A 58,431-nucleotide genomic window follows, 5' to 3' on the forward strand; every position below is an offset into this window, starting at 1 on the left:
CCAGCGCTGCAGGCCCTCAGCACTTCCCAGAACAGTGGCCTTAACAGTGTTCATTTCCATTTGCCACAAGCAGAGAGGCAGAAGAGCCTTCCCTGTGCTGCACATGTTTATGGACAAGTGTAAATCATTCTTACCACGCATCTGTGAGGGCTGAAACACCACCAAAAGTCCTCATTTACTGAAAATCCACATATGACTGCTGACAGAGGGGCCGCTATCCGTCCTGCACTATGTACCTTCTTCCAGATCCGTGCTAAATTCGTTTTGGACTGTAATGAAAAATGGCAACATTATTTTTAATTGAACCAGGATGGCGGTCACAGTATATTGTTGTTAATGTGGTGTGTAGACACTGAAATACAGGAATATCTGGGGGAAGTTCAAGACATTTACATGATTAATCACCCTTTTTAGGGTAGGTCTAGCACAGTTCAAGTATATTTGGGCTAGGAAAGGACTTCTGAGCTGTGTTTTAACCTCCACCTAAGATGCCACCCTTTCATAACGTGTTTTGCATAAGTAATTTTGCAAATTGCACATTGTCACTTAGACAGCAATCAAGCAAGCTAATTTACAGTGGGGCACACTAAAAAATCAGATTGGAAATCATTATGCCTCTTGAATGTGCTAATCTTCGCACCCTGTGGCTTTTTAATAGATGGTGAGATTTCACCCAACAACAGTGTGTCTAAACAGTAACAAATCTTCTAATAACAGAGCTAAACCTGCTCGATGCCACTCTGCCTTGGGTTCAACAGCCTCAAATGCTCAAGCAAATTCAGACCGACTACAAATAGAACAAACCCCAAGTAAAAGCAACAGCAGTAACTAAAATTAACCTGACATTTCACGACAGAAAAAGGGAACCAGTGTCAGGGCCTTTTCCACATCCTGGCTCTCAAATGCTAAGCAATGCGCCATGGTTTCAGTTTGTTCAAAGCATTGCCTCTCGCTGCTTTTAGAGAAAAGCTGTCATTTGTCACAGACCACCTACAATATGGCTAACCCTAAATTTTGAGAAGCACTAGAGGCATACATAAATTGCTATTAGTTATTACTTGGAAAAAGTCAAAATCAGGGAAATTGGCTTGAAAACTGCTTGATATTCATGAAAATGAACTGTATGGTTTACGGTATGCATCCTTGTGTTAGTACAGGCTGGGCCATCAGACCCAAAGAGCCTTCTGTCTGCTGGGGAAGAGGCAGATAGGAAATAGTTTTGACACCTGGGTAAAGTTTTAAGAACTGAAAAAAATTCTTCAGTCCAAATCAAGATGAGTAGTCTTCATGTTGGTTTTAAAAAAGATTAAATGACTTGGTTTTAAAAAGAGATTTTAATTCAGTTTTGATGATTTTGTTTTCTCACCGTACAGTTTAAGTAGAAAAGTCACTTTCAAATGAGAAAAAAAAAAAAAAAAAAAAAAAGGATTGTCTAGATATAAATCTTGAAATATCTTGTTTCAGATCTCCAAAATCGATGGTTGTTCAGATGACATGTGTCTGACTGTGGCACCCATCTATCTTCACCTGTTCTAAATTAGGAGGTATGAAGGGGACAGATCCTCTCTGCATTTTGTGTTTGTCAACACCTAAGAGGGCAAGTCCTTGATCTCACACTAATAAGCTTGTAGGCATAACATTAACACAAATAACAAATAATAATCAAATAATTGGAAGAAGCAGAAGAACTGTGTCTCAGGTTACATGTGAACTATGGTTATTAGTAGTATCATAACACTAATAAAATCAAGGAATAATCAAAGTGGTATGGATTACCACAAACACAAGCACTGTTTGCAGACACTCATGCATTCTCCCACACCCCTAATATCAGTTTGGTCATTTGCATTTTCTTTTTATTACCTTCGGCCTCAGACAGTTCTCTTCTCTTGAAGTTTGTTCCGTTTTTATCAAAAAAAAATGTTCTGAGTTTCTTACAGATTGACACATGAACAATTGGAAGATTCAGAAACAATTATCCCCCATAAGATGCATGATAGTAATAAGGATTTTTTTATGGAACTATTATAAAGCATTTAAGCAGTTTATAAAAATAGAACTGAAAAGAGTAATATTTCTGAACACTGAGCTACAATGGAGTACATTTTTAGATCCACTTGCTTTTTAGATATATGTAAAATTCCTCTCAATATTCCTCCCCCACCCATGAACTTGAAAATTTACTCCACCACATCAAGAATGAAGGCAATACCTTCTTAAACTAGCAGTCTAGTAAGCTTCTTAATAGCACTTTTGGTATCTTATTTTTGTGAGCATCTTTTTGAAGCATTGTGTATACTATCAAGAATCCACCAGCACACTTCTTCTGATGTGGTGTTTGCTAATTTGGATGCTCTCTATGCAGTCACTGTGGCTCCCTGACATCCAGTGCCAAGTTTTACAGCACACAGCAGTGTGGGGTGTGATGCAATTTTTTGCTCTGGTGGTGATATAATGGAAGAGGGCTTTTCCTCTGTTTAAGTTCCCCAGTCACTGTCCTAAAAGATAAGCTGGGGTTCCCACAGCATACATTTAATGCCATGTAGTCTCTCTTCCACCACATGCTTAGTTTCATGTTCCTTATTTTGAGAACTACACGAACCAAATGGAAGGAGCCCAAAGAGGAACAAAAAGGATGATTTAAGAACAAACAATGCTAAGGGAAACAGTGGGCTTGTTTTGTCAATAGAAGATGAGAGACGACATGACAAATATCAAATAAGGGTAAGGGTGTGACAAACAGGAAAAGAATAAACTGCTCATCACACATGTCCTGTAGAAGAGACAGAGAGAAAACAGCTCTGGATATTGGTTAGACTTCAGGGATGGTCTGTCCAGCTCAGCTCTAAACACCATACTGTAGACAACCGACTCAAGCTCCAGATCTCCACTTCCAGCAGAAACTTAGAAACCTACAATATTTGTAGATATATACCTGTAGACCCCTACACTTTAGAAAATTCATCCCATGCTGAGTATTTGAAAATCTCCCATGGAAATGGTTCTAGCAGTACAAAAAAGTACTGATGGAGCATTTTACCTATAGAGTGTGTGGCATCTCCATCACCAGGTGTTCTCCAGAAGAGCTAGGACAAACACATTTAGAACTAATTTAGGTGGAGATGATCTTGCTGTGGAGCATAAAGGGGGGCCAAATGATGTCTCTTCTCGTCCTATTTTCTGTGATTTCTATGATTCTGTACATAAGAATGTACAAAGGTGGCCAGGGATGCGGGTAATAGACCCCAAAAGGCTCAAAAACTGGAGCATTAAAAAGGTGAATGTATAAAGCTGTTATTGCCTCCTGAACACTGGAAACTGTTCCATTAGTTCAAAAATTGTTACAAAGAGAAATCAGAATGAACATAACCCAGCAGAGGGGCTGAGAACCTGGATGCTCAATTGCAACTGTCATATTGCATCTCAAATGCAAAGAATAAATACATAAATATATGGAGATGGTTCAGTGCTTGCCTGCTTTCAGAACTTTCTTCAAGAAAAGGGGCAGAATATATATTTAAGTGGAAGGAAGAAAGAAAGTAGAGATTCTTATCTCTCAGGAGATGATGTATAAAGAACAGCAACTATGAGGAGATATTACCGCTGTCTCATTAACAATAGGCAAAACCACTAAGAAAATGGTAACGTCATGTACTTAGCAACTTTTGGTCAAATTGCATAGTTCCTGAAAAAAATGAATTCTCACTGCAACCAAAAGCCATTTTGTTCGCCTGTGGAAGCTGTTCTGCTGTGCTCAGCCCTGAGCCATCATGAAGCAGAAATATACATGAAAAAAAAAAAAAATCAGGAAAGAAAATGCTAGCGTTGACTCTTCTTTTGCGTCAGTAAGATCAGAATTTAGCAAAACAAAGGAAACAAAATTGTATCACTTCAACTTGTAAAAACACCAACCAGCTACAGCACTGAGCTATAAAACTTATGATAAAAAATACTGTCAGGTGAAACCACAGAAGATGACTAAGAGGCTGAAAAAGGACAGAAAAGTTTGTTCCTCTGCAGCATTCTTCCAGTTTTTGCCATCTGCCAAATTTACCAATAGACAAATTTTACTTACAAATTCACTGGGACACTTTGATTTGATTTTTTTTTCAAAGGTACCAAGTTTCAAATTTGTTATACACTTTTCAGAAAACATTCCTACGCTTGTGACAGGTGAATCTCCTCTCTCCACCTCCCATAAGCAATGTTTGCCCCAGAGGAAAGCCACGGTTGCAGCACGCCCCTAAATATTAATGCCACAATTAAACACATCAAAGGAATTGCTGGAGCAAGACACAGCCCTCTTCTGGTCTGGGCACTTGAGTTTCCTGCATATAAGAACCAAAGTGTAGCATTATTTTCACACAATGTGGATGTTGGTGCACAAACCTCCTTGACATGAGAGCCCAGTCCTGGCCAGAATTTATAGGGACAAGCAGGTTTAGGTTCACTGGAAATTCCAGTTGATTTTGGACTATCTGAAAATAATCACTCAAGTACTTGTTCATTTTAATTCTGGGCATTTAAAATATTTTAAGATAAACTCAAGGAAATTTTGAAGTTGTGTTTGTTTGTTTGTTTGTTTGTTTTTCTCCTAACCATGAAATCTAAATAAATAAATAAATAAAGGTGGAAACTCAAATTATTATACATAATGAAAATTCTGTAAGACTTTTCCATCTAAAAGTGCTCCATGTTTTAAGGATTATGACTCTAAACTTGAAACACTATAGCAACTATTTTTGTTCAAATTTGCATTGCTCCGAAACACAGACATACGAAAGAAAATAAATGGGATGAAGGCATTTCACTCTCCCATCTTACTTCTTTGCCTTATCCATTAAAGAGCAACAGATGAATACATGGGGTAATAAAGACCTTCCTAAAGGAAGGACAAACCCCATACACTGGGTTTCTTCACCAACTTCTCCTAGCACTCTCCCCGGCCCAAAGGGGCCCTTTGGCATGAGGAACCCCCACCAGCACCGATGTTCCTCTGGCTGTGCCGTGCCTCACAGCTTTCCAACAAGCTTGAGGTGCCTCCCGTCCTTTCTGGGCTCCAGAAGCCAATGCGCACACATCCTGCTAAGCGAAAGTCCGTCAGCATTTTCTGAACGTCAGATTCCTGCTTTCCTGCTCTCTGCTAGGAAGAAGATTCCCCTCGGTTTTCAATCATGCCCCTGGATGTGCTGACAGTGAGTAATTCTCCTTCCTGCCGCTGCTGTGGAATTTTTGCAGCCCGCGCCTCTGACCTGCCCTGACCACCTCAGGGATCCCCCAAGCGCTGGCTCCCAGCTGCGGGAAGGAGCTGGCATTTGCTCCATTCGCTCTCCCACAGGCACAGCCAGGGAATTACTTCTCTGGCTCCCCCACCCCCACGTTACTGACGCATCTCCTGGCTTCAAGAAGCCTCAGGGTTTTGATTGTTTTGTTCACGATGAGGGGGAAGGTGATAATGCAGGCCACGCTTGCGTCCACAGATGGATGAGGCAGTCTTTTTTTTTTTGTCTTTTTTTCAACTAAAAAAAAAATAAATATGCTGACTCATCAAAGGCAGATTTCTGCCTCCTGCTTATCCTTTTGATCACCTCCCAGTCTCACTGTCTCCCACAGTGCTGTAAGGTTGCAGGAGCAGAGCCCTGGACAACTCAAAGTGTTTCAGAGCTTTCGCAGTAAACAGGCTAATAAACATTAAAGGACAAATGTTCACGCTGGGACACGGGTCTTAGCCCAGCCCCATATCTTTCTCTGGCAGCAGCCAGCTGAAGAAGTCCTCTGCCAAGCACAAGAACCAAACAAACATAAAAAGCTCCAGCAGGGAGCTTACAGCTCAGAGCTGTCTTAGGGACTCGCTGAAACAGAGATCTCTGCTCCTCGGTTTTCAATAGCTCTAGAGAGATTTTTATTCCATGAATGACTCTGCTTGTTTTTGGAAAAAACCTGGTAGTTTCAGGGAATTTCTCCTGTGCTTACTCTGAAACCTGACACCTGACAATTTCATCTGATGCTCCCTAATTCCCATATTAAGAGGGACAACAAATAGTTATGTGCTATTGATGTTTTTCATGCCATTCATGGTTCACAAGTCTCTCTCATACCCTCACCTGGCTGTGTGTCCTGTGCAGGCTGAAGAGTGTCTGTTCAGTCACACCTCACGGAGAAGCTGTTCCACATCCCTGACCATCCACATCCCTTTTCCCTGCTTCTCCTGTGTCTCTTTTGAGAGGCAAGAACTGCTTGGAGCATCCAAAACCCTGGAGCACCATACACGTGTACAGTGGCATAATGATGCTTTCTGTTTTTTCTGTTTTTTATTCTTTTTTAATACTGATTTCATTCAGCCACTGTTGAGGACTGACATGTTCATTATAACCCCAATGTCCTCTGCCTCACATGAGGTCAATAGTTCTCCATAACTGGATTTTAATTTTTATGACCCTGAAAAAATAATATCATGAATTTTTGCCCCTTTATTCACTGCTTCTTTTTCCACATTGCTGCAAATATGGCGATCAGCACACATGCAGGTACACAGGTGTGCATAGATAAAAGAAATGGGCAATACATATCCTGTGCAGAAAAGCACACTTTTAATCTTTAACAGGGAACAAGTACAGAAAGAAAAACTCCATTCTTTGAAAGGGTAAAATGGCCATCCAATTTTCCAAAGTTACCTATAATGGGGAAAAATGTAGGTTTAATCTCTTAATGGACATTGTCTTTAAAATCTCCACAAGTGATGTATTCAGCGTTGGCATTTACTGCAATAGCATTTTTATTCCAGGGTGCCCAAAACGTGCCTGGGTCTACACTCGCAGACATGCTGATTTAAGGCTGTAGCAGCAAAAGTTTGTAGAAGCAAGTAATATCTACTTAGACTAGATAGCCTGGCCAGAAAATAGAAAACCTATCATGCGTGCTGTCTGTTGATCAGATCTAACTAGAAAACAAATGGCCATTGTTCTTGGTATAAGCTATTTATGTTAAATTGAAATGCATAAGTGGGTATTAAGCTACATTTTTGAACTGTAATTCAGTTTTAATTTAAAATTTAAAAGAAAATGCTACCTAGAAAATAAATAACACATCACAGTTCCCATTAAAAACTCCTATGAGCTCCTGGCAGAGAAAATAGGGGAACTTAGGAGTGTGTGCATGAGCTAGGTCTGGAATACAAATAATATATTACAAATGGAGTGATTTTATCTAGCATATGTCCAAAGAACATCAGATTTATGTTAACATTATGTAGGGTTTATGTGGAACGTGTTTGAATAGACTGAAACAGTCATCTAAATAATTTTTATTGCATGTTTGACTCACATGAAATTATCAGTTACCTCGGCAGCTCACTGCAGTACAAGTCACCAACACGTGTCTCTTGCAGGCTGCCAAGAAAATGAGAAAAGCTTGGGTCTTCAACTATACTCGAGAGAAAAATGGGGCAAAACATTTTTTTGCCCTGCAATGGGCACAGGAATGACCGGGGATCCTACTTGAAAAGAAAACAGAATGTACAGTGGGACTGGATAAATGAATGGTGAATAATGAGGAGCCTGCGAGTACATGTAATCACAGAAAAATACCTCTGCGATGGACTTGGGTTAGTCACCTTATCCATCTTCCAATCCCAATGCCAGATCAATAGTACTTACTACTTGTCCAGCACATCCTTAAAGACATCCAGTAATGGAGACACTACTACACCCCCCGCAACATAAAGCTGTGCCTCACTAATGTTACCATTAAAAAAGCTTTTCCTCCGTGATGCAATTTAGATCCATTACATCTTACTCTACCTACCCAAGAATAGATTATTCCCTTCCTCTTTGCGATGGCCTTTTAAGTACATGACGACTCTTAGCATCTCTTTCCCCTGTCCTCTTTTCTTTAGTCCAACAGCTCCAGCTCCTTTCGACTTCCCAGCCCTTTTCTTGTTATTGTTGCCACCTGCACTGTCCCCTGTTGGCTCCCATCCTTCCCGGGCTATGGTGCACAAAACCAACCCTTCTGATGATATCCTGCCAATACTGCACACCGCATGGATCGTGTCCCACATGTACTTCTTCCTGGGATGTTTATAATTTTTTGCCACAAAAGCACGTTGCTGATTCATGTTAAGCTCATGGCTTACTGTAGACTCCAGATTCATTTCTGAACAGTTACTTTTTCACCAGTTGTTCTTCTTCCTGAGTTTGTGCAGTTTTTAATACCTGTCTAAATTAAGCAGCTTGCTTTTGTCCCCCCCACAAGTTATGCCTTGCTTTTTAGACCAGTTTTGTATTTGTCAAGACCCTAACCCCCTCCTCCAGCATGTCTGCAATTCCTCCCAGAACTGAACAGAACCAAATCTAGATTCCTAGAGGATCTTATGCAGTGCATCCATTTTGACACAAACCCTTGACACCTACTCTGTAGGTACGGTTATCTAACTATTTCAGCCCCAGTTCCACAGCAGCTCTGCACAGACCCCGTTTCCCTAGCTTTTTATGAGCATACCAAGGTACAGTATCAAACAACGTGACATTACATCTTTGCATGACTCAGTTGCTGTGGTAACATAAATTAACAAAATGTACATTGTCGTAGCAGCTTTGTCATAGCAAGTATGTAGGCTTTTCTACGCAAATCATGGCAGAAGCAGCACAAGGATCTGAGATGAAAAAGTAACTGGACAAAATGTGGTGGCTGAAAAGGGAAAATAATGACAGTGGGAGGCTAAAGCAAGAGCTGACGAATCATCTAGATGTTTTAAGGATGCCAGTTTGGAACCAGGGACCACAATTGTGTTTTAGTGAAGAAAGAAAAAAAAAAAAAAAAAAAAAAGGATGAGGCTCTACTTGCAAAAGGTACTCAAAATATTGAAGCAGGTGGCCAGCAGGAAATAGACTTACCATTTAGGATCTGAAAGTTAAGCAGGAGTTAGTTATAAAATAAAGGCAGCAAGCACTAACAATCGCTCTGTTGAAATCCATTATCTGCTCTGGCACAACTGATGAGAACAAGCCGGATCAAGAGAATTTTGAGCAGGGACTAAATCAAAGAAGTGGACTGGTGTGGAGGAAGGCACGTAACACAGGTTTCCCAGGTTAAGAGGGTGAGTAGGTTCACTTAGAGGGCAGCTTGTTGGACAACTGCAGGCATGAAAGAGGCATTTTCTACCCAACAGGCAGAAAATATTCAAGTCATGGAAAACAGCCGTAGCTAGTATGGGGAGAGCAGAAATGGCAGAATAAATGCACAGCACAATTGAAAAAGTAAACAAACATTGAAAATATTAATACGTATTTTTTTTTATTTGAAAAAAAAAAAAAAAAAGAAAAAAGGCAGCTGTGATGCAAAGTTGCTAAAGCCAACCTGACTTAACAGAGATTCATAAAGAAGACAAGGGAAATTAGAGTTAATATGCACAGGAAGACAGATGGTTTCACAGAAAACATACTGTTTATAAACTTATCTGATTCTGTATTGTTACATTATAGTGATGTAAGTACAGATTCTGGAAATGAAGGAGATTCTGGTTCCAGAACAGGGCAGCTGGTCCTGTTTTCCCTCTTCTTTTTTCAGCACTGATTATGCTCACGAGTGCATTGTCAGTTATTAATAACAACTTTTTCCTCCCTTTACGTACCAGGAAAGGGTTGTGCAACATGTGAAAGTCCCGGACGAGCTACTGAAGTCCTGAGTTTCAGCAAAACCTGAAAAACAGTGGTGTGGGAAGAACAGTGAGCATGTAATGGGGAAGCAAACTCAGAGGGAGAAGGGAGGCATCGGAAGTTCTGGAGGCGTATAAATTCCCAGCACCTGACTGTCCTACCAAGACGAAGACTTTTAACTCCTACAACGTTCCCTTCCAGGTACTGCTGCTATATTTGGGGGTTGCGATCATGGGACAGAAAAATCTTGGATTCTGACTCCCACACTTCTATTTTAATTTGGAAGCAACTTGCTACTTAAGTCAATAGGGAGGAAATGGGATTTTGCCAATAAGCAATCCAGTGACATCAAGCAGCTCATTTCATTTAAACTCACGTTTGAGCAAACTTAACTCATGCTTACAGTGAGCACATTTTCATCAGTTACAAAGGTACTGGAGGTTTACATAATCTGAAAGAGGAGACGAGGTCAAAAAGATCCTTTAGACAAACTCACTGGGAACTAGAGTTTACTAAGGAAAAAGTTAATGTGAAACTCTCTTGTGACTTTAAGTAGTTTCAAAATCAATTCAAGTCTCTCCCTCTTCTGATAATTACGAATCATTTTCTTCAGTGCCGCAGTGCTTTTAACTGACTCATACACTCCTCAATCACCAGCAAAGCCTTCCATAATAAGCAGCAAAGTGGAATTGCAAGTGTCTAATTCTTTAGTCTTGCTTTCACTAATTTCCTCTTCAAAATTAATATTGTTAGTTGCATTTGGACACCACTCTGACATTTCTGAAACAGCATCAGCATGTCTGGGACTAAGGGTACAAGCATTATCTTTTTTTTTTTTAGTAGAGGTCTCAGACTTTCTGCACAGCCAAGGAGTAAACCACAGCCAGCCCCTTGCACCAAGCTGAACCTTCCAAATTATGCTCAAGCAAACTGGGAATGCGATACACTGAGAAATTGAGCAGATCTTGTGCTGAACGGGTTGAATAGACAATGCCATCCTGCTTATAGACTCTGTCAGTTCTATGAGGGAAGCTTTATTGAAATATATACAGGAAAGTGACACGGATCTGTTTCTCTAGAATGTTCTGTCAAGTAAATTTATTACATTTTATTGCAAAAATGAAACCTGAAGAACGGCGTTTCAGGCTGATATTTCTTCATAGGGTTTATTACATGCAAAATTCAGAAATGCAGCCCATTTTCTGCTGGGTGCCTGAAGAATTCTTTACAAACTTCAGTAGTAGCATACGAGTAGGCATTGCAATGGGCTGCCCAGGGAACTGGTTGAGTCACCATCCCTGGAGGTCTCTAAAAGACGTTTAGATGTAGAGCTTAGGGATATGGTTTAGTGGAGGACTGGTTAGTGTTAGGTCAGAGGTTGGGGTCGGTGATCTTGGAGGTCTCTTCCAACCTGGCTGATTTTGTGCGTGACTAACGCTTACACACACGCTTTGCGCCTGTGAGTAGCGATGGCTTTGTGTCGTGCCGTGTGTACGCTCAGCCAGCTAGCAAGCCACAACCACAACATCGGCGCTTCATTCATCTCCTCTAACCACCTCCCTGGCGCGCAGCCACGTCTGCACGAACACAGAAGGCACCGTGGGATGGCGCGAGGTAGATGGATTACTTCATCTCCACAGCAGCAACAGCGGGGTGGGAGGAAACACCCCCCGTTTTAGAACATGGGACGGAAACTGAGCTTTCCACCAACTCCGCCACAGGCTCCCTTTGCCGTCCTTGCCAAAGAGCTCTCCCAGCCCTGCTCCTCTGCCTGGGAAGACCAGGACAGCGAGGTACGAGCAGGCTCCGCTCACAGAGCTCTGGCTTGGTGGCAGCCGGGTGGGCATGGAGGACCACAAGCCCAGGCCGTGCTGCTGCCATGGCCAGGGGTGTTCATCATCACGGGGGGTGTTCATCACAGGGGTGTTCATCACGGGGGGCTTCATCACGGGGGGTTTCATCACGGGGGGCTTCATCATGGAGGGGTTCATCACAGGGGGGTTAATCACGGAGGGCTTCAGCACGGGGGGCTTCATCACGGAGCCTCCCCTCCAGCACTGAGGGGACGTGTGTGGGTGCCTGGGGGGCGGCACCGCGGCACCCACCGGCAGGTGCCGCCCGGCAGGAGGAGGAGGAGAAAGAAGGAGGAGGAGGAGGAGGAGGAAGAGGAAGAGGCGGCGGCTGGGCTCGGGGGCCAGGCGGGCTGAGGCCATGAGGCGGGCGGTGGCGGTGGGCGAGGTGGCGGCGACCTTGGCGGGGCGAGCCGCCCTCCGCCCCGCATGGCGGCCAGGTGGGTGCCCGGGGGGGGACCGGGGAGAGGGGGGCGGTGGCAGCGGCCATGGCGGCGGCCCCGGGGCCGCCCATTGCCGGGGCTGGGCCGGCGTGCGGGTAAACACGGCCCTGCCCCCGGCGCCTCCCCGAGGTCGCCCGGCCGGCAGAGGAGGAGGAGGAGGAGGAGGAGGAGGTGGAGGTGGAGGTGGAGGTGGAGGTGGAGGTGGAGGGAGCAGCTCGGTGGAGGTAGGAGACGGCGCCGTCCCTCAGCCCCGGGGGTCCCGGGGTGCCCCCGCTCCTCTCGGAGCCCCGGAGGGAATTAGAAAGTTGGTTCGTGTCCTCTGCTCGCCCCGCCGTCACCCTTTTCTTTAAATTATTATTTTTAATAAGTCAGGGCGGCGGGGGGCTTCTCTCCGCGCTGGTGGCTGTGCGGGCAGAGGCGCGGCAGGCGGCCACCTCAGAGAGCACCGCCTGAGCCACGGCCAGGTCCAGCCCAGCCTTTCCAGGTGCAGCTTCTCTTCAGAAAAAGGAAAATATAATAATGATTTCCATTCACCTGTGTGTTTTGGACTTGATTCTGCAGACAGGTATGAGTAACGTCGGGCATGTACGGCTGCGTTTGTGGCACCCTGACGTTATTCTGTAATGCCCTCGGGCGAGGAAACTCGGCTGCTGCGTGAGTGCAGCACCCACAGACAGCAGCCGGGCCCGGCCGGCAGTCCTGTGCCTTTGGTAAGGCCAGGTAGCCCCTGTCGGATATTGTTGCTGAAAGTTGGCTTCAGCACGTCAAGCCATCCCGCTAAGCATCAGGTCTCGCTTCTCCACCTGGAGAAGCGTTAAAAGTGCTGCATCCTGCCCTCTTGGTCTGTGTTTGCACAGTGGAGCAGTGGTTCATAACTGGGGATCTTCGTGTTACACAACTAACAAGGTGCTTAAGAAAGTGCTGGGTGTACAGTCTTTTGATCTGGAAAAAAAAATAAACCATTCATGTCTGGGTTTGCAGAGTGCCGGGATGCTTCCTCCTCCACCGTCGCTTTGCCACCTGGCATGTGCCCATAGAGCAATCCTACGAGCTTACTGTCACCCTTCTTCTTGGACAGCATTAGAGAAAGCTTAACAAACTTCTTTTTTTTTCTTTTCTGTGTGAGGATGCTCTGAGATGAGATTCCACCTCGACAAAGTGTGAGGTAGTGAGCTGATCAGAATTCAAGTGTGCTGTCATTTTTAAGAGAATTTATCTTAGTCAAAACAAGTTCACTGCTATGTTAGCATGCTTACATTACTTCTACAGGTAAATGTGCTTCCTCTACCTTCTCCCTTCCCTTTCTTTTTCATTAATTAGAATTACTAGTGTTGAGAAATCAAAAACTTTCTTTTTTCTAGTGGAGGTAGTTGAACCAATCTCATCTCCCTACAAACCTTGCCATATTTATGGTTTCAGTCCAATGTGCCCATTTCACTGTTACTACTACACTAGACATCTATAGGACAGCAGTTACTCAGTGGTCATACAATAAACATTACCATTTTTGATCCTTCTAGAAAAGCAGCTATAATTTATGAGTTCCTGGTTGACAGAACTGCCCCCAAAATTTTTAGGCATCTCCAACTCGAAAAGCTTTAAAGAAATGTGGACTTATAAATGCAAAGAAAAGTGGAGTTTATTTAAGGTATGCAATTTAAAAACCAGCACTATTCAACTAGATAGAGCATGAAGGATTATCTAGACTTGACTCATCTGTATATATTGTGCATTTTAGGCTGAACAGTGAGCTGAGTAACAGTCCACTGGAGTGATTTCACTGCTTGCTTTTCTGGATTGTACCAACTGTTTAAAATGTTATTGGTATTCTAGTGCTGTTTATTTCTTTGAAGGAAACTAGACTAGCAGTTGATGAGACTTGAAAAGACTGGAGGCTCAGTTCAATATTTGATGAAACCATTTGCTCTTTAATTTTACATAGGTAAGTGGAAAACCTTACAAGATTTTCTTCACTGACATCTTACATATCCTACACGTAGATGAAAATACTCCTTAAGCAAGCTAAAACAGGACAATTAAAAGACAACTTGAAGTGAAATGAGGAACTTGCTTGGCTCAGGTCAGTTTTTGTTGTATTCAGAAATGGCTACAGATTTAAAAAAAAAAAAAAAAAAAGTACTCAGTGCTTGGTAGGAAGGACACATGTCATTTAGGTTGATTTCGTATGTTAATGAGGTCACAATCTTGTTCAGTATTTTCTGCATCAGATCTGTGACTTCTGGCTTGAACGAATACTTTGGAAAAAAAAATAATAGTAAAAAAAAAAAAAAAACACCCTACCCTAGAGTACTTCAAGTCTGTGTGGATTTTTCACTGCTTATGCTTTTCTTTTTTTAATTATAACAGATCCTAATCTGAATTGTCTAGCCTCCGCTACTAACCATGGATCTCAGCCTGTATTTTAATTAATTCTTAAAAGCTGAGCTACTTGAAAAAGAATGACAGTAGTAAAAGAGGTGGGGGTAGAGAGTTACAGTAATCAAAGGGAAGGCTGGAAATGGGATATGCCAGGTTATGGCGTAAAACTTACCTTTTTCCTGTTCTGTAAATATTATTCTGTTGCTTCTGCTGTTCGGTGAAGCAATGTCCCGCATGTAGCTAGGAAGTAGTGGATAGGGGTGGGTTTTTTGTTGTTGTTATTCAGGAGATATTTCCTCCTTCACTCATTTCCGTAGTGTTTGTTGCCATGGCAGCTGGCCAGTGGCCTTATTAGTGATGAAGGTGGTTGCACTTCTTTTTTCGTGTCTTGTGATACTGGAAACTATATCCGAGGTACCAGAAGAAACAGATGTTGTACATAGACTGTAGCAAACTGTTTCTGTGAAAAGACTGAAGTGTTTCAGTCCTTGGACTGAAGTTATCGTATAGTTATGTGTGATATTTCTTACTGTGTACTGCGCAGTTATGTTTAAAATGCCTCCCGTCTTCAAGCATGCTAAATATTTACAGTGAATGTACTACCACTGCCATATGTTTGAAGTGAGTAACCCATTAATTGAACAAGCCTCTTTTTTTTTTTTATGCTTGAAAGAATTGACACTTACTGCTTTTTAGTCACTAATTTGTATGTTTGAAGTAGTGTATAAGAACAGCAGAGGTAAGATGGTGTAACAAGAAGTGGAGTCATTTTTCTTACCCCCTGCTCATTTCCAGTTAGCACGCAGATAGAAAATCAATTGTAATCTGCTCATAATTGCCTTCCTGCTAGAGTTATGAGGCATCTCTCAAATTTTCCTTCTCTTCCCCCTCCTCCTTTTACTTTTTTCCCCTCTCTCCATGTTTTTCCTCTACGTATCTTGTGGAATAGGCAGCTCTGCAGGGTTAGAGGGGGAAAATACCATATGGATGGTTTCCCCCTTAAAGCTCTGCATCTTTAAATACTGTTATGTAGCATCTTGAGGCTGTGTCAAAAGGCATGTTCTGTGCCATGTTGTTTATTGATGAGCAGAAACTGACGAACGTTTTCATAACCCTGGGGCTTTCTGCTTAGATGAACTAGGCATTTCCCTTTTTTACCTGTTTTGGGATTGATTACTTAAGGCTGTATCACGTTTCTTGTGTGAAAAGGCTGGGCTTGCACTACCAAAAATTCAAACTGTATTTTGCTTAGCGTGAAGAGCTGGACTTGACGCTTTGTCACTCTGCAAGGATATTGTGCTCCCTGGTTAAGGAGTTGTTTTAGCTTTTTGGTAAACTCCAGCTCTACTCATTCTTGTATCACAGCTGCAGAAGGAGAATGTTTTAAGAGACTGCTTGAATCTGCAGACTTGTGCATCTGTAGTCCCAGCTGTAAAGGTCCAGACAAGAACCTTTCTGAAGTTTGCCACAGGGAGAAAAGCAGCTCGCCCTCTGCAACTGCAGGATTCCTTCTGCCAGGCTCACTGCACAGTCACGCTCCAGACTACCTCTCCTGAGTGCCTGGCTGTGTTGGGGTTGTTTTTGCTTGATTTATGATACCAGTGTAACACTTGAAGATTTCTCATTCGTCATCCTCCTCCCTGGGAGGGAAGATGTCTGTTTATGTATACATGTAGGTAGATACAGATGCAGAACAGAATGCTAGACCATCCCCAGGGTCCTTTGTCCTTTAAATGTAGAAACATCATATACCCTCTGAAAATATAGTTCCCAACACCTTTGTTTTTAATCCAAAGTGATTTGGGTCTGAGTTCTTTCAGGATAAATAGGCATAAAACTTCAGCAAGATTGTACAAACTAAGAATGCATTCTCATAAAATAGTTTTATTGAGTCTGGTTGGAGAGAAAAGTAAAGCTGTGTTCAGGAGGAGGGATTTTATTTATGTGGAAGTCGGTATTTTGAGAAAAGCAGGGAAAAGCGAGGAAGAGACAAAGCAAGACATGAAGTGGTCGGGAGTGAAAGAGAATTTAGTGGTCATTAGTAATCCTCCCAGAGGAAGAAATACAGCAATTTATTTTGGTATGAAAGGAATGTCTTAGGAGGTGGTTGAAAGTTGCAGAGCGGTGCCAAAGATTGGGGAAGTGAGTGAAGCTGGAGGTGTTCAGCAGCACATGTGACACAAGTTACTGCAGATACCTGAAAAGCAGTCTGCTTGCTGCAAGTAGCTCAAGCTCTGGGGCTGGCAAGAGGCTGAAATCCTTGAGTGCTTTGGTAATTGACTAAAACTGTCATGATAGTTCCTGAAAGACCATTTCTGTGAGCCATCCTCCCATATGAGCTATAAAAAGGGATGTGTTAAGTTGAGAAATCAATGGATCAGTTCTTGAAGGAAAATGCCGTGAAACTTTGAGATTTTGTGATGAGTTGAAAATTGCTGCTCTGCTGTCACTTGGTCCTTTTATCTTAGGACTAATTAAATCTGGTGGTTTTGGCTAAGAGAAGGGACAGATTGCAATTGCGCCAATAGAAATTACTTCCCTAGCTTCCTTTTGTTCTGCAAGTTTCTGTTTACACAAGTAGCTGGTCTCTTTAAACCCTTGTCTCTCCGCGTTCCTAGTTATAACTGGTGCCCTGTCTCTGATAGGGCTCTGAATCCTTCGTCATCTGTGAAGTTATTTGACCCATGGAGTTACCTACTCCTTCCTGCACAAAGCATCGAAGCAGAGCCTCATCCTCGGTGAGACATTTCCCTGATAAAGTGTCATCAGTGCTTTTGTGGAGTTCTCCATCAAAGTGGAGGGTCTGAGGGCCTCACAGACTGCAGCAACATCCCCTAAGGCCCTCCCCAGCTCAAAATGCTCAACCGAGTTATAAACCTGAGGTAATTTCTCCTTCAGCCATAATTCCAATACATACGGTTTGTCTTGCCAGACGCACCTCTGGAAATGGTTTCTCCTGGATGGGGAAGGGCTGTGATTTACAAACGCCCAGGGCAGTGCACCTGGGTTCACGAGTCTCTATAGCAGCTGCTCCGGGGTTGTTGCTGCTCCTCTCGCCGGGCCGCCAGCTGAGCTGTGAGTTGGGCTCGCTGCAGTTCCCGGCGCTGTCGCGGTCAGATTGCAGTCTGGGCTTCCTGAAGCTGTTGCTGAGCTACAGCCCGCGCTGGCTGCTGTCAGATTAAAGTCAGAGTTTTCTGCTTCAGCTGTTGTTTCCCCAGTCGCTTGATCAGTTGTCTGGTAATAGCTTCTTATGGTAGCCATCGCGTGGAAAATAACACCTGATATCGTGTGTGCATTGGCAGAGCTTTCATCTGGTTCCAGCAAGAGGCTGTGTGGCTCACGAGTTTGGTGCCCACTAGCTGCAGCTTGATCTTAATTCCAAAACTCATTCAAAGTTGGGCTGTTTCTTCTGAACTCTGCCTTCTTCTCCAGATGGGCCATCCCTTCTGTTAGGAGTGGAACTTGGTAAGCTTCCTTTGCCCTTATAACTTAGGAGAAATTAAACTGTATCTCTTCACAGAAATTGTGTGTGTTTGCATCGAGGAGCTGGGCAGCCAGCCTTTTTCCAAGACTCAGAGTAATTGCACTTTGGCTTTGTTAGTCCCGTGTGTGGCCTCCCCATAAGGTTCTGTTCAGCATTTGGTGACGGGCCTCTGTCTGATTTGCTTCACAAAGCTGGCAGCTCCAAAGTTTCGTGAGGCCGTGGTAGCAGCCTGTAGCTCACACAGAGCACGAAACACCAGGCTCTGGAGTTTTTAGTTCCATCATGGCAGTACAGATGCACAGAGGTGGCTCTGGCTTCATTTCTCTGCTGATGAGAACCCCTCGCTGGGTTCAGAGGGTAGCACATTACAGATCAGTTACCTGGTGATGTGTACAAGAGGGACCTCAGGTGAGCAAACTCATTCATGAGACAACAAGTGTCATCATCTTAACACTGATCTTTCTGCCCTCTGTGAGCAGAAAGCAGTCTGAATTGCTCATGTGCAGCTTGGAAGCACTCAGCGGTGTGCCTGGGGGAGCACTGGAAGCAGATGCCTCCAGCAGGCATTGTGAGTAGAGTTCAGTTCATCTGCTGACGAGGAAGGCTTTTGTGGAAAGTGAAGCTCAAGATGACGTTGCAGAAATAGGTCCTAAGAAATAGGTCTTAGCAAGAACACAGCCAGCAGATGCACGGGGTGGTTGTCTGCCTCTTGTTGGCACTCAGGACATCACCCTTGGAGCGCCGTGCCCAGGTTTGGTCTCTGGAGGATGGGGGACGTGGACTGACTGGAGCAAATCCAGAAGGCAGCTCCAGGGATGTGCAGGGGGCTGAAATACCTCACGTACGAGGAGAGGCTGGGAAACCTGAATTTCTGTGGCCTTGGTAAGAGAAAGCTCAGGAGTCTTACGGCTCTCTTCAGCTCTATAACCTGAGGGTGTGGAGAAGACAGAAATGCTCTGTGTAGAGGAATAGACCAGAAGGACAAGAGTCAGCAGTCACAAGTCACAGTGAAGAAATTCTCGCTGGCCATAAAGAGAAACGTTCTCCCCATGAGAGCATTTAAACGCTTGGGTAGGTGCTTAGGGAGGCTGTGGGATATCCAGCCCTGGAAATTGACTGGAAGCTTGACTGGGAAAGGTGCCGAGTGACCTGCTGTAGTTGCCCTTGCTTTGAGTTTTGTGGGATTTGTTGAACTAGTTGACCTCTGGAGATCCCTTGCAAGCTAAATCATTTAATTTTAAATGCAGCATCACTCGGTGTATGAGGGTGGAACTCAGGAAAGGAAAATGTGAGCTTGGGGAGCCAAAAAGAATCAAAATGTATTAACTTTAATGAAGGAATATGCACAGGTATTCACTCACCGGACAAAAATCTGGTTTGCTTTCCAACTTTAAAAATAAAATGATAAAGTGGGGACTAAACATAGAGGAAACCTGGTCTGCAATGTTCATTTCTAACTTAAAAGTTGCAACCTTCTGAGCTTAGAACAAAATGAATCTGCAACTTTGAAGTCCTACAAAGATTGTTTAAAATCACTACCAGATGGTTTGTCTCTTTCTGATATATTAGGTTATTAAACAAAAGTGGCCAAACTTTTATTAATATGTAAAATTAGGATTTCAAAGATTGGTGTCTGCAGCTTAGTGTGTGGAGTTCCTGGTCGGTTCTCCTGAGTTCTGGGATACGGCAATCTGAAGAAAATCCTTACCTAGATGACAGGTAATCGGATTGATCTCTGGGTAGTTATTTTCTCTTTATTTCTTTTTGAACTTGGATTTGCAGCTACAGTAACCTGCTTACCAAATGATCTGGCTGTTGTTACTACTTGTCAGTGCTATTAAAAGATTCCCCAGAAAGCAGGGAAGAATTATATACTAAGTGTGTCTCAACAAACCACATTTGCTGTCTCTTTCTTAATTCTTTACTTTAAAAATCTGAGTAAAAAATTTGAACCTTAACATGTTGTTTTTGGCTTTTTCATCCCTGTAGAGAGTGAATTGTAAAGTTGAAAGTCTTGCAGAAAATCCGCTGCTGGCAGCTCCCTCGGAGAAGGCTCCAGTCCAAAATGACAACTGCAGCAGCATGGTACAGGCAGAGGAATTGTCTCTCAAATAAGCATAGCCCTGTGAAGCCATTTAGGGCTACACAGAGTCCAACCAACACCTTGAACTCTGTCCAGGAACCCTGGAGATTAAGGAGCTCTCTTGCCAGCAGCATGACCTGAAACACAACCTGCCCATGTTGCTAGACAGTTTGAGAAGCCTATTTTCCTCTGACACTCCTTTCAAACTCTTAATAATAGCATGGCACAGATAAAAGATGTTAGGTTGACTAGCGAAGTCTCTGAAATTTGTATTTAAATGAAGACAATACTTTTTTTTTTTTTCCCCACTTAACCATGTTAGTTTTGTTAGCGGATTTTCTTCTGACAGAACAAATTTGAATAAAAGTACTTTGCTAAGCATGACGGCGTACACTTTGTACAGTTGTAGGCATTGTCTGGCCGCCCAATATTGTCACAAGGAAAGTTAATTAGACAGTTCAGATTTTCACGTTCAGAAAGCACCCAGACAGCGTGACTCATTCTGGAAGTGGGAAGAGATCGAATCCAACGTGTACCGCCGGAAACTCCTCTCTCCTCTCCACAGGGATTTGTTTGTCGGTGTCTCTGCCTCAATTCACGAGTAAATAAATCAAAATAAGGAAGGAATGAAACGATGTCCTCTGGCAATGACCTTAAACTAATTGTCGTCATCCAGTTTGTGGCAGAAACCTGCGTGTTCCGCGCTGCCCTGGTGTGGATGGGAGCAGCTGATCAGCAGCCACCCTGCTGCGTGACAGGGGGCTTTCGACATCGTGGTTTGCAATCAGGAGGAAAAACTGACTGGTAGAGCTGGAAGGTGCAGGTTGGAAGCTGCTTTTCTTGGTTTCCTTTAGCAAGCTGTGTAAAAGTAGGATAGACCCTTAAGTGGCTACAGACTGGAATTGATAACCAGGCAGGTGATTTTTCTGTCCTTTTTTAATCTGGGTAATTTCCTTAATAACAACATATTGTAGGCTCTTGCATCACCAAGAGCAGAAATGAATACAAGATACTAGATTACAGTGCATTTCTAAAGAAAGCTTCTGAACTTACCCTCAGCACTAGTGGCAGCTGTTATATTTTTCCATGATATTTGTATTTTTTTAAGAGGGGAAAAAAAATCCCCTCCCTCAGGAGACTGTAACTGAGGGAACAATCCTAAAGCAAGGTCCACAGGGTTGGTGGGTCTTACTCATGGCTGTATCTGAACAGGGAGTGAAAGGATCCTCTTCTACAGGCATAGTTAAGAAATTAAACCTTGAATGGCCAAACAGTGGGAATGGTGAAATTACATCTGCATCCCATAAAGGAGAACACTTTCCTGATACAGTTTGGATTGCTCTTGTGTATCTGTTTCCCCGAAACACCAAGAATTTCTGGTCACCTGACTTAATCTTCTTGGAAGCAGGACTTCTGTGGCTGTGCCGTGTGTGTGTGCAAGCACTGGTTTATTTATGCAGATGTGGTCATGTGTGATGTGGTTGTGGGATCTCATCCGTGTCCCTAAATCCCTGACGGGAGGGTGCAGAGAGGCTGGAGCCAGGCTCTGCTCAGTGGTGCCCAGTGCCAGGACAGGAGGCCATGGGCACAGCCGGGCACCCAGGAGGCTCCCTCTGAGCACCAGGCAGCACTGCTGTGCTGGGCGGGTGACGGAGCCCTGGCACAGGCTGCCCAGAGAGGCTGTGGGGTGACTGCAGTGTCTCTGCTCTGTGCTTTCTGCTCAGTTGGCTGGTCGGGCTCGAGCCCGTCGGCCTCCTTAAGCAGGCAGCAGTATTTGGGGGCAGCTGCATGTGGGCACTAAGTCATCTCATGGCAAACAGCCTGTGGTCACGGCCTTTGTCTACCCACAGATGAGGAAAGACTGCAGCTGTTCATCTGCATGGTCAGCAAAGAAGTAATTGCTACTTCTGGAAAAGAAAAAGCTTAAGTTTTTGCTCTTCTCTTTAAAACATATTAGAGGATGTGATGAATTGAGCAACAGCTTGCTCAAGTCTTGCATGCTGTCAATACTGGTGATCTTACACTGGGAACTCATTGACCTCTTAGGATGATGGCCTGGTGGAAAGCGCATCCCTGCCTTGTTAAAATTAAAGGATAACTACAGGCATCTTTGGTTGTCTTTCCACAATTGAAGTAACTCTTTGCTGCTCAGCTTTTTTCATTTGAAAGTGGTTTTATTTATATTCCTATGGAGAAATCACATTGCACTTTAAAATGCAACTTTAAAAATATTTGTTTTGCAGGCTAGCTATTTTCTTTAGGCAGAGCATTACTCATCTTTATCATAACATCGGTTGTGTTCCTGAATTCTAGGGGGTTTTTACTGGCCGGTTAGTTCTCTGTGTGGCTGTAAGAGTGGCAGTGGTTTTTTGTTTGTTTGTTTTGTGGCCACATGTAGATAGCGTCTAGAGTACCACTTCAGCATTTCTCCAAACTAAGCATTCTTCTCTCCAAGTGCTGAGCTTGAGACACTTGGCATCACTCAAGACACGGACTGGTGAAGAGGAATTTCTGCTGCATTTTGTAGCATCGTACCATAGGATGGCTCAGGTTGGAGGGGACCTGACAGACCATCCCGTTCCAGCCCCCTGCCACGGGCAGGGATGCCACCCACTCGATCAGGTTGCTCCAAGTCCCATCCAGCCTGGTCTTGAACACCTATTTCCACCTCATTGTTTGGAATAAAAGCATTTCCCTTGCAGCTTCCAAGTACAGCAATGAACGTAGGATATTTTGCAATGGCACAGCAGTGAGCTTTGTCTTAGTATACAACCTTTGTCTCAGTTTCATAAATGCAGTGTTATGTGCTTGATTTAACTTGTTCAGTTTCTTGCAAATACATCAGTTATTACTGGAGATTTATCATAAAGTTCTACAATAAAAGAGAACGAAATGCATTGGTAGGCAAATCATCTAATTGCTGCAACCGTAGCCCGGGAGTTACAGAGTGACCACTCGTTATGCTTGCATACAATCACTTCTTTTTTTTAAAGGCTTTGTCTCTGTGCTTGAAATGTCAAGGTTTGTATGAAAGCAGCAGCTCTTCTCTCTAGGCAGTCCGGATTTCCTAGGTGCTCCAGCTCTGTCTGCCGTGGTCCCTCAGATCCTCCCAAGGAGGGGACTCTTCCCTTCCCACCCCTCTCCCAGCCGAGGCTGCACCCCTACAGCATCCTACCCCTGGCTCTGCGCCCTCCTCAACTCTCCTTCTGCCTCTGAGTCTGAGTTATCCCCCCACCTCCACCCAGCTCACGATTTTGGGCTAGCCTGCTGCTCAGCCAAGTGGCGTCAGAGACCCGATGAGCGCTGTGAGCTGTGGGATCTGTGGGAGCCACAAGAAGTAGGTGTTGGGAGCTTCCCCCTCTTGAAAGGTCAGAAGTTTGAAGAGCTGCCATATGCTGTAGTTTGGCGACGGGGTTTAACTTCGTGACTCTTTGTATTTTAAATGAGGTGAGAGGAGGTTGCTGAGCTAGTCAAGTTATGGGATTTGCAGGTTTTAGCGAAGAAGTAGAGCTCTTTGTTCGTTTGCGCTGTGTACTTTCGAGTGATTCTATTGTAGCCCGTCACAGATGTGACAGGAGATCCACATTGTTTCTTACTGAGGTTTCTTTGTTGACCCCCTCAACCCCAGTAGGAAGCCTAGTGTACTGGTTAAAACCTTAATATGAATGCTGTGCTGTCATTGCAAACATGATTTAATGGGATGATCTGACATTTTGTAAACCTTCGGCAGCACAGCTTCTTTCAGGGGCGAGCCGAGAGAATTCTTCGAGTCCAGGCAGCTGGTTCACGGAGCTGACATCATGCAAAAAATGTTTTCTTAATTCACGCAACTGCAGCTTGTTAGAAAACTTTATGCAAATGAAACAATATAGCACAAGTCTTGAGATTGTCCCGAGTTTAGTCACAGTCAGGGCAGCAGCGTGGCCTTAGCACGAAGATTTACCAGCAGCCGACGCTCAGACCTGGTGCCCACAAGACACGCGGTTGGAGTATGGGAAGTTGTTTTGTGGTGTAGGGTTTCTCTGTTTGTTTTGTGTGGTTTGTTTGTTTGTTTTTGTTATACTTATTGCTACTGCAGAAGACATTGAGGGGACCCGTCTTAGCAAATAAACTTCCAGAATTTACACCCTTATTTTGAAGGTAGGTTTTCAAGCCCGATCATATTCTTGTCCTAGCTGTGTGTGTGGAGCCATAAGGACACCACTTCTGTGCTGGGAAGTTCTCAGTTTGCATGTAGATGGTGGCTCACATGCCCTCTGCCAAAACAGGCATTTCTGCTGTCACAGAAGAAGTGCCTGGCTCTAATCAGGGAGATATTAAACTAATGACTACCAAGTGATCCTGCTTGCTTTTAAGGGCAGATCTTGGGCATAGGGGAAGTGGACTGGCTTCTTATTTTGCCTACAGAAGTTTTAACATGCTTAACGTTATCCAATACCGGCGACTGAGGTAGTCTAAATACCACAGCAGGGACTGATTAGCTTTTTCAGATCACTGCTTTTATTCGCTGTTTGCAAAGAGGCTTAATCCAGTGCTGGAGATCAGGCTTCCCACTGTGCTCGTGGGTAGCTTTCCCTCAGTCTTTGTGTTCACGGTGGCAGAAATTAGTGAGGAGTCTCCTCCTGCCGCCGACTCAAAAGCCCCAAAATAGTGGTGCTGGCTGTTGTTCTCGGGAGTGTTTAGTGGACAGTGCAGAGGAACTAAACTTGGGGGTCCTGATCTTCAGTTTCGTATCTGGACGTGTGGTAAAGTCATCAGGTGGTAGCGTGATGGAGTGTGGTTTCATTTACTGCCTTGAATCGCTAACATCCACATAAAGCTCTGGGAAATCACCCAGAGAGGCCTAACAAACCTGTTCACGTTCGTTACTTCTTCTAAATCGCAGCTGAAGTTTCCCAGCAGGTCGCCTGTCTTCCCAAGCAGAGGAGGAGGACAGCTGACCCTGTGGTTTTCAGTCATGCTTTCAGCCACATACAGATGCTGAAGTTCAGAAAATTTGCTCTTCTAGCAGTCGTTCAGGTGAATGTTTGCAAATGTCGAATCCCTGCAAGGCTGCGTGCTTCTCTGCACTGAGCTGCCTGTGCTGAGGTTACCAGCCATGGCAGCTTCTGATTTGGAAGGCCGTATGACTCTGCTTTTTTAATCAGACATCAAACCTTGCTGCTGTTTTAGGGCCTGTTGGATTGGAAACATTGGGCAGTGCAGGGAGCAGGACTGGAGTTTGGGTTTGGGTTATCATTGTGGCTTACCTCAGTCAAAATAAAAACAAGAGAAGCCGGCTATTGCCTAGCTCCTGACTTCTGTTCAAATATTTCATCACTGCAAAGGAGCAGAAAGATCTTGACATCCAGAACAGGCCTGTGAAATAACAGGGAGAGAAGTCCTGTTACAAACAGGAGCGGTGCCAGAACAAAAGGGTGCTTCTTGCTGCCTTTCTGTCAAGTGCCCTAATGTTTCACTGCCATTGCATAAAAATGTGCATTATTGCACGTATTAATATTATGTGAGTTTAGTTTAATCAGTTTTGCCTTCTGCTGAAACTGAAATATACCCACAAGTACTGTTATAGCTGTGTATAAATGCAAATTTATTACACTTAGTGACTGATGCACAAAAGTGTCAGGAAAATCAGAAAGCGGTTTCTGAATACATTTCAGTGCCTAGTGTGGGCTCCTTTCATAGCTCCTTGCACAATGTACCGATATGATTAATTTTGCTAACAAGAGAAGGGGAACACGCATAGCTACTGATGGATTTATTTCACCTCAATATTTTTCCTTAAAAAAAACTTTTAGTTTCCGTGATGGGAGAGATTATATTCCTTGGGAGTGATTTTTTTTTTTTTTTTTTTTTATTTCATAGGAACTCACAACTTTTACTACTTAAAAAATAATTCCTTTTCTTTGTTTCATGAATTAGAAACAATGAGGAGAAGCCGAAGTCTGCCCAAGCCAGGTGTTTCTTGTTGGCAGCCTGCTCCCTAATGACTCTGGCTCTCATACAGCAGCTGCCTGCTAGTCTCTTTTGTATGGCCTATTGTTGCTGCATACCCCTCGTTAATACACATGCTGCCCGGGGCAGACCCTGCGAATGACATCAACTTGCTTATCTTAGAAACCTCCAAACCTGATGCAGGGTGGGGAGGTTGCCTTGCATCTGCCCGGCCAACTAATTGTGAGCGCTGCGGGTTGTGATTGGCTCCTCTTCCGCTCAGTAATAGGTTAAGCAAAGACATTGCGGGTCCATCTGTTCATCCATTCATTGTTCTGCTCGCTAGCCTGAAGTCTGCAGCTGAAATCGTGTTAAGGAGTTGCTTCTGGAACAGCTACAAGAAACCAATGTCTGTGTGTTTCCCAGCGAACGTAAGTATACGGGCTTCTCTCTGCAGCAATGGGACGCTTCGCCTTTCTGATGTTCCAGCAGGTCAGTTTGTGCTCCGACAACGTAGCTAGCATCTGGGTCAGATGAGGTTTGCACACTTTGGGTACCTCTTAAAAGAAAAAAAAAAATATATATATATATATATATATATATACATATATATATATATGAAGACTAAGTATATTAAAGAGTCATCTTCTAGCTCAGTGCATTCTGTTAAGGAACTTTTAAAAGCAGTAGAAACGGTGCGTTTGCAAGAACCTGAAAATGGTAGGCAGTACCCATCCATAGAACAAAATTCCTTCTGGCCCTTTGAGGAGAAGGGAAGGTTTCAACCTTGAGTTACGGGTCTTGACGTTCTTTTTGCAAGTAGGCTACTGCTTATTTTAATTTCTGAGAGGTAGAAAACGCTTTTAAAAGAAGAAAGAAAACTTTTTTTTGTTTTGTACCATACAATGGGTAACTTTTTCTGTTTATGAAAATAGGAAGAGCTCCATTGTGAGCTGTGCAGAGATACTGTATTGTGAGAGCATTAGGATATTCTCAGGTGGGAATGTGTTCCATTCAAAGCTTTTGTGCTTTGAAAGCTATTCATAAGTGTGTCAAATGTAGCACAGTTATTTTTATAAAGTTTCTAATCTGTTTTGTTTTATGTTTTGAGTTCAGATGTTAGGCTGAAGAACAAGCGCTATATACGCCATGAGCCTGTGTTCCAAGGATCCTGTAAAGAAAAAACAAAACAAAAAAAACAAAGACCTTCATATATGAGTTGGGAGGGAAAGAGAGCATATAAAAGGGTTAAAAAGAGGTTTGCATTTCTACCACATGCCCTATTGTGTGAACATATGCATGAGTCTATTGAAAGTTTTCAGAAGATGGGCAGGCCACCAGTTGCTGGTCTCCTGCAGTTCCAGTAGACATCTGTTGCCCCAGAGCATTAACCAATCTGTTCAATGGGACATCCTTCCTTTGTTGGGTAGAATGATGCAGACAACAGCACTCGCTGAAATACAATGGTAATTAAATACATAGAAACTACAGCAGTAGGTATTTATTACATATTCATTATTTTATTTGCATTGTTGCAGTATCTTTACGATTTGAGTAACACACGTTCATTTTTTCTTTCCTGATCAGCTATGCACTTCTTTGTGACAAGTGATTACAGTGTTTCAACAAACTGTGATTTCAATATTTCCCATTTTCTTTTTAGAAGATTTAGAAAAAAACTTCCTGTGTGAAAACAAGATGATCTATTTCACTGTAGAATGCATCTTCAGAAACTCATGAATTCTTTTGAGAATACACAATTTCTGGTACTTTGCCACAAGACATGCCATTTGCTCCTTGTTATTTTCCTCCATGAACGAAATTTGCATTAAACTACTTTTCTTATGTTCAGTTGTAAGTGAATAATATTCAGAATATGCATTAAAAGATTAGATGATCTCTTTGCCCACATTCCTCTGAGAAATAGAAATACTCTGTGAATTAATGAGTTGATTGTTGTTAACAGCTAGTGGAGAACAGTGGATGAAAATGGAAATGAAAAAGGAATGCAATTCTACAATGTAATAGCACAGTTCTCATCCAACGTATTACATTTATGCTTCATAAATGACTCAATAGTACAATATTTTGGGCCATTATCAGTGAATCTAGCATGAGATGCTCTGGTTTCAAACAGGCTGTAGTTTGTTCTTAAAAGTTACATTGTTGTAACTATAATGAAATTGGTAACCCCCAATTTGTTGTTTTTTTTTTTTTTTTTTCTTTACGCGTAAAAGCATGTTATGTTACTCAGCATAACCAAAAGTTGCAGACTTTTCTTGACACAAGTTTTTTTGGCTGATTTGTTTGCTTGTTTGGCACTCAGTCAAGTCAGAACTCGTAGTGGATGTTTTTGTTATCTATATTGCATTGTATCAGCATGCATACTTCAAAACCTTATGTGCATAATGAGAGTTCCTTGTAAATAAAGAGTGTAAGGAGTTCTTCGTATCTGATGTTACTCCTTGAATAAATGTGACCTTTTCTGTTGGCTTTTTTTTTTTTTTTGACCTTCATTGTGCTATATCTAAGTACACTAGTGCTTGAATGAATTTGAATTCCAAATAAACAGATTCTGGCATATTGCTCCTCGCTAACAAGGTCAAGATAAAATAATCAACTCCAGCAGCATTTAACAGTGGCGTCTGATTTTCATGGTTCTAATGGGGGCTCTTGTAAGGGACATCACCTTGGGAGCTCCCAAGGCCAGCATTTCAGAGAGATGCTGCTGACCACAAATACAGTGTGCAAAGTTCACGGATGTTGCAAAAATTGGTCTGAAAACAAGTACAGTTTGCATGCAGGGTATAGGCCAAATGCCAGGAATAGCACACTGCTTGTTAAGCACAACTATTTCAGAAATCTTCAGTTTGGGATTTGCAGTGGATGCCTCGTCTTAACTACCCTTGAGAGACTGGGGAGACTTAAAGCAGATGCGTGCTGGGGGGGTGATACATACATTCCCAACAATGCACGGAGCTCAACTTGTGGTCACTTTTTGTAAGTAGTTGATGTGCAAATCATCTCAACTATGCTCCGTATTAGGTCTGATCTTCGGATATATTCATATGCCAATGAGGTTTTTTAATCACACTGGAGGGTGTTATGACTGTAGTTGCTGTGAGGCACTCAAATTTCAGCGAAGAAGGAATTGGAAAACGACTTAAGTGTTATTTTAACACTAAGCAAACAAAATCCTCCTGGTGATCGAGGCACTTCAAGATTTCTTTATGCCATGCTGTTAATATCCAACCTCATCCCCCCCACACTTCCAAGGGGGGGGGGAGAGAAGGAAAAACAAAACCCAGCCTCTCTCTCCTCCTAGCTGAGTGCTAAAATGACATTTCACAGTACACGGATTTAGGCAGCGACCCATTATCCGAGCGCATTCTGCGGCGGCGGTACATGAGCCAGCTCAACTTTTCAGTGTTGCCCATTAACTGGACTTCCTCGAGTCAGAGCAGATTGCGGCTGGGGAACAATGATGTCGGGCCTTCCAGATTGGTTTGGCAGCTGCATTGTTCTCCGAGGGGAAACCAGACGCACTTAAGTCCCACTCTTTTTCATGGGCTTTTGTTCATACCAAATTATTCTTTTGCCGCGCTAGTATTCATGATGGTATGTTAAAGGAGCGCATCCTAGCAACTAAGGGCTTGTTGCTTAGCAGCCTTGCTTCCAATAGGTTTTCCTTGTTTGAGTTTTTTGTTGTTGTTGTTGTTTTTTTGGGAGGGGGGTCAGTCCTATGAAGGCCACACCGTTGGGTTTTCTAACTGTATCCTTTTATTGGGATATCGCTGTGATTTGTTACTAGCACTGTGCTATCGAGTGCATTACATTAGTTACTAAATCACTGGTTGGAAAGGTTCATCTCTTAATTTCTTGTTGTGTTTGATCTGTGGTATGGCTAGAAATCCTAAAACTTCAAGTTAAGGGAACGTAATGTTCCTTGATATTCTGTTTGGGAGAATGTTGTGGCCTTACTCCCTTCTAATAGCCAGATCAAAATAAAACTTCAAAGTAGAATATTTTTAGTGGTCCGTCTTAACCAGATTATGGCACTGGATACAGAAATGCTTCTGGTGATTTTTTTTTTTTTTTTATGTATTATAACTAAAAACTCTCAGGTAAACTTTTTTTTATTCAGTTAATGAAATCTCCACCCCAGCAATGATATCTTAGCATTAAGTGCCTATGGGATGCTCTGTGATTAAATCAGGGGCCGGTTTCCTTGGTTGATTCCCTTTAGTCTTAAGGCCAGCCTGGATGAATTGCTCATGTGCACCCAGATCTTTATCCCTAGAAGAGGAACGTACACTGTATTTAAAAAACACTGGGTTATTCTCAAATGCTCTCCTGTAAGGGAATAGGAGAGTTAATGTACTTGCTGTCAGAGATGTTGGCTCTTTGTGGGATGTATCAGTAACTTGTATTAGTGTAGATCAAGGGATTCTGCTTAGCATAATGTTTTTTTTCTCAATATAACTTCTTTAATGAAGTTTGTGTCTGTACTGTATTTGTCAAGTTCAAGTGAAATCCCTTGAGTCTACATCTTACTCTTATATTCTGCCTTGTAAGATGAAGTGTGAACAAACTCTTTGTTTCGTAGTCTTCCCTTGGTATTTTTTTATTATTATTTTATCGTAACCTTGCAGCAGAATTGCTTCATACTGACCGTTGTCATTTATGAGAAGTCTTTTACTTTTTTAGTTGAAGCAGTTAGTAAAAATTCCCATGTAAATTCTTCTAAAAGAACAAAATACAGGAAAGAGGTTGCAAGCTATCTTTAGAAGTATAGATTGTGGAAGTAATCTTTGTGATGAAATGGGCAGCTAACTTCTGTATAACTGTTATACGAAATACCTCCAGAAAAACTGGTGCAGCAAATGTACAAAGTCCAGAAAACTGCAACTTTTTTTTTTTCCATTCTTCCTATGTGACTTCTTTCGATATATTTAGTTTGATCCAGCAAAAGGCTTGCACGAGTCAAGTCCAAGAGTTGAAATTAGCATTTAATTTTGTTGCCGTACTGGCTTGATGAATAGCCTGGTGTGATCAGTGCAAGGATTTCCATTGGCTTTATTGGCCATTAGATCAATCCATGCCTCTACATCCTATATATGTTAGTAATGCAGTACTCTGAGAGCAATTAGCCTTTCTTCACTTAATTATCACTTTATGAAAGAGTTCAGAAATAGCTTGAGTGTATTTAGTTTAACCGATAGTGTATTTTAGGGCCAATAAGTTTCTTATTTTTATGTTACTAATAACTTTTGTTTATGGTAGTGTCTTCTATTTGCCTAATAAGCCAGGTAATCTAGTATTATGCTAATTTCTATTCAACAGAGAATCTAAGCTACTTAGTTTAAAAAGTTTTTATAGTACTTGTACAGATGCATTTTTTTGTTGTTGTTGCAGTTTTGTCTATAGTTAGAAGAAATACCTGGGTACCTTTAGCTCTTGATGAATTCCGAGTTACAGTAAAAAAAAGCTTGTTTGGTTTACTATTCTTTCATTAAACTATTTATTTTCATAAACTATATAAACTTTCCTATTCTTTCACATTTCTAGAAATGATTAAGTAAAAGCATTTCATACATTCGGAAAACAGTTGTTAGTCAGCTTACCTACATTTATTCCTTATTAATTTTTGTTGTTGTTTTTTCCCAAAAAAGTTTTCCATATTTAAAAAATAAGTCATATTTCGTTTCTGGGAGACAGTAAGTGCAGTTCCAAGGAAGCAGGAAGAAAATACAAAACAAGTAAGATGTGTAACCAGTTGCAACATTTTTGTTCTCTCTTCAGGAATACGGAACACTTTATATTCAGGAATACAAGAAAAACAGCAAAGTGGAGTCAAGTACATGCAGCAGCTTCATGGGCTTGAAGGATCACCTGGGGCATGACTTAGGCCATCTTTATGTGGGGAGCACTGGCACACAAATAAATGCAATTGTACCTTGGTCGATGGCGGAGAAGCCAACGATGGATAAGGTTAATTCTAGGAAAGAAGATGTAGTCAAGGAGGCATCTGAAGAGACTTCAGGAAGCTCCAGTTGTGACTCTGAAGAAAGCACAAATTCTGATAATGATTCAGAGAAACTGAATAATTCTGCATCAGAATCACATTTATTGCCTAAGACTCACCGACAGCTGTGCCGATCTCCTTGCTTAGAGCCTCATATTCTAAAAAGAAATGAAATCTTGCAAGACTTTAGGATAGAAGAGGCTCAGATAGTACCGAAGGAAGTCAAAAAGCCCCCTGATGTGGTGAAAGAATATCAAACCAAACTGGAGTTTGCACTTAAGTTGGGTTACTCTGAAGAGCAGGTTCAACTTGTACTAAATAAACTTGGTACTGATGCTTTAATAAACGATATTTTGGGAGAACTTGTCAAACTTGGGAATAAAACTGAGACTGATCAGTCTGTAACTAATGCTAACACTAGTGTAATGCGTGAAGCGTCTTCCATAGAGTCTCAGAGGTCAGAATCTCCGCTGCAGGAGGATGTGACGGAGGATGGTGACAACCTGAGGCCAATAGTTATTGATGGCAGCAATGTTGCAATGAGGTATGTGACCATGAAGCTTTTCCTTTTGTTTTTAAATGGAAACAGAACTACCTTGTCCAATTCAAGCACTGATGTTCTGTATAATTGCCTAAAACTGTGTGCACGTTCTTTTGCAAGCTTCTTCCTCAACCACACACTGTGCTGATCTTGTAATCAGGCTAGAGGTCTGTAAGAGTTCAGTGGTTTGTACTTGCTGTTAAAATAACCGTAGGTTAACTATGTTAATCTCCCTGTGTACACAGCTATCAAATCTCTCCTTCCCACTGCCAGTCTAATAGTTAATTAACTTCTGATATAGTTAAAAAAAAATCCTTATTAGGCACCATTGCTACGAGTAATTGCTGTATCCAGTTACTTACAAGAGGTCAAAGCAAAGATTCTTTAAGATTATAAAACAGTAAGTGACTTAGAAGAGAGTGGTTTAAGGGATACTTTTCCTCAGTAGGTTCATGTGATAAGTGATCTATCTGTAAAATCTGAGTGTTGGTTATCAGATTTGGAGCTAGGCTATAATGTTGTTAAATTCTGAGATAACTGCATCATTAGACTTTCACTGACGTGCCTGTGGGAGATGCACCTACCTGCAGCATTCACCCATGCTGACCCCACTCATCTAGGTGCACAGCAAGAGACTTGTCTGGGGGGAGGCAGGAGGTTCGTGTTTCCTCAGTGATTAGAGAGAAGGAAATGGCAGAGATTCTCAGAGATGGTTTTTACAGCTATGTAAATGATTAAGTGACAAATTGATTAGTAACTAATTAGGTAATTCATAGGGATTATCTGATTACTGGCAGCACAGTTTAGAAGGACATTTTTAGTCTCCTAACGAACTGATGTGGTTATATTAACATAGCAATAAAAGTTGGTGCGAGACTCTTCTGGGATAAAGGCTGTAGGTCGCTAGTGGGGTTTCCCAGGGCTCCATTTTAGGGCCGGTTCTCTTTAATGTTTTCATAAATGACTTGGATGCAGGACTTGAAGGTATTTTGAGTAAGCTTGCAGGTGCTACTAAATTGGGAGGAGCTGCTGACTCCATTGAAGGTAGAGAGGCCTTGCAGAGACATCTTGACAAATGAGAGAACTGGGCGATCACCGACAGTGTGAAGTTTAACAAGAGCAAGAGATGGATTCTGTGCATGGGATGGAGCAACCCTGCCTGTACGTACAGGCTTGGGGACAAAAGGGATTTGGGTGTTTTGGTCAACAGCAAATTGAATGAGCCAGCAGTGTGTCCTGGTAGCCAGGGGAGCATGAAGCTAGCCAGTCGACGGGAGGGATTGTCCCACTCTGCTCTGTGCTGGTGCCGCCTCACCCTCAAGTACTGCGAGCCGTTTTGGGGCACCGCAATACAAGAAGGACATAAAACTACTAGAGAGCATCCAAAGGAGGACTACAAAGGTGGTGAAGGGTCCAGAGACATATGAGGAGTGGCTGAGGCCCCTTGGTTTGCTCAGCCCCGAGCAGAGCAGGCTGAGGGGAGGCCTCATGGCGGCCTGCAGCTCCCTCACGAGGGGAGCGGAGGGGCAGGCGCTGAGCTCTGCTCTCTGGGGACAGCGACAGGACCCGAGGGAACGGCATGGAGCTGGGACAGGGGAGGGTCAGGCTGGGGGTTAGGGAAAGGGTCTGCACCCAGAGGGTGGTCAGGCACTGGGACAGGCTCCCTAGAGCAGTGGTCACAGCACCAAGCCTGCTGGAGTTCAAGAGGCATTTGGTTCATGCTCACAGATGTCTGGTGTGATTTTTGAGTGCTCCTGCGTGGAACCAGGAGTTTGAGTCAATGGTCCTTGTGGGACCCTTCCAACTCAGGATATTCTGTGATTCTGTAGTGCTTCTTTCTAAATGGGGCATTACTAGTTTTTTCTATGTGATGAGTCATTCGTAGTCTTGTTCAATTTGACTTGTAAAGCAGTTATGTCCAGTTGAACAAACGCTATTCTGATGCTAAAATGGATTTGAACTGCCTTTTACAGAAATCCAAAACGCTTGTGTGTTAGTTCAAACGTGATGCCTGAACTTAGGTGCAACTACTCCCATTAACTGCACCCGACAGATTCCAGTAGCTCCAGATCAGTCACTTTTTCCTGATGTTTATTCAACTATTACCTGAAGTAATAAGGCTATGACTTCCTATTCTCCTTGACTGCCTACATAAAATGGGCCAAATGTGAGTCCATCCTATGCATGCTATGGGGCCTTAAAATAGAAAAACTATTATATTAACTGATTTAGTCTATACCTAAGAACCCAATTAACAGCTCTTTACTTCTTTTTCACCAACTTTATATGATAGAATCATTGAGTTTGGAAGGGACTTCTTGAGGTTTTCCAGTCCGGTCCCCTGCACAGAGCAGTGTCAATTCTAGGCCATGTCCAGTTGGGTTTCAGATGTGTTTAAGGGTGGAGATTCCACGTGTTCTCTGGGCCAGTGTTTGAATGCCCTCGCTATAAGGAAGTTGTTTTTCTTTTCTTTTTTTTTATGTTTCGACAAAATTTCTTGTATTTTTGTTAGTGCTCATTGCCTATTGTACTGTCACTGGTCACCACTGAGAAGTCTGTTTCAGTTGTCTTTATTCTTTCCCTGTAAGGTATTTATACATATGGATAAGATCTCCCCGAGCCTTCTGTTCACCAGTCCCAGCTCTGTCAGCCTCTCCTGGTGTGACAGATGCTCCAGTCCCTTAATTATCTTTGTTGCCATTCACTGGGCTTGCTCCAGTATGCCCATATCTATTCTTATACGGGGGAGCCCAGCACTGAACCCAGCACACCAGATGTGTCTCGCAAGGACTAAGCAGAGAAGGATCACCTCCCTCAACCTGCTGGCAACACTTTTCCTAAATGCAGCCAAGGACTCTGATTGTCTTCCATGCTACAAAGGCACGCTGCTGGCTCGTGGCCAGCTTGGTGCACACCAGAAGCCCCAGAGTCATTCTTCTCAGAGTTGCTTTTATACTTGGTGGCCCCCAGTCTGTACTGATGTCTGGGGTTATTCCTTCCCAGCTGTAGGATTGGCGTTTCTGTGTGTTGAACTTGCTGAGGTTCCTGTTGGCCCATTTCTCTACCAGTCCTCAGGAACATCCATGCTCACCAGGACCTTTCAGAGGTTACCAAGAGTGGCCTTGCAGTGTCATCGGCCAGCGTTGCTGAGTGCATCCTGTCAGGACCCAGTGGTTTGGGAATGTCCAGTTGAAGTGTTCCCTGAGCTGTGCCAAGGAGAAGCCTTCCTTGCTCCAGACTTTCCTTGGACCAAGATTCCTGAAGGCAAATCTTTCCAGTAAAGACCAAGGTAAAGAAAGCATTGAGTACCTTCAGCTTTTTCACATCTTTTGTCACAAGGTACTTGCCTCTTCTCCCCAGGGCCATATCCCATAGGATTCTTCTAAACAGGGTAGAGTCTGCTCTCCTGAAGTCCAGGGTTGTGATCCTGCTTTTTCCATTGCTAATTTCTTCAAAGGCCCTGAACACTACTCAGGTCACTGCAGCCAAGGCTGCCCCTGACCTTCACATCCCTGACCAGTTCTTGTTTGTAAGTATGAGATCCAGCAAGGTTCCCGTGTTGGTTCCTTAGTCTGCAATGTTAAGTTATCAATGCACTCTAGAAACTTCTGGGTTGCTCATGCCTTGTGCAGTTCTGGCCAGCCTGATGGCAAAGACATTTTTGTTCTGCTTTGTTCAGCCAGTTGGCAAAGATGTGCTTGTTCTGCTTGGGCAGGCAGATTCCATCTTCAGCTAGAGATCAGTCCTTGATTATGGAAGAAGGTCCCATGTTTGTGAAAATGTGTGCACCTGTTGCTGACACTAGCCATGCGGCCAGTTGTTTACCTGCAGAATGGGTCCTCTCCCTTTTGAGAAAACAGGTAATAGGTACTTACCATACTTGAAGGAGTTCAGCTTTTTCCCACTGCTTTGAATGTTGTTGGTTTGTATATAAGATACAGGAATTCTCCTGCAGCTCAGATGATCTTACTCAAATTTCTGTATCTCTGTATGTCCAGGGTACTGTTATGAGTACCTAACACCTGTGAACTGGCACAGTCTTTTTTCTTTCCTCTTTGCTTTTCCAAGCTGCTGCCAACTAGCCCACTTTGGAGCTGCAAGCAGGAAAAGCAAGACAATAGCTAGTCTAGGGGGTTTTCTCTTATGTTCTGACAGGAATGGGTAGGCTGAGCTATATTCTTATCCCTCTGTTGTCATAAGACATGGACATAATGATTTCCTATTATAATTACTCTAAATAAGGACTGCTTGCTTTCCTTTAAGGGATCGGTTTGGTGTAAAGGGGATGGAGGGAGGTGTTCTGGTGAAGGATGAGGTGAGCAGTGCCCGATAATACAAGTGGGGTGAGACAGCTGTCCTCTTCTGGAAGCATCAGAGACTGCATGCAGCCCTGTCTCCATTTCGTGTCTAGGGACGTGGTTGCACAACACATCCAGGGAGGGACACAGGGTGGCTTCCTGTCAGTGAGAGGTGAGCCTGAAAGTGATGCTCCCCTCCCTGCATCTCATCTGATGACAGCACAGCTGCAAGCTGAGTTGATTCAGCTTCCCTTCTGACTTCTTTTTCTCCTAAATTAGGGTTATTTTTTCCATTAGACCTGTAAATGAAGCCAGATGTCTTGGTGGTTGGGCGAACTACTAGGTCTGAAACAAAGGAGGAAGGACTTGCCTGATTATGTGGCTGGATGTTCGTATTTGTGTAGCTGGTTGCGTAAAGCCAAGTGATGGTGGGTAGATTTGTGAGTCCCTTGGGGATAAAGGGCAGCATAGATCCAGGTTTGGGCCAGAACAACTCACTCTGGCTGGTCTAGGTGCCGGTCTGGTCTGGTGGCTGCTCCAGACAAGCTGCTTTAGCAAGCTTGCTAACTCTCTCTTACTGCAGTGGGCTTCCAGTCATTCACTAATGCTTGGAAAATCTTCCTTACGCTTTGAGGTGGCATTGCTTGTCATTCGTGCCTTGAACCAAGAACAGTTGGTAAGATGCATCGTGTGTCTTTCATATTGTAATGCTCCAATACTGTCTAAAGAATTGGTTGAAGTGTAAAAACAAAGCAATCTTCCCCCCCCTTTCAAATCACAAACACACACTCTTTTCTTAGAAAAATCTTACAGATGAGACTGACTCGTGTGTGCATGTCCCTAAATTTAAAATCAGAGCTGAAGAGTAGGGTGGATAATCCCCTAGAGCAGGTGTAGAGCTCTTGCTGTACGTTTACTACAACTGAGAGTGAGGCTGGACTGTGGGGTAGAAACCTGGGATTCACTCGTACCGTACCTGTGCAGTGATGTTCGCTGGCACTGCAGAGAGCTGTGTAGATGTGACCATGCTGTAGAATAGTGCTCTAGTTTGTATGCATTGTAATGCACAACTGTAATTTAGAGTTCTAGTCCACAAGAGGACGAAAAGCATTTGTTCACTATATAGAAATTCACTCAGCACCTTACTTAGCGCAAACTGCACAGCAGATACTATACAGATGACACATTTCAGTCCACAGTAGTTCTGTATCCTCATCTGAACCTTTAAGCTAACCTAAATTTGTCATTTACTTAACAGAGGTAGACAAAGGAAGGTAATCTTTGCCCATCTAACTACCGATCATCAGCTCTTCACCCCCGTGTCCGCCGTCTCTCCTGGATCCACTTTTTGTGCATCCCAGGCTGCCTTGTCTGGAGTGGAAGGGAGAAGGTCCTGTTTCTCCATGAGGTGGCAGGGACAAGGGTTTGAAGGGTTTTTGCCCCTTCCTTTTAAGGCTCTACCGCAGAGCTTCAGAGAGTTCCTTCTGAAGAGAGAAAATATGCTGCAGCATATTTGACACAGTCCTTTTCCTTTGCTTGTCCTTTTCAAGGATAAGGCTGGGACTCTGAAAATTGCCTAAAATTAGTTACTGCTGTGATGCTTTTCTTTGCTGGAATCAAAGTCAGCCTTTTGCCAGCAAGAGTACAGGGTAAGGAACAGTGTTGTTAGTTACAAAGACGATTGCAAAACCTTCACTGTGTAATTTATGTGCTTCTGTCCCATGTTTGTTACCTTTACAAGGCAGCTGTGGGTGCCTTCGCTTTCTTTACTGACAGGGAGAATGAGTTACAGGTTTTATGTAAATGTACATAAAACTTTGTGCTGAAAACATACAGACAAGAAAGTCTGATCCTTGTTGCTGTGCTTAGTGGTGAAAGCAACATGAAGACAAGAATGGTAAGCATGTAATTGGCTGTGTTAGAATTTTTATTCAACCACTTTCAGAATTACGTAGGAGAAGGAACTGGAGTTTTGATCATGTGTCATGTGGGTTTGCTGGTTAAAATCAGTGAATCTTATTCTGAGTAATTAGGTTTTTCTGAAACCTTTACCCTTAGGATTCTAAGATGATGTAGGCATTGAACTTCAGCTTTCCCTTTTGGAAAACCCCAGCCTGTATTGGTGATACATCTTTGCACAAGGACAGGGCCACCTGAGATATCCATTGCATACCTAACTTTTCTATGGGAGAGGAAGATGCTGACCTTTTTGTTTTTTAGTTAAATGTGCTCCCACTTACAAAAGGCAGAAATTGTACAGTTTTCTTACAGCTTTCTTGCCCAGCCTTGCCTCCAGCACTCCGCAGTATCAGAAATGCACATCCACACCTGGCAGGTATGACAGTCCCAGTGCTATTCAGGAGGGGCATTCAGCAGGAGGATGTGCAGGACATGCTCAATGCTGGCTGAGGCACCTTTGGGTATCTCTGTTTAGGTATCTGAGTCCTCTCCACATGTGCTAATCGCATTGCAGGTCATTTGGCTGTAGTAAAAGGTTTGCTGATACCTGCTCTGTGTAGTTTTTCCACAGCTGCAAATCTTCGTGCAGTGTCAACCAAAGGAGGAGTGGTTTTGTCTCCTCTATGCCAGATGTAGCTTCCATCTAGCAATTAAATTGCTTATATATTATGATAATTAACCAACAATTCAGCTGCATTAGCCTCTTCTCAGACTCTCTGCTGCTGAGATCAGTAGTCACAACAGCACTGGTTGAGACGTTCATCCCTCAGTGGCACCAGCAGCCTTTTCCCCATGATCTGACTTGTTTCTTAAATTATTTTGATGAAGCCGCTTTAAGCAATAGATAAAAATATTTTTCCAACAAGTAACAATCATGTGGATGGGAGCCTGTTGCTGGCAGCTCTGAGTGTAACTTCTCGTTGTCTCTTTTGAACTCTGACTGCTGAGTGCATGACTGGCTCGGTCACGCACCCGCATGCGTGTCTGGCTGGTGCCAACGCTTGCCGTGCCCCAGCACTGGAAATCCTGCAGCTGAAGTGGTGTTTTCATACAGGCTTTTGAGACAAGGCTATTTGCCCTCAAAGACTTCAAAGCTCTGGAGTCATTTGGCCTAATGGGAGAAAAAATTTGTAAACTGTTTGATCCACTTCACATCTGCAGCAAAATGCTGATAAGGAGCAGGATGGAAGGTTCAGGTTATTGAGAAATACTTTGGAACAAATTATTACTCTGGTCAGGAAATTGGTGGAGCTTCATAACAAAATTTAAAATAATAGAAATAATAATAAAAGGGAGGTGAGGAGGGATGAGGTTAGCAATAAAACCAGCCTGCCAGGCTAATGAGTCATTCATCCAGGGTGGAAATTCTTATCTCTCTTGTGGACTGCTTTCCCCCTATGACATGATGGAAGAAAATCCTCTAAATTTAAGAAAATCGCCTCTAAATGTGCTAGACTGATTTAGTTTTGTTGTTCTTGGTTTTTAATAAATATACTTTTACCTGTGAAGTATCTTGTTGTGTACAGAATTCACTGAGATAAAAGCCTGTGTATGAATTGCCCCAGACCTTATTACAGCTTTCAGCTCTAATGTCATTAGTATGTATTCTGCAGCTTTCAAAATCTGAGCCAAATTTTGGGTTGAATATTGGATTAGGGCATGGCAGAAGGCTTGCAACTGTTGTTAGTAGTCAGGGTTTTAGGAGTATGCTGTAACTCCTTTCAATGACTTAATCTCTTGAAAATCTAATCTAGGGGCTAGGAAGGTAACAGAGAAAATGAAAATGTTCTCATCAGATATTTTACCACTTTTCTACTACCTCTGTCAGCCTAGGAAATGCTTGTCTGATTTTGCTCAGGAAGTGTTCAGTGTAATACTACTAGCTTTTTTTTTTTCTTTTAAAAAGAAAACCACATCTATCGACAGGCCAAACATAAAGGTAGTAACAAAAGGAAATCATTCATGCAGGGTATGAAAGAGTAATAGATACTTCGTAAGGAATATTCTTTACTTTCCTTTAACTTGCAGCAGTAGTTTAAATACAGTCGGCAAACAGAAACAAAGCAGAATACACTAATTTGCTACTGCTGTTATCCTGACTGCCCAGAGCTTCCAAATACTTGTAATATTTGGAAGAGTTTTTGTTTTTTTTTTAATATATAATTAACCATTAACATGATTTTGGTCTTTTCATCATGATATATCATAAAGCTGGTGAAGCACGAAGATCACAAAAAGCAGAGCATCAAATCTGCATAACCACAAAACAGGAGAAAATAACAAATTTTAATCACATTTTTCAGAGTTTTTCACTAATAATTCATATTTTGGGGGGAGTTTATCAATTCAGATACTAGTTTAGGCATGCCTTTGAAGAGAAGCAAAAAAATGCGAAGACTTATGTGAGCTGTAAATCCACTTGCTCAGCAATGCTGAAAAGCTTGTATGTATTGTAATATATTTCCCATTTCTGTTATGTAGAGTTTACGTATATTTCAAATTTATGCTCTGGGTGAGAATATTTCAAAGGTCTGCGTTAGGCAAGAGAAAGCTGAGGAGCTGAACTGCCTGATCCTTGCTCTGCCTTGAACAGCGTGGCTTGAATTCCAACCCAGCCGAGAGCAGCAGGAAAGAATTTTCATTTCTTTCAGAGAGGCCAGGATTTCGTTCCAGAAGTGATTTATCTGATTTATGGGGAGAAACATACTGCTCATACTGTTACTAAAGCGTACTCTAACAAAACGCTGCTTCACCGTAAGGAGCGAAAAGTGGTTTTATCCATTTGAAACCATGGAGATTGTTTGGAGTAATATCAGCACGGTGATTTCACTGGAATTTAGTAGCTGGAAGAAACCCTTCCTGACTGTTTTAAAATGGATTGCAATATGTGCATGGCTGCACACGATGTGCTGATAGCAGGAGCAGTAACTTCTTGTATCAGGCTCCACAAGGGAGGCTGGCTGATGCGTGCAGGGAAGAAACCTCGCATCACTCCTCAGAAACAAAAGCATGCTGCTTGGCCTGCCCTCTGAACACACCCAGGAGTCCTGCATGTGTGTTATCGCAGGGAGGTGTAATTACATTTGCCATGGCTGGAAATACTCTTGGCCATTTCTTTTCTGTGCGTGTGTGTGCATTTTAAACGTGATGCATCTCTGCATGGTTTGGTTTCCCGTTCCTGGGAAGTTACAAAATACACACATACTGCTCTTTCAGATAAACAAATGCAAGAATAATTGTATGATATAAAGTGATGCCTAGAAAAAAATCATTGTATGTAGTTTATTATTACTGTGTTATTACAATGGAATGGTGTATTACATTATATTACTCTACCAAACAAGGAAAGTACTATTGCAGAGGTCTCTACCCATAGCTAAACAGGCTGTTAAGGTAATAAATCTCTTGCGCCCTACAGTTTTCCTAGTATAGCCCTGTAGGCAAGGAGGTGGACTTGAGCAATCCTTAGAGAGTTCCTTGTGCCAGCTAAAACCTGCAAACGTTGATTGTTGCAGTCTGCAGCCACTGCAGTATCTTGGTATGTGATTTACATTCCCCAGGTCCTGTTTCCAGCATCATTGGAGAGGAAATAATGCAATTACTTCCTTAAAACAGAGATGTGCTAGTCTTCTTTTTTTCTATTTTTTTCTTCTTCTTTTTTTTGGGCCTGTGACCTTCAACACAGCCTCTGCTGAGGATTGTGCTTTGTGAGAGGTGTTAGCCACGATTCACCACCTTTAGACACCTCTGAAGGTGTAGGCCACATCCTCTGCAGGCTTCTGGAATCTGAACACAGTTCCTAATTTTCTTCCTCACTATTCCTGTAGCACTTCATCCAGGGCACAGGTACTCGAGTTCACTCAAGCTATCAAGGAACATGTGGCAGTGCTGTGGTTTAGAAAGGTAGAAATACCTGATACTTTGGAATGGTTCTACCAAAAAAAAAAAAAATTTAATAACTTTTATTGTGTTTATCTTTACTTAGCAACTTGAAAGTAGGAACCTTTAAGTGTGTCATCATGTTGTCCCTGTCACAAACCGCTCCTCAGTGAATGAAATACCTCCTGCCTTTCTGGAAAAGCAGGTGATGCAGTGTATGCAACAACCTGTCAGGTGAAAGCTAGTGGCCTGCTGCTGTGCCCGTGTGTCTCTTCTGCTTCATGGACCTGTGGGGTTGGGAAAACCTTAGAAAAACTGCCGGCCTCCTTGTATGCGGAGACAGCCTGGACCAGCCCCAGAGGAGCCATCTGGCTTGTTCTTAAACGTGTCCCGTGAGGAGATCTCAAAACACCCCTAGGCAGATTGTCCCATTAATTGATTAGAAGGGGTTTTCTAGTGCATTGCTTGGCTGTTCCTTACACACATTATGGTGACTTTCCTGTCCCTACCCAGTGGGACCGGGATGGGCCGGCCCCAGCTGGCAGCCAAGCGCCCAGCCAGCTGCTTGCTCAGCACCACCCCACGGCAGGACAGGGGAGAAAACAGGAGGAACAGCAGCAAGAAAACCCAAAATAATGACAGGGAAATCACTAACTAAGTACTGTTGCAGTCAGAAAAGTCTCAGCTAGGGGAATTTATTTCAGTTTATAACCAGTTAACAATTATCACAGAATCGTCTAGGTTGGATGAGACCTCAAAGATCACCTAGTCCAACCTCTGTGGTAATTATCTAATTACTGATTCAGATATTGGAAAATAAAAAAAGACAAACATTAAGATATGAGGGAAAATGTCTATCTTTTCCACACTCCCTTCACGTCAACCACCTCTCCTCCCTGCTTCTTCATCCCCACGCTCACTGCAGGCTCCTCTCCTCCCCAGGAGGTTCAGTCCCTTCTGTGAGGCGGTGAGCAGTGCAGGGGATGGCACCAACAAATGGACACATCTCTTTCTGGGTGCTGCTCCTTCCTTTTCACATTTTTCTTCCTGCACTCTGGCACAGGCCCTTCACAGGCCGCAGTCCCCCTGGGGCTATTCCTGCTCCAGTGTGGCCCCATCCCTGGAGCCCTGCAGCCCCTCTGAGGGAGGTTCCTGCTCTCCCACAGAGCACCTCCTCCTCCTCCTCTGGCCTTGGGGGTCCCTCGTTACCTTCTCCTCCGACTGTGCCGTGCTTTTGCCCTTTCTTAAGTGTATTTTCACAGAGGTACCACCAGCTTCCCTGGCAGGCCTGTTGGCAGCACGCTGGTACCAGCTGTATCCAGCACAGGTTGCCTCTGAGCTCTCCTCACAGAGGCCACCCCTGCAGCCTCCCGGGGACCAGAAACTTTCCGTGGAGGCCCATGGTTGGTTGCTGTCTTACGTTTCAGTTGCATCCAACGTATTAAGACATTTTTTTTCCCAGATTAACTACATGAAGTTCTTCCAAGCTTTCCCCATAGGTTTCATTTTGCTTTCTTTTGGATCCTCTCCAGTTTCTCTCCATCTTTCGTATTATGCAGTGCCTGAAATTGGATGTGGAAGTCAGCTGAGGACTCATCTGCCTTCAGAAAATGAAATAATTGCATCCCTTGCCTTACCTCAGACAGTTATTGCACAATGGACGCACATTTTTGTTTTGCTTGTGTCTGATCATATTCTGCTGAACTTGTGTCTCTCCGTGTTTTTTTTAACACACAATTAATTTCACCTTCCTAAGTGCAGCACTAAGCAAATTCTTATTTTTTTCCTGTTGATTTTAGTCTCCAGTTTGCCTAATTTGTCTTGCAGAGCTCCTGCCACCCCCTGGGGTTAGGAGTCCCCCTTCTCTTCCTCTGCTCAGATGGGAGCTTGACGAGCTCCCTGCTGGCCCTTCAGGCCGCTGTGCACACAGGGACTCGGTGTTCATTGCCAGCATCTCCTCCAAAAGTTGCACTCTTTCATGGGGTATTTCAGCTTTCCCTTACCAAGTCTCTATGGGGGTTGTTATACACCAGATTTTTGGTTAGGCTGTGAGGATTTTTAACATCTGCGCTTATATTTTTCCTATTTGTCTAGTCTGTGCAGAGATGTTAAAAATATTCTGCAGATTCGTTGTCCCTCTGCCATACCATTTTGCAAGTGATAGCAGCGTTTGGGCAAGGCTCAGACTGACGCCCAGTTACTTTCAGAAACCCTGGAGCAGGTGGATAACATGATGCTGGATGGGGAGATTTCTGTCTCACTGTGTTCCTTGTGTGCTCACAGAAAAGCCAAGTCATATAACAAGGAATTTTAATGTGTATTTCAGCCACGGGAATAAAGAAGTATTTTCTTGTCGAGGGATCAAATTGGCAGTAGACTGGTTTTTGGAAAGAGGCCATAAGGATGTTACAGTGTTTGTGCCAGCATGGAGGAAAGAACAGTCAAGACCTGATGCTCTCATCACAGGTAAGCTCTGTTCTGCCTTTACTGGTTTGTTTGATTCTTTGTACAATGTGAATGCTACTGCACAGATGAACAGATCATAAAAAATGAAAGACTATAATAGAAGGTATTTTTGGTGTAGCAACTGCATTGCAATCTTCAGGAAGGAAAAAGGCAAAGCAATGTTATCACCAAGCCCTCCCTTTCTGCTCGCCTTATAAATTTTCCCTTAATATTGCTACTTATTTCTTCAAGAACATTATTGCCATTTTTTAAAGCTGTTCCGCCCATGTAGCGGTGGCAGCAAAGGTTTGAAGGCAGTGATTCACCAAGCGATGGCTCTTGTGGTGAGCAGTCTGCCAGCCCGGCCTGTCTGCCAGTCACCTGCGGTGAGTCACTGCCCTGCGCCGGGAGTGAGGAATGATCCCGGCAGAAAGGGAACAGTTCTCCTTTTGAACATTCCGGTTAACGAGTGAGAAAGCTTTTGAAAATGTCTGTTTTAAATGTGTTTATTAAAGAAAAAAAAAAAGCTGTAGAGGCATTTACTTCTTTATCCAGCTTCCTTGTTCTGTATGGAGTATGGAGAGTTGTCCCCCTTCTGCCCTAAAGTTGAAACAGAGGGGAAATAGGGCTTTTTTTTTTTTTTTTTTTTAATTCATTTTAATCATAGAACCATAAAGGCTGGAAAAGACCTCCAAGATCATCTGGTCCAATCATCCCCCCACCACCAATATCACCCACTAAACCATGTCCCCAGGCACCACGTCCAACCTCTCCTTGAACACCCCCAGGGACGGTGACTCCACCACCTCCCTGGGCAACCCGTCCCAGTGCCTGACTGCTCTTTCTGAGCAGAAATGTCTCCAAATTTCTTTTCAGAACCTCCCCTGGTGCAAAGGAAGAGAAGCTTATGAGAATAGTAGCTATGACTTCTAAAAGAATATGGAAGCATGCTTTGATTTGCACGTGCATTTCTGAAGAGATGGAAAGGTCTTTACAACTCTTTGTTTCATTTGCCCTATTGCTACAAGAACATGCAATGTTAGTGTAAGAAAGCATTTGGAAAGCTGTTGTCATCCCCTCAGCAGAGGCAGAGTGGAGCTTTTCTCTTGAAGGTAGTCAGGTAAATGTTTGCTATAGACTATTGCAAAGATAATAACAGAAAACCATACCCTGAGAAAGAAGACATACTCCCTGTCGTAAGAGCTGGTCTTGATCAAGTTGTTTTACTGTACCAGTGTTTGAGGTATGAGAAGAGCATTGGCTAAGTAATTAAGAGTTGACTATTTAGAATTGAAACATAACATCTGCTGGAGCTGTGGCTAGGGCTAGAAACCCATAAAGGAGTTTCAAGCAAGTAGGAAGTCACAGAGTTGACCAGTTGTCTACCACAAAAAAATAATTTCCTGCATGTCATCATGGACCCTGAAAATGGAAGGAAAACCAAAGCAGTTTATTGTGTCTTCTGTAAAACAAAAGTATCAGGACGCAGGGAGCCTGTTGGCCAACAGTCTTGCGAAATACATTGTGCTGACACTCCGTTTCTGGAGATAGGTATCTGAAGTACTTGGCCATCTGGAATTTTGAAAAAGTCTCAAATGACTTACTAATGGCTCTAGACTGTCCAAGAAACTTCTTGGACTATGTAATGACTGCATTTTTCTTAGTACAACCTGTCATTCTTATACTTGACAGATTTTTTGTTCTTTCTTAATGGGGAGAAATCACTTTCCTTCAGACTCTCGCTCATCATCTACCAAATGGGGAGAAAAATGCCTACAAAAAGGCTGGACATCATTTCTGATCTTGTGTTTTTTTCTAGTAAGCAGATAAATGCTTGCATGAAATATATTGCTTATTTGTAATATCAGTGCTGTATTGGAGTCTTTTTTTTTTTCTGGGTGGAACATGTTCCCTGTCAAGTTTCTTGTGCTACAAAACAGCTGAGTTATTTGAGATTTAAACCATTATTAAAAGCCATGACTCATATTCACCATGCAGGTGTCTTCTGCAGTTGTAGGTGTCGCCTAGCTTTCTGCTTATTTTTCTTTTGTAGCTTGTCTGCTCTGAGGAGAGTGATAGCTGGCAGAAACAACAGAAGGCGGGGGTGCCCCAGCACTCGGTGCTCTGGTGCTACACCCAGAGTCATAGTCCAGGTCACCTCCTTGGCAGTCTGAGCTCCCCAGGGTCTCCAGGTTCAACAGAGAGAAAGAGAGGATGCTTTTGGAGGGGTGACTGAAGGACTGCGTAGGACAGGAAGGAATTACATCAAATGTTAAACACTTATTCAGCAGAATGAAGAGAAACCTTTTTGGGTTTGCTAAGACTTCATACATAACACTGAAAACTCTACAGTGAAAGATAAGTTCTGAGCCAATACTGGCAGTAAAAATAAAAAATAAAAATTCTGCTTCCTTTTTTTATATGGTTACAAGATGACATCAGAAGGCTTTTTAGCAGATGTTACTAAAAATTGTGAAGAGCCTGAGTGTTTGTACAAAACGTAAGTTTTCTAGTCTTTGTGGGTAGCAGGAATACCCTGCTCATGATGGGGAGAGACTTTAACGAGGCAGATCTATTTATTTAAGCTATTGAAGTTGTTGCAAAAGATGTTTCTTGCTGGCGGGGTACCACAACAGGATGGAAGAGTTGTATCATTACCACAGAGCTCAGTTACGGAAAACCTTTGGCTGTAAGCTGGGTGTAATCTTCCTAATCACTGACACTGAGTAAGATTTAAGACTTTTTTCCCTCAAGCAGAAGAGTTTTTCACACGAGTTTTGGTAAGCAGTGTTTCTTTTAACCACAGCGAAGTGAACAAGGTCCCCTGTGTTGCTCTTAGAGAAATGCTGGGTAGTGGAAGGTTTTCATTTGCTTTGGTTTGGTTTTGAAAGTGTTGCTGGTTGGTTGCTGCCTGTAACTTCAAGTATCACACGTCAGACATCTTCTGCAGGGCTGTAGCCTTTTAAGACATAGTTACTCCTCAATGCTTGGGTTTTCTTCCTAAAATCTAATGTCTTCAGAGGTGAAACAAACATCTTTTTCTCTACTTTCTTTTTATTTGTTGACCTTTATTTTGTATTCCTTGTAGATCAAGAGATCTTGCGTAAATTAGAAAAAGAGAAGATTCTTGTGTTCACACCGTCCCGCCGAGTGCAAGGGAGAAGGGTGGTATGCTACGATGACCGATTCATAGTGAAGCTGGCCTTCGAGTCAGATGGCATCATTGTTTCTAATGACAACTACAGGGATCTAGCTAATGAGAAGCCCGAATGGAAGAAGTTCATAGATGAACGCTTGCTGATGTATTCATTTGTTAATGACAAGTAAGTCATTCCATCCTTGTAAGTAAAATAACTGAGGAAAGGACAGTTTGAAGACGTGTATGGATTTTTTATCTTCAACCCAAATCACGAAGTACATGCAGGAAAATAGAAGGAATAGTTTGTCATAGATTTGGTATTCTGAATAAAAAGTACTTGAACTTGTTTATTTTTGCCAGACTTTTTTATGGCAATATGTTTATATCTTTATATTGTAAAATTATTTGCTGCTTCTGGTGTATGCCAATGTATATGCTATATTGTATGTATGTTACAGTATTGTATTCCAGTTTTCTTGATGTACTGAGCCAGAATTTTGGGGTGCCTATGGTTAGACCCCTAAATCATAAAGTCATAGAACGACCCACATGGGAGTGGACCTCAGGAGGTCTCTAGCTGAACCATCTACCTTGATCCACCTCTTGTAAATTCTTGTAAATTCTTGTAAATGCGTAAGTGTCACTTGCAATGAATACTGGTGTCTTTTTGTAGTGGGAAGGTCTCAGTACTCTGCCAAGCAGACACTAGTATTTGAGTGCCTCAGTGATGATGAAAAAGACTCTGACACTCTTTTGACCTTGACAAAGTCAAAAGACTTCAATCCGCACAGTTTTGCAAATCTAGTTGTGGTGTTTTAGGAAATTGCTTCCCTTCCACTGGTTTAGGAATGGGTTGTGAGCAGCCCTGCCCTGCTGCAGAGCAGTCAGCTGGGCCAGGCTAGAGGTGCCTGAAGCCAACGAGGGGTGTCCACAGTCTGTTTGTATGACTGGTCTCTCAGGTAGTACCTGCAGCAGAAAGGTGGCCTTGCATCGCTGCAGGACAGGGACATCAAGAGCTGCAGCTGATTTCAAAGCAGCTCTGAAAGTACCCAGGCTTAAAGATGATAGCATGGCAGCTTACGGCATGGGACACAGTCATGAGGTTCTTGGTCATTGCATGAGGAATATAAAAAGGCATTTGCTTCTGTAACACTTTTTTGTTGCTTTATAGATTTATGCCTCCTGATGATCCTCTTGGCCGCCATGGCCCAAGTCTGGACAATTTTCTTAGGAAGAAGCCTATTGTGCCAGAACATAAGAAGCAACCTTGTCCATATGGTAATTTGTTCTTCTATCCATGAGCTTTCTGTACTGCTGGGACTCAGGACTGAACTCCTGCTTTACTTTAATGCTGCCAAAAATAAAACTTTTAGACAGAAGTTCTTACATTATTGTCTTAGCCTGAGAATGTTTGAAAAGCTGAGCACTGGAGTTAGTGGAGACCAAAGTGATTTTTTTTTTCATGTGCTAGCTAAAGAACATTTCTGTGTACCAGTTGAACTAAAGGAGTAATTTCATTGATCATTGGTAGGAAGAGATCCAAAACATCACCTAAATTCTTCAGGCTCCAGAAAGCCATTTTGTAATGTGCTTTGTCTATAGCACATCTAAGTTTTCTGCCAGAAAATGGATCAAGCTGCCTGACTTTTAGCTACTCACCTTCCTTACAGGCACACCAGCATCTTGACTGAGCTGAACATTTGCTGCTCTTATGACTATGATTTTCATGTTAAGTTTCCCACTTGTGTATCTCCTTAGCACAATACAGCAAGTGTGTGCATACACACAGATGGCATCGTGTTCAGCTCAAAATGCTGCTGGTGGTGTTGGTCTGTGTTCCTAGAGCAGTTGCTTCAGCACATTACCACTGCCTCTTCTACTGACAATACAAGAAAGGAGATCCTAGATCTCACCGTGTCACACAAAACCATTTGCAAGATCTCTTTAGAAACATAGAAAGGTTTGGATTGGAAGGGACCTTAAAGATCATCAAATTCCAACCCCCTGCCATGGGCAGGGACACCTCCCACCAGTCCAGGTTGCCCAAAGCCCCATCCAGCCTGGCCTTGAGCACCTCCAGGGATGGGGCATCCACAGCTTCTCTGGGCAGCCTGTGCCAGGGCCTCACCACCCTCTGAGTGAAGAATTTCTTCCTTATATCTAATCCAAACCTACCCTCTTTTAGTTGAAAGCCATTCCCCTTTGTCCTATCACTCCACTTCCTAATAGAAAGTCCCTCCCCGGCTTTCCTGTAGCCCCCTTTAGGTACTGGCAGGGCGCTGTAAGGTCTCCCTGGAGCCCTCATCTCCAGGCTGAACACCCCAACTCCCTCTATCTGTCTTCATAGAAGAGGTGCTCTGATCAATCTTTCAAATTGTCAGCAAAACTTTAAATGAGAGGCACTTTCATTGTTTAACAGTTAACAGATTTTACATCATGTTCTTAATCTCATTATGTTTGTGTTAACAGGGAAGAAATGTACCTATGGACACAAGTGCAAATACTATCATCCAGAAAGAGGAAATCAGCCTCAGCGATCTGTAGCTGATGAGCTTCGTGCCATGTCTCGAAGCACAGCTGCCAAAACTACAAGTGAAGGAGGACTGGTAAAAAGCAATAGTGTTCCCTGTAGTACTAAGAGTGATGGCACTTCTGAGCTTAAGCGTGCCACTCCGAAGAGGCAGTCGGATCCTAGTATAAGGACTCAAGTCTACCAAGACTTGGAGGAAAAGCTTCCCACCAAAAACAAATTGGAAACCAGGTCTGTACCTTCCTTAGTTAGCATACCAAGTTCCTCTGCTGCAAAACCCCAAAGCACTGCACCTTTAACCAACGGCCTTCCATCCGGAGTTCATTTCCCACCTCAGGATCAACGACCACAGGGACAATATCCTCCTACGGTGATGATGGCAACCAAAAATCACGGAACGCCAATGCCTTACGACCAGTATCCAAAATGTGAGTCTCCCGTGGACGTAGGGTACTACTCCATGCTGAATGCGTATTCGAATCTGAGTATATCTGGTCCACGGAGTCCCGAGAGGCGCTTCTCCTTGGACACTGATTACAGGATCAGCTCCGTGGCTTCTGACTGCAGCAGCGAGGGGAGCGTCAGTTGTGGCAGCAGCGACTCCTACGTGGGGTACAGCGACCGCTCCTACATGAGTTCGCCCGACCCGCAGCTGGAGGAGAACCTGAAGTGCCAGCACATGCACCCCCACGGCCGCCTTAACTCCCAGCCCTTCTTGCAGAGCTACCACGAGCCTCTAGCCCGAGTGCAGAGCTACAGCCACGAAGAACCAAAGCACCACCACAAACCTCCGATCCCGTACATGGCTGTGCACCTGCAGCACCCCGCCGTGGGTGCTCGCTCCAGCTGCCCCAGCGACTACCCGGCCTCGCAGAGCTCGCCGCACTCCAAGGCCATGCACCTGGGGAGAGCCCTCGTGTCCACCCGAATCGACAGCATTTCGGACTCGCGTTTGTACGACAGCTCTCCGCTGAGACACAGGAAGCCTTTCGCTGGCCAGGACGGGCTTGGAAGCTGGGACAGGCAGAGCTACGGGGTCGATGCCTACGGCTACCGCCAGACCTACTCCTTGCCCAGCAACCCCACGCAGCCCTGCTACGAGCAGTTTGCCTTCCAAAGCCTGCCCGAACAGCAGGACCAGGCCTGGCGCGTACCCTACTGCGGGATCCCTCAAGACCCCCCGAGGCACCAAGACACCAGGGAGAAGGTTTACATAAACCTGTGCAACATCTTCCCCCCCGACCTGGTGAGGATCGTCATGAAGAAGAACCCTCACGTGACGGACGCGCAGCAGCTCGCCGCAGCCATCTTAGTGGAGAAGTCTCAGCTAGGTTATTGAGAGATGATGCATCTTTGTGGTGTCTAGTAGTTTTTCAGCTCAGCTCTAATGCTGAGGGAGGTTTGCTACAATAGCATTTGGGATCTCCTTCTCAGCAAGGAGGTTATAATAGTAATCCATTTATGTGAAATGCTGTATCATGGAGTCTGTATGTATAGCCCCGTGCATCCGAAGGACCCGGTATGTTTTGTGTTCTAGTTCGAAAATTTTTTAAATGGCTATTTTCATGGCTGGAGGATGCTCCAGTTTAAATTAATATATATATATATATATATATATGAAAAAAAAAATCTGTCGTCTCTGGTTATAATCTTTGGTGCATCAGGGGTTTATATGCAGCACTTTCTATCCTTGTTACATGTTGTTGCGACTTTCGGTTTTGTTTTTTAACTTGCTGGATGTTTGTCCTTGGGCTGCGTGGTGTCAAAACGACCTGCAGAGAGAGGATTTTGCTTCTTCCAGCAGACAATTTTCAAGCCAAGTTTTTGAACTTTTTACAACACCGTGTTTGTTTGTTTGTTCATTTTTTGTGGGCTTTTTTTTTTGTGCTATAATCATATTTATAGGAAACAAAGATTTACTACAGCACTGACTTTATTTTTTAAACGAATAATTGAGTTACCAGTTAACGGTGAAATGGGTAACGATATATTAGTAATTTATAGTATGGCACTTTTCATTGCTCTTTGTTTTGTTTAAGTAGTTACATGTTTTGTTGATGCAGTTGATTAGTAAGATCAAATGCAATCAGAGGACAATTTTTTTATTATTATTTTTATTTTTTACTAATTTATGGATAAGGTGGAAAGCCTTACTGCCTGATTTTCAAAGGTGCTGAGAATTTGCAGCCCCCTTTGAACCTGCCACAAACTGCAAACACTCAGTACCTCCTAGAAACAGGCCACCTGGTTTCAATTCCCACGTGCTGTTTTCCAGCTTCCTGTACTCCTGGTCAGTAGAAAGGGGCCTGAAATCTCGTAGGGTTCTGTTTAGTTGTTTTATGTGTTTTTCTTTGTATTGCTGCACCAGTGTACTGGATAAAATACGCTTTTCATAAAATATTTACCTGTTTTTAAATGAATTTAATTATCTCAATGCAAGTTTTGTATTTAAGATACTGTTTGTTTTTTTTTTTTTTTCTTGCTATTTATCAAGGCTGGCCTGAAAAGGGTTTGTGTGTTGAGGATATGCAACGTTTATTAACTGCACTATGGTAATGATATTGTAGCTCAAAATAATAACTTAAACTTTTTGTCTTTTCTGTTTCGGTTGGGGAGGGAGGGTCGCGGGGAGAGAAGAGGCTGTACGTGTTCCTGAGGTTAGTCCTTGGCCTGTTGCATCATGGAGGCCTGATTCTTGCCACAAATAGTGTAGAATTTTAGAAACAGATAAAACAAGTCTGTTTTAGTACTAGTAAGGGATATTTCTGGTTAAAGTCATGGGTTTTACTAGCACCTCATAAGCTTTTATATATATATATATATATAAAATAGAAATAGATCTTGCAATTGATGTCAGTTGTACTTAACGTGACATAGTCAGTTACCTACAGTTTTAGGTTTCCATCCATTGTAATGTTTTTCAGTGTTACAAAACCACTAGTTTACTGCTGATAATTTTGGTACACTTGCTGGAATTTAAAGGCCCTGAAGAACCAGAAAGTACCTTTTACTGTTGATACAAATTGTATCTTTTTAACTGAGAACTATTTTGATTTGTAGATTTAGTAGAAACACAAACGTATAACTATAGTCTTTTGGGCAACATTTTATCCCTTATTGGAAAATTAGAGTTTTCAGACATAGAATAGAGTTAGGTGAGTAAAAATAGATATTTATTTAGGTGTCTGTCTCAATTTCACATATTAAAAAGAAAAAGAAAGAAAGAAAGAAAGAAAGAAACTATTGGCATCTTCTTCCTTCTAAAATCTTTGTAGTGTAAACTCACTAAAATAAAGGTAAAATGCTGCCTGAAAATGATGTCCAAGCACCTTTGAATACGAAGACATTTTCACTACTTGCGCGACACCATGTGTTGCGGCGAGTAGGATTTGGGTATACAGTAAATGCTTCTAAAGAGCATTGTGCTTATAGACATATCCAATAATCTGAACCGTGTTCAGCAAACTAATTCAGGAAGTAGTGTTCCAGACAGCTTTTACTGCTGATTTGGCCTAGGATCTGCATTCGCCTGTCCCTGTGACAATACAGGAGGTGCTGTACATAATTAGCCTGAGTTGTCTGCTTGGCAGTAGTTTGTCCCGTGGTGTGGTGGGTCGCTGTCCGTAGAGCTTGTCTGAACCTAGAGGCTGATGCAGCGCTCGCGCTGAGGTTTGGAGTGGTAAATGGGTCTCGTCTCAGTCGTACTCTAAGATTTTTTAAAAACTGAATTACACTGAAGTACTACACCGTAGTGTAGGTGCAGCTGCTTTAGTACTGCAGTTCCTGTGTTTGTGTTTTTGGTGAGTTTCTACATTCATTCTTATGTAGGAATTCCCTTCTGCCAAAAGATGAATTCCTTGAAGGCCAACAGAAGCGTGTGCGTGTAATCGAGGCGTTTCATCTCCTGCCCATCACACGAGCCTCAGAAGGCTCCGAGCAGCGCCGCCGTGCCAAGAAGCGTGGTGCTGGGTGGGGAATCCTTACCGTACGTTGTGTGCTTTGTGCTGAAGCACTGAAAATGCTTTAAAAGTAGAAGAACGGGGGATATTCGGTGGTTCTCAGTGTTGTGCAATGATGTGCTAGGTCCCCTTAGGCCCTTGGGTAAAGGAAACACGCAGTGGACAAAGCGTTGGCCGTGGTGTTTCCTTTGTTGCTGATGTGAGTAGCAGAGGGAAAGAGGAGGTGTGTGCGACCTCCCCCTCGAGGAGGAGATCGGTCTGTGTATTTCACACCCTGTGGAGAGGAAACCAGTGCTAGGCATGACCACGGTGGTACTGCTCAGTACTGCGCCTGGCGGTGTGGTTGTGTTGATGCAAATAACTGAACCGCAGCATCTTAAACAGCAAAAGGTGGCTCAGTAACGTTGTCTTTGCTGCAAGTGCTGGGGTTACAGAGAATAAAGCACAGCTAGCCCTGTCCCAACCCTAAAAACAGGGCAGCGCTTACCCTTGTCTTCTCTACTCAAGAGTTGTTTTGATACTTAGCAGAAACTCCATATTTTTAAATACAATCCAAGCCATCATAGCTCCCTCAGTAATGGTGTGTAGATACACGGTGTTTTGAGCGCACGTTGACATTTGGCGTCTGCCCACAGCAGTTTTGTATACAAAGTGTGTTGCCAATATTTAGAGTTCCTAAAATGCCCCGTGGATACCTGACTTAGAGCTCAACGTGCCCGGGCTGCGACAGTGTTAATCACTAAGATGTCTTTTTTAAAAAAAAATCCTGAAATGTCACATTGTTGTTTGGTTGTTTTGTTTTTTAATACCTTAAACTCACTTGCCAACTACCGCTAATGCTCTGAGGTAAGGCCACATCCTTTCAGGTGTCCCGTTGTCCGTGCTATGTCTGAACTGTAGCTCGGGGCTCCGCTGCAGAACAGCTCCGGGGAGAGCCACAGGGCTGCCGTGTTCGTGGAACACCCCAAAAAGGAGGAGTGCCAGCCTGGGGATGCCCGTGAAGGGGACTTTTGCAGCCTTCGAGTACGCGGACTGTCACTGACTCGTTGCCGACCTTCTGCTGTGAAAGTAGTAGCTACTGGTGAACACTTCTCCAAAAATACCAAACCCGTCGGTGCAAACCGGAGTACCTCACTTGGAGCGGGGAGCCGGCGGCTCCTGTCCCCGCGGGGTGACAGCGGGAGGATGCAGTGCTGGGGGAGAGGTGCCGCAGCACCTCACGAGGCTACCAAAACCCGTGTCAGTCCCATCAGTTGCTGGTTTGACCAACTTTGACATTTTTGACGTGTGAAGCTTGAAAAGGAAAAAAAGCGAGACGATGCTTTCCGTACTGTCTAAAGCGTTTAGAACAATACAACACCCAACTGACTTTGCATTGCTACTGAGAAATTAAAATACTGTGCAATTAAAGAGACCATTTTTTAATAAAAGTAATTTAGAAATTATTTATTTTGATTTACAGTGTGACTCTTGCTAATTTATTCCTTGCATTATAAGGCCGTGGTGGAGTGCCGTTTATATTTTTTATTTAGCCTAGGAACTTAAGCTGTTGAAAAAAACAACAGATTAAAGCTCAAAACAAAACAAATCCCTATGGCCTTGTTTTGTTTTCTTACAAAAGGGCTGAGGTTTTTTAAATGTCAAATCATGCATTTTATATACTTTGTAAGTTATAGAGAAGCTTAGTCTAAGAATTTTGTTGCAGGTCGATGTGTGTGTGTGCATTGTTCGGACTGACCCTGTAACTAATCCCCAAACCATCTGTGTGATGAAATGGTTGTTCCAGCTGACCTTTCGGTAGATAACGCGAGGTGTGTTCAGACTTCACCTTCAGATGTTGCAGCATACGTTTCATATCGTTCATGGATGTCTTCAGGCTTCACCAGGAGCTGGTGGAGTCGTGATCTATCACCCGCAGAACATCTCCACGCGGGTGGATCCGACCCCTGCACGCTGGGTTTTCCGTGCAGCAGTACGCTGGTGCCTGTGACATACAGGAGCTGTTTATGCAGGCACTGCTGAATGCACTGAGCTGTTAATAGCCGTGAGTGTGCTGCAAATCATTTTCCATCTTCCGTTTTCAGGTCTCGAGGGATGGGCACAATGCGTGCTCGAGTTGTTTATTCCTCTGCCTACCCGTTCACCTCTGAAGTGTAAATGGCTGCAGTAGGTCCCCTCCCCTCGCTCAGCTTTAGCTGCCGTTTAGGGCCCCGTCTCCTGAGTGCTTACGCACACGCCTGACTTCAGCACAAATGCGTGCACTGGCTGCTTTTGGTGGAATTGGAGAAGGCACGAATCAAGGTGGGCATGTGTGCAAGTGCTGGAGGAGTCAGGGCCTTGAGCACGTCGGGACCAGCTGGGAGCAGCCTGCTGCCCTGCAGAGGTGAGGGCTCACTGCTGCTGCCAGCACTGAAAGCACGCAGAAAACAAAATCTGTTCAGATATTTCTGCGCATCTCATCCTCACTGTCTCAAAGGTGTAACAATCACACCTCCTAAAAACCTCTCCATTTTTGTAAGGCAGCCTTTTTGTTGTCATCGTGCTCAGATGAAGTCTCATTTAACAAGTGAGGTTGGCTGGTTGGTTACATTATATGAAAAATGCTTAATTATACTGGTATTTAAGAAATGTTTTACCAGCATATTACAGAACATCGTGCAAGGAAACAGAAATGCAGATACAGCAGCAATAATTGTGTTTTGTAGTTCTTTTTCCCCTCATTATGACTGTACTTGTACTGAGTAGGCGAGATTTTAATGTTGTCCTGAAGCCAGCTCTGGCAAAAGCGTTAGTTAAAAGTCATGTTTGGACTACGTGATAAAGCAATTGTCAAACTTGCTCGTCGTTCCTCCACTGGTTGTTCTGTGTTGCTTATGTGAGGTGACAATTCACACCTTAAAGCCACCATCTAAACCATACAAAAAAAAAGAAAAAAAGAAACATGTACCTCGAATTCTGCTTTTAGAGAAAACAATAAAGATTCATTTTCCTCACTGATGGGCTGGTTTTGTTTCATAAAATAAAAACCTCGAGCAGCATAGAAGTTAGCAGTGAGTGCACAGAGAGTCCTGCCAGCCCTGGGGCAAGGAGCCCGGCAGGGCTGAGGTGAATGCAGATGGAGTTGGCCTGAGAAATGAGGCAGCATTGCCCAAAATGAGTTGTGAGCATGGGTAACGTGCCTGATGGGATGCTCTGCACAGCTGTGTGCATCAGCTGTGTTACTGCACCCGGGCTGAGCACAGCGCGTGGCTTCGCCTCCTTTCAGGGCAAACAGGGGCACTGGAGTGGAACTGGGAAGGTGCCTTTGATGTTTCTGTCTGGGCAGAACCAGCATTTTGTGATGAAAAAGCCTGATTTATTCCCCTCCCCTCCATCCCTGCCATTTTAATGCTACACAAGGTGGGGGGAAAGCACTCTTTGGGTGCTCGCCTGGCTCCTGATCCACCTCACAACCTCCCCAGGGTTTTGCCCTTTTACCCTATACAGATTTGTTTTTTTTTTTTCCCTGAGCTGCTGCTAGACGGCAAACACCTTGATCTTGCTGTTGTCTGAAACCAGGATGGGATGGGGCAGGGCTGTCCTGGGTGCTCACAGCTCCTTCAACAGGGCACTACCGGCTGCTCTGCACCGGGTGGGTGCCCCATGGGCTAAACCAGGGTTTCTTGACTTCTCATCACTGCTTTCCAGCAAACCAATGCTTGCAGGTCCAGCAGAGTGCGTGGCAGCAGAGGGCTGGATGGAGGTGAATTTCACCTCCAGTGGGTGGAGGAGACAGCTTATGACCCAAGGCCAGGTCACCTTGGCCGTGTACTTGAGCGGTGCAGCACTGG

The 58,431-nt window shown here is 43.4% G+C and overlaps 1 protein-coding gene across 4 annotated transcripts; it reads left to right on the top strand.

The window, feature by feature from the left end:
* Positions 1 to 11,312: 11,312 nt before the first annotated feature.
* Positions 11,313 to 53,257, top strand: ZC3H12C (zinc finger CCCH-type containing 12C). Of its 4 annotated transcripts, XR_014317302.1 has the most exons (7): positions 11,313 to 11,449; positions 31,629 to 32,395; positions 44,855 to 44,994; positions 48,062 to 48,296; positions 49,284 to 49,390; positions 50,582 to 52,161; positions 53,137 to 53,194. XR_014317302.1 is itself a non-coding variant. In XM_082758038.1 (6 exons), the coding sequence occupies exons 1-6, from the start codon at positions 11,339 to 11,341 to the stop codon at positions 51,979 to 51,981; spliced, it is 2,760 nt and encodes a 919-aa protein (XP_082614164.1). In that variant the 5' UTR covers positions 11,313 to 11,338; the 3' UTR covers positions 51,982 to 53,257. The 4 variants fall into 4 exon arrangements, 3 of the variants coding, with proteins under 3 accessions (XP_082614164.1, XP_082614165.1, XP_082614166.1); XM_082758038.1 differs by having other exon boundaries at positions 50,582 to 53,257; XM_082758039.1 differs by lacking the exon at positions 11,313 to 11,449 and adding an exon at positions 11,885 to 11,946 and having other exon boundaries at positions 50,582 to 53,257.
* The last annotated feature ends 5,174 nt before the right edge of the window (positions 53,258 to 58,431 follow it).

The sequence above is a fragment of the Aythya marila genome (assembly GCF_965140915.1).
Source record: "Aythya marila genome assembly, chromosome: 1".
In the NCBI taxonomy this organism is placed as follows: domain Eukaryota; kingdom Metazoa; phylum Chordata; class Aves; order Anseriformes; family Anatidae; genus Aythya; species Aythya marila.

Coding starts and splice junctions, on each gene's coding strand:
- ZC3H12C (XM_082758038.1), top strand. CDS start 11,339: ATGGGACGGAAACTGAGCTTTCCACCAACTCCGCCACAGGCTCCCTTT. Junction 44,995..48,061: donor ACCTGATGCTCTCATCACAG/GTAAGCTCTGTT, acceptor TATTCCTTGTAG/ATCAAGAGATCTTGCGTAAA. Junction 48,297..49,283: donor TATTCATTTGTTAATGACAA/GTAAGTCATTCC, acceptor GTTGCTTTATAG/ATTTATGCCTCCTGATGATC.